The 72,089-nt window shown below is 34.7% G+C and overlaps 2 protein-coding genes and 3 pseudogenes across 2 annotated transcripts; 4 read left to right on the top strand and 1 right to left on the bottom strand.

The window, feature by feature from the left end:
* The first annotated feature begins 4,045 nt into the window (after positions 1–4,045).
* On the top strand, positions 4,046–4,940 carry LOC109680226 (olfactory receptor 51V1-like; annotated as a pseudogene).
* Positions 4,941–19,418: 14,478 nt separating this feature from the next.
* On the top strand, positions 19,419–20,357 carry LOC109680220 (olfactory receptor 51V1-like). Its single transcript, XM_020155147.2, has one exon. The coding sequence runs from the start codon at positions 19,419–19,421 to the stop codon at positions 20,355–20,357; it is 939 nt and encodes a 312-aa protein (XP_020010736.1).
* A 14,613-nt stretch (positions 20,358–34,970) lies between these two features.
* LOC109680225 (olfactory receptor 52Z1P-like) lies at positions 34,971–36,255 on the bottom strand (annotated as a pseudogene).
* Positions 36,256–52,805: 16,550 nt separating this feature from the next.
* On the top strand, positions 52,806–53,746 carry LOC109680224 (olfactory receptor 51V1-like; annotated as a pseudogene).
* Positions 53,747–66,616: 12,870 nt separating this feature from the next.
* LOC109680221 (olfactory receptor 51V1-like) lies at positions 66,617–67,561 on the top strand. The gene has a single exon (XM_020155148.2). The coding sequence runs from the start codon at positions 66,617–66,619 to the stop codon at positions 67,559–67,561; it is 945 nt and encodes a 314-aa protein (XP_020010737.2).
* The last annotated feature ends 4,528 nt before the right edge of the window (positions 67,562–72,089 follow it).

Here is a 72,089-nt window from a genome sequence, read left to right as displayed (position 1 = left end):
TAAGATTAGTGTAAGAGAGAATAAAGTGTATTTTGAAGGAAAGAATACCAAAAAGAAGGGAGTTGGATTGCATGATGACTTTAGGGACATTCAGAGTGTCCTTAACTATGTAACATACCACACATTGGCATGTACATGTGAAAACATTATTGAGGACGGGAAAATACCACCTTAGGTTTTCATAGGTAACTGTAACTAAAATGCTCACAGGAGTATGCAATAATCTTATTTCAGGATGGTAAAGCCACGATTTCCAGAGCATTTGTATAACACACATAGCAGTATTGCCTGGGTAAAAGAAACACTTCCAGTTCTAGAACAACTTTTTTTGTTTGGTTTTGGTGTTTGAACCCCAGGTCTCATATTTGCTAGGCAAGTGCTCTGCCACTTGAGCCACTCCTCCAGTCTCCCAGACCAACACTTGAGAATGCATATAGAAACAGAAAATCATCCAGCATTACCATAATATCTAGCATCTAATCAACTGAGCAGCAGGAATATAAACAAACAGCATGCACACCACTTACTGAGGAGAAAAGTCAATTTAGTTCAGTCCAGTATTGAAACTAATGTTAGATATAGCATGTGAATAATAAACATTAAATAATATTGCATTTGCTGCAATATCTAAGGACTGGAAGTTATTTGAAGGCGTAATTTGGTATTATAGATATGAAAACAAAAATGTTAAATGAAATACACAGTAAATATGAGAAAAGCAGATTAGACATTGAAGAAAAGTTCAATAACTTGAAGTCATAAAAACACAAATGACCAAATAGAATGACACAGAGAAAAAAATGGTAAAATGGTCACATAAAGAGATAGTAAGCAGAGAAAGAGAAATCCATCACATTAGATACTGATTACATTGAATACAGAAAAATAATGGAGAAGACTCAATAATACTATACAAACTGTTATGATAATATCAATGAACTGTTTATCAGCCAGACTGGTTTGGGAAAAAGTACATGAATTATGAATCTCATGAAAGAGATAGACAGCATAACTGTAGATTTCATTGATAGTACAATAATGGAAAATTGAGAGCACTCTTTTGCCAATAACTTAAAAACTTAAATAAAATAGAATAATTTCTCAAAAAATTGAGAACAAAGATATAATTGAGTACAATGTATTTTTCTACATTGCAGAAGAAGTAGATATACTGAATAACTGAGTCAATTATCTCCACTAAATTTTTCCTTGTGACTGTTCTAACAAAGAATGCTCCAGGTACAGAAAGTGTCACTTGTGATTCTGACAAAAATATAAGAGGCCTGAGAAAGTAGCTCAGCAGCAGAGATCTTCCTGGCTTGCACAAAGACTGGTTCAATCCTCAGCAATACACAAAAAAGAGGAATAAAGTAATATCAATTCTGCATAAAGTCTTTCAGAAATATGAGACAGACTAAAAACTTTCCATCTCATTCTATAACACAAGGTTCAAAGCCAGGCAAATGTAGTAAAATAAATTTCCTTCAAGAACAAAGTAAAAAATATAAAATAAATATCTCAGGAAGCAAAATCCCATTAATTTAATATTCAAATATATATAAACCCCATTAATTTAATATTCAAATATATATGCAATATTGAGAGATTATTGAGGGCAAATACTATTGTAGTCTTGTGGTTGCTAGGAAAATTACACATTACTGAATTCAGTACTCTTATAGTGGAACATCAAGCTGCTGTATATTTAAGGCATGCAACATGGTGTTTTGGTATAAGTATACCTTGTGTAATATTTTTGATAATCAATATAAGTGATCTATCTATAATTCCTGTACCTGTAGCATTATTCTGGCAGCAAATTTCCAGTACTAACATACTGACTATTCCATGTACTACCCTTCTTCATAATCTACACTAGAACATATTCATCATATACTTGAAAGTTGTAAGTTTTTCATTTGCTCATCTCTCTGCCCTGACAACTACCATTCTACCCTATGCCTCTCTAAGCTTGACATTTTTACAATCAAAACTTAAGTAGCAGCATGTTGCATCTGTTTTTCTTTGGTGTGTTTCACTTAGAATAATGACCTCAGATTTATTCATTTTGACAAAACAGCAGGATTTTTTTCTCTTTTTAAAGTATTCCATTTTATAAATATACACAATTTCTTTATCCATTTATCTGTCAATGAACACTTAGGTTGTTTCTATAACTCAGTTACTGTTAATAATGCTGCAAAAACATGGAAGTGTAAAGCTTATTCAAATGTTTATTTATTGTATTTTTTAAATAAACCCAGAGCTGGGATTGCTGGATCATTGGGTCAACCTACTTTTAATTTTTTGAGGAACCTACATGTTTTATTTTAGGAAAATTTAGAGAGATTTAAGTATTTTAAAATGAAAATGATGTACTTTGATATATATGTTTATAAAAATTTCTAACCCATAATGTGTAATGAGGGTTTTAAAACCAAATAATATAAGAAATTAATTTATAATGTTTTCAATAAACGTGTATTGTATATCTACTTTTGTCAAGGACTATATTTAATGAGTACAAGCATAAAATATATAGAGCTACAGGTTCTTACAATATAAGAGACACACAATAAAAATAGCTGTAACTTAGGTAAGTAATTCTGTAAGGAATATAAATAAAATATCAGGGGAAGAAAAGATTCACTCTGCCCCTGGGAGCAGGAAAAGTCTTCATAGAAAAGGTGACATTTACTTTCTTTTATACCTTGTAGCACCTAATTTTATGGTAATAATAACCCAATGGTTTCTTTTAGCCTTATAACTGAAAAAAAATCACTACATTAGTCACTGTTGTTTTGATTTAATCCTTATTAAAAACAGCACATCTTGAATTACATAATTGTATCTCAAAATTATTTTCAATTTTTCTTTGTTATCTTTATTAACTTTTCTCTTCCAAGGCTATTACTCAGGCAATACATTTTATTGTGTGAATAATATCTTGGTGCGTACAACATTTAAATATTTTCTTTATAAATAATACATTCAATAAAAAAATCAAATCATTCCCACTTAGAAAAGTTTTCATTTATCCAATCACTTTGTTAGGCTGCTATGGTACCCAGTTTGTACTCTGATATAAGAGAATTATTCTTGCAAGCTCAAATAACTCTTAATTAAAGAAACCCATGTCCTGTTCCTTAATCACATAACATAATAGATGTTCTGAAAGTGTTTGGTAGTGGAATTTATCTACAGAAGCCAGTGTCCAGATGGGATATCTTTATGAATTGCATCCTTATAATAATGTGACATTTTTAAATGACCAATATTATTATATCTGTAATTAGCTACCAAAGTCATTATAAAATAGATACTAAAATATTTTAGATTTTCCTGCTTAAAATTTGTGTCAATTATGTTATATTATGTATGAGAGAGATGAGATAGTAATGTTGTGATACTTAAAAGAGACATAAGTATAGTAGAGAAAAATGACTGACATGAAAAAGGAGAGCAATAAAGTATAATTAAAGCTGTCAAATAAGTCAGAGGGAGACTAAAATGTGGGATTTGAAAAATCAGATTCTACTAATTTTGTTTAGCTTCTCTTAGTTAATTTTTATTAGATTATTTCAAATTTACATGACTTTGATCAGTACATTTCCAATGGAATCTAGTGAAATTTGAAGGAAATAAAACACACAACTTTGGTAAAGAAAAAATTCACATTCTCAGAAGGGTTCATATTCTCAGAAGGGTTCCAGTATTGGCAGCACTGCACACTGTGATCAAGCCTGGTGTTCCCTGAGGATTTAGTGGCTCCCAAAAATCTAGACTGCAATGTAAATCCCATGGGTCCATTAGCATAATTATTTATGCATAAAATTCCATAATTTTCTGGCATCCCTCATCACTTGATCTACAAGGTTCACATCTAAACAACAGATTTTGCCCTAATGAATAAAAAATTAGGACCCTATTTTGTCATAAAGGAATTGTACTATTTATTATTTTCTTCCATAAAGCAGATAAGCATTCCTAGATATTAGGACACCATAAAATATCAAAATATCAGTTGATATATTTTAATCTAGTAATGCCTGCCTTCTCTGTCTCAAACTCCAATAACTCCAGATTTGTTATCACTGGTTTTCCTGACCTAGAAGTTTACTATCTCAGGATCTCCATACCTTTCTTCCTCATCTATGCCATGGTTTTTCTGGGAAACAGCATGGTGCTCCATGTGATCCAGATTGAGCCAAGCCTTCAACAGCCCATGTTCTATTTCCTGGCCATGCTGGCTGTCACTGACCTTTGCATGGGGCTTCCTACTATGCACACAGTGCTGGGAATCCTGTGGGGTTTCACTGAAGACATCACCCTTGATTCCTGCATTGCCCAGTCCTATTTTATTCATGGTCTGTCATGTTGGAGTCTTCTGTCCTCCTGTCCTTGGCCTTCACCACTACATCACCATTTCCAACTCTCTATGCTATTTCTCCATCTTAACAAATATGAAAATTGGGGTGATAATCTTATTTAGGAGTTCTTTGCTCATTCCTCCTGTCATCACCTGGCTGAAGTTCTTAGATTTCTGCCGTCCTCATTTCCTCTCTCACTCTTTCTACCTGCACCAAGATTTGATTCAAAGGTCCTGTTCAGACATCCTCTTCAACAGCATCTATGCTCTGGCTCTTGTGAGCTGCGCCCTTTTTTTGGATGTGGTGCTCATACTTACGTCCTACATCCTGATTTGGCACACAGTTTTAGTCACTGCATCCCGGGAGGAGAGCATCAAGTCCTTGCAGACTTGTGTATCTCATATCTGTGCTGTTTCTGTTTTCTACATTCCAATCATAGGTCTAACCATGATGAATCACTTTGGAAAACACCTCTCACCCCTGGCTCATGCCCTTATCAGCAACATCTATATCTTCTTTCCACCTTTGATGGACCCTATTATTGACAGTATCATAACCCAACAGATATGAGTGAGAGTCCAGCATTTTGTTCTATGTGAAAGGATTCTAAGTTCTGAGATTCAATGTGAATGTATTTTAAACCAAGGTGAGGAGTTAAAAAGAATGAGAGTCATTTAATACCTATAAATAGATTTACTAACACAATTTAAGAAGTTTTACTTTTTACAAATACTTTCTTCTGTGATTTCCCCCTGCCATCATAAGTCTGTGGAACAGACATGCATGATCAGTTTTTAAAATTGGAATATGCATGCATAATGGCTTGGAAAGCTTACTAATGTATTAGGTTAACTTAGTACTGAAATCCATAGGCTGTTATGAACAGTTGAATGAGAATATTTTTTGCATCTAATTATTAGGCAATAGTTAAATTTTTAGATTAAATCCTTTCATGTAATTTCTAAAAGATGAACTAATTCCTTCATCCAGCTTTATTGCTCTAAGCATCTTATTTGCTGTTTATCCATGGCCTTTGCCATCCAGTCCAGTGACATGGCCATGTAATGGTGTGAACATTATGAGGACATTACACTATTTAAATCATTTAAAAAGTTGTGAAGCAAATGAAAAAAGAAATTTTGTTGTACGCATGTCTGCAAACACAACAATCTTCCCAGTTCCACTCTACAAAGAGTAATTAAACTGGAAATATGAAAGATCAGTTCGAGATGAATCAACTTGGGTTGTAACACATTTGTACATGAAAGCAACGCTAGGAATAGCTCTGTATAGCTATCCTTAACTCAACTAGCAAAAACACTTTGTCTTCCTTATTATTGCTTATGTCTTCTTTTCAACAATATTAGAGATAAGGGCAGAACAGGTTCTGCCTGGAAGCGAGAGGGGGAGAAAGTGGGGGAGGGGGAAAGGGGGGAGAAATAACCCAAACAATGTATGCACATGTGAATAAATGAATAATTATAAAAACAGTGATTGCAAGAAAAGGAAAAATAGACTTCATTGATTTCTTTCTTTATTCAAATAATGCAAGTAGTAAATACCATTAGAAGACTATTTCAGTCATTCGAAAATGTTCACAGGAATACATATTTTTGTCTTATCTCTAGTCCTAGGTGAAAAAAAGTAAAGTACTTAGATTGGTACTACACAATGAGAAATTGTTTCTAATTTAATCTTTCCATCAAACTTTAAGATAGATATTATTTTTATTATGCAAATTAATTTTAAATGCATAAGTTTAAAATATATGCCAACTTTTCAAGTGGTAAAATATGATGGGATTTGGATTTATTATTTGTTTTAGATGTTTCAAACAATATGACAGCTCTTCCCACTTTTATTTTGTGCCTCTTTTAATACAATTTTTTTTTGTTTTTGACATTTATTTTTTTCTTTTATTTTATTGTTCTTATACTTACTTACATGAGTATACATAGTTTGTGCCACCTCCCTAACCTCCTCAACCTCCCCCTGTTTCCAGGCAGGACCTGTTCCACCCTCTTCTCCAATTTTGTTGAAGAGAAAACATAAGAGATAATAATAAAGACATATCTGTTTTTTTGCTAGTTTGGGATAAAGATAGCTATACAGAGAGATTCTTAGCATTGCTTCTATGCACTTGTGTGTTGCAACCCATATTGGTTCATTTCTACACGACCTCTTCACTACTTCCTGGTCATCTTCCCATAGTGACCTCTGCCAGTTTAAGATTACTATATTTACTTGCCTGCAGTGGGCACATCAGCTACATAAAGGAACCCTTATATGCTACTGGTGGGAATGTAAGCTAGTGCAACCACTTTAGACAACAATATAGACTTCTTCAAAGACTAAACATGGGTCTGTGGGTCTGCTGTATGATCCAGCAGGACCACTCCTAGGGATATACCCAAAGGAATGTGACCCAGGTTCTTCCAAAGGCACTTGCACACCCATGTTTATTGCAGCACTATTCATAACAGCCAAAATATAGAAAAAGCCAAGATGCCCCACTACCGATGAATGGATTAAGAAAATGTGGTATTTATACAAAATGGAATTTTATTCAGCCATGAAGAATGAAATGCTGTCATTTGAAATCATTTGCAAGTAAATGGATGGAACTGGAGAACATCATCTTAAGCGAAGTTAGCCAGGCTCAGAAGGCCAAAAATCGTATGTTCTCCCTTCATATGCAGATTATTGACCTAAAACAAATGCAGTAATATTATTGAACATGGATCACACACTAAGAGCGGAATGTGTACAGGAGGAATAGGGAAAGGGAAGGAAACCCTCATATTACTTGACTCACCATAGCATCTCCATTCCATTTAGAATTCTGTCCTTAACTTATCCTCTCCTGAATCTTGATTGGTTATTTTGTCTTAGGTTTACTTAGAGACCTATCCATAGCCTCCACTTTTATGGTACAAATCCTGAAATCTTAGCTCGTTTATCTTACTTCTCTGACTCAAATATTTGTTTTCAAGACCTTTGTCTAAGGACTCAATTGCCCAATGTGATCAACTTCAGGAATGGGCATTCCCCATAATTTGTAAGTTACCTGCAGTGCTGTAAAGGACCCCTAGCTTCCTTAATGCCTAGTGGAGAAAAGAAGACCTGGGGCACTCTTTTGGACTGAACATGCCACATGGATATTTTTGCTACAATACTGTTCCACCATGTTGCTATGAAATTTCATGAACAGGAATATCCTTCAGATACTCAACCAGGGAATATGGGATTCAGTAGTACCATACTTTTTTCTTTGCTTTGCTTTTAAGTTTCCTCTCAAAACACATTGGGTTTAGGTATTTTCAGATCCTGACAGACTCAATAAAGTCCAGAGATCTTGAGATGATATGTTTTCCTATTATCTTTTTCTACCAGTGTCTCTCTTTCTTAATTTCATGCTGAAGGGAGTCTGCTGGGTATGTGTGTGTGTGTGTGTGTGTGTGTGTGTGTGTGTGTGCACACATATGTATGTGTGCACACACTTAGAAAGAATTTTTTCTGCATCTAAAAGTCTTCTATGTGTAGTTGGTCTCTGACAGAAGCACTTAATAATAATATGTATCTAGGGAAAGAAAAGTTTAGATAGTATCGATGCTATTTCCCCACACACACACATATTTGGTTTATTCACTTAGTATTCTACCCAGGTCAGGAAAATTACTTGTTAAAAGTTTTCCAATTATAATTTCTCAAGCAGGTGCAAGATTCAATCTACTTTTATTCTCTAAGAAGGAGCCTTGGGATTTAGTGTATCAACAAGAAGTTTTCTGGTTTGTCCAAGTTATTAAATATGATAGCATAAATTTGATCAGAATATTCCCTAATTACATAATTAGTTATTTCTACTTTTACCTTTCATTTCCTGAGAAGTTGGGCAAAGTTTGTCAATATATTGACCATATCAAACAATCATTTCAAACTAATTTCTATAAATTCCAAGAAATGTGTTAACAAGTAATAATTAAAGAATAATGTTACACTATATGAATATATATCAAGCATTGGCCTAAAAAACAGCAATGAAACACCAATACAATTCCCAGGGCGAAAGACCAAGTCTAAAAGGCAGACACAAAAAAATTTGAAAATTATGGCAAACCTAATTTTTATTTCTTCTTCCCAGATTTTAGGATAAAATATAAAATATTTGTCACAAATTTGTAAAATATTATCCAAGTTAATATATTCTTTGAAAGTTTCCTATTATAAGATTAGGGTTACAATGAAGAACATAGTTCTCAATGTTATGAAGTAAATACTATGTTTCCCAACAGTATATTTCAGAAATACAACTTTACCATGGTAAATACGTAGTCCTTACTGTGTTTATTATCACTTTATGATTTTAGAGCAAGTTTCCTAAGAAAGTAATTCATTACTAATACTGTAATATAGCAATAATACATAATCAAAATATATAATATAATAATATCAAAAATAAAATATTCAGCTTCACTTATAAACACTGTATCACTCAACTTTTTTTGCTTCTCTGGCATGTCTACCAATCACCATATAATTTCAGTGTTAATTTGGAAGTTAAAAGTACCTCTTTGCAAGTTGATGAATTTAAAAACTAAAATATGTGTCAATGAGTTCTGACAAGACATTCAATTCCAATTTCAATACATAGGTTTCATTCTAATTTTTCCTTTTGCCATTATTCTTGACTTTTTCCTTAAAAAATGATAAACCTTGCTTCTGTTAATTTTATATTTATACTTATTTGATCATTATTACTGTATATAAACACTCTCATGCTGCCACATTGCATATTATACACTATAAACACTTTCCTCATGTGTTTTGGAATTTGTTACACAACACAGAGTTGTCCTTCAAATGCATCATCCCTTATCCTACTTGGATTCCAGACTCCATGCTGGCCTAACCTTTTGTTGATAGATTTCTGCTCTCTATTCACTCTGCTACTGATTGTCCAGTGACAAAGCCACCATGTGGACTTTGATTCTCTTCCTACTTGGGTTATTACTCCCCCATGACAGGCTACTCCATGCACATATTTGTCTCCGAAAACTCTTCATTCTTTAATCTCTGATTCTGCAAGAAATATTCTACTCACTACACTTAAGTGCTGACTCTCCATGTTGAAAGTTATCCCTCCACTATAATGATATAATCTCTCTCAATCCTGCTCAAGATTTGGCATCACAGGCTGAGCTGTTCCCTCACATGGACACCTCCCATTACTCATTTTGGATATAAGCTATGTTCTATTGCTGACACCTCTCCTAATTTTCTGATTCTCTTCTCTTTCTCTATCTGTCTCTGACTCTCTTTGTCTACCTCTGTCTCTATTTCTCTCTCTCTTTTTCTCTCTCTCTCTCTGTCTCTCTCTCTTTCTCTCTTTCTCTCTCTCTCTCTCTCTCTCTCTCTCTCTCTCTCTCACACACACACACACACACACACACACACACACATATGCTTAAAAATTCATGGTTTTCTGTGAAAACTTTAGGAAGAAAAAATATAAGACCAAAAATCTTTGTTTAAAAAAAATGGCATCAATTTCAAAATACTCCAGTTTTTCTTTTTTACAAAACAGATATATGAGGACTCTGAGAAAAATCTACATGAAATCTATGATTAAGTCTCAAACAGAGGAGACCCAAGATGGCAACTACAGTATGGAAGCAGATAGCCTGAGCTCCGATTCCAAAACCTCACTGAGATGCCAGAGCCACACTTGGTGGAAATAAAGCACAACCCAAAATCAAACCTTCAACACCCTGAACCCCTAGCCCATGGACAGCTTCCCAACCACACATTACACTGAGAAAACTTGAGGGCTGCCACCACCACTGTAGCTATTGCCACTGGGTCCAAACCTGCCTGTGAGACATTCTACAGACCAAACAGGTGAGCACCACATGTCACGTAGAATTCTACCAACCACCCCAAGGATAAACCAGCACAGCACCTGGGTAGACTGATCCCCCCCAAAAAAAACTGAATAATAAACATCAAACTGTAATCTAGCACAATAGAAGAGGGGGCAGGAAAGCTGAAAGTGCACATGAGAAGAGGGGAGGGGCAAAGAGCTAATCTCAGCATGAACTATCAGTGGACAAATCCCAGAAAGGCAGGAAGGCAGAGTGGGTGGGTGATAAGCCACTCCCTAAAGCAGGGCAGATAGCAGATCACAGAGTTCATCTCCTAACCCAGTGAGCAGCACCCAAAGTCAAACTGCCCTGCAAAATTGAAAAACAAACAGTAAACCATCATAACACTGATGATAGATGATGGAACACTGACCCTTCCCGAGAGAAAGGGTGCAGGGAAAATGAAATAAGCCCACAGCCCAGAAATCCCAGTAAACAAGCACAGCAAAAAGCCACTGTCAAAGCAGGATAACTAGTGGACAACGGAGCTCATCCCCCTGAATTTGAAGGCAGATTTCAGACTTAAACAGCCACACCTCTTTTGGGGTAGGAGCTGACCAAGCAGCTACAGCTGAAAGGTCACACAGCTATCACCTGAGGAAATCAATATCCCAGATCATCCTGCATGATCTGGTAAAGCTACCTCACTTCACAATTTCAGTTCAACTGGTAGAGAGAAGAGCAAAACACTACTCACAAGACAATCACCTGGTGAGACCACATCAGAGCTTCTGCTTATATGCCAATACCAGGACTGGATGCTGGAGGAACTTAACTCCAGAACTTAAATTATGACTGAAATTCTATTGTTCCTGAACCTGGTGTTTTTCCTTTTTTTGGTTTGTTTGTTTGCCTTTGTTTTGTTTATTTGTTTGTTCATTTTTTCCTGTTGATTTCCTTTTTTATCTTCTGTTATTGTGGATTTTCTATTTTTATTTTTATTCCATTATCTTTTTTCCTTTTTCTATACTATCAACTTTCCATAATCATCTTCTCATCCCTACTCTCATACCCTTCACTCTCCCTCCTTCTCTTGTGCTAAAATCCATTGCTTCACACCCCAAATACTCCTTCTGCCCATTCTCACCCACTTTCTCCCCCCAGCCCTCACCTTCCCCTATTTCCCCCAACCTGTCACCAGACTACCTCTCCCTCCTACACACTAATCAGCCACTGACCAACCTACTATACCAACTTTATATAACCCCAAACCACTGCAATTCCTAACAAAAGCACCCTATACTACAACAACAGAAATACATGAAACACACACAATGACCACAAAAACCAGCAGCCCCCACACTGCTACTCCCATTCACCTACCCCATTTCTCACCTCTACCTTTAGTGTCACCATATCCAACTCAAATTTCAATAGCTAGCTTTACAAACAATAACCCCCTCAACTCCCACTGCTTATAGATATTACCAACAGGGTTCTCCTATATAACATTTAAACTGCTGGTTGGGTATTAAAACTGTGAAATAGTTATTACTAAATTGCACCTAGACCAGGGATAGAAATAACATACCACCTCAGCTAAAGACCCCAGGCAGCTGCAAAACAAAAACTATATCAAGGGAAATAAACAGATAACTGAAAACAGCAACTAGCCAATCAAGAATATAGTTGAACAGTACCAAGAAAAGCAATAGAAAGAACAAAAAGGGATGGAAACCATTCTCCCCCTAAAAATTATTCAATACATGTTTCAGAGGAAAATAAAGAAAATGGATACCTAGTTCCAGATTTCAACAAAACAAAAATAAATGACACCAAGGAAACCAACAATGCCCACAAAAACACCCTCAAAGAAGAAATACTCCAATAATCACTGAGAATTTCATGGAGATGATACTAGACATGGTTAACCAAAATGTACAAAATGCACTCAAGAAATTTCAACACACCAATAATAAAGAATACAATAAGACACAGAAATAAATAAATGAAATCATAGTAACCCTAAGTAAATACCAAAGCAAAACAGAAAACACCATAAATAGTGAAATAAATGAAGTAAAGATGAAAACAGACAATATTAAAGAGGAAGTGACCCATGACATGGAAAACCTCAGAAAAAAGAATGAAACAGAAATACAAAACAGCATAAGGCCACTCCAGCAGACTAGAACAAGTGGAAGACAGAATCTCAGACTTCAAAGATAAACTAGAAATTAAAGGAAAAACTAAAGAACTATTAGTCAAACAACTCAAGACCAATGAAAGGAATATGCAAGAACTCACCAACTCCATCAAAATACCAAACCTGAGAATCATGGACTCTGAAGAAAGAGAAGAGGTCCAAGCAAAAGGGATTCATTATATATTCAATAAAATAATAACAGAAAATTTCCCAAAACTCAATAAAGTTATGCCCATTCAGGTACAGAAAACCTCCAGGACACCAAACAGACTTGACCAAAATAGAACTAACCCAGGGCATATTATCATTAAAACAGCAAGCACAGAGACTGAAGAATAGTGAAGGCTGTAAGACAGAAAAAACAAATAACATATAAAGGTAAACCCGTCAAAATCACAGCAGATCTCTCAATGGAAACCTTAAAAGCAAGAAGGGCATGGAGTGAGGTATTCTGGACACTGAATGAAAATAACTTCAACCCTAAGATACTCTACCAAGAAACACTATCATTCAAAATAGATGGAGCAATAAAAATTGTCCATGATAAGCAGAAACTAAAACAATATATGATCACCAAGCTACCACTACAAAAGATTCTCCAAGGAATTCTGCACACAGAAAAGGAAAGCAAACAAAACCAAGAGAGGACAGGCAATATCAAACCATAGGAGAAGAAAAGACAAAGAATCAGACAGTAATATCAATTCAGCTGCACACAATCAAACCTTTAAACAGCAAAAACATCTCAATGACAGGAATCACCACATACCTATCAATATTAACACTGAATGTCAACAGATTCAACTCTCCCATCAAAATACACTGTTTGGCAAACTGGATTAAAAAAGAAGGTCCAAAAATTTGTTGTTTACAAGAGACACACCTCATTGACAGAAACAACCACTGGCTTAGGGTAAAGGGCTAGAAGAAGATTTACCAAGGCAATGGCCCCCCAAAACAGGCAGCAGTAGCATTACTTAGAGCAGACAAAGTAGACTTCATATTTACATTGATCAAATAAGATAAAGAAGGACACTCCAAACTAATAAAGGAGAAATAACCAAAAGAAAATAACAATTACCAACCTATTTGCACCCAATCTCAGTGCAGCCAATTTAATCAAACATATTTTAAAAGACTTAAAAGCACATGCAGACTCCAATACAGTGGTAGTGGGAGAGTTTAATACCCCCTATCACCAATACATAGGTCATTCAAACAAAAAAATCCATAAAGAAATTCTAAAACTTAATCACACCATACATCAAATGAACCTAGCTGATGTCTGCAGAATATCTCCTCCAACTTCTGCACAATATACATTCTTCTCAGGAACCCATGAAACCTTCTCCAAAATTGATCATATCTTAGGGCACAAAGCAAGCCTCAGCAAATAAAAGAAAATAGAAGTAATCCACTGCATTCTGTGCATCTGTTCACAATGAAGTAAAACTAGAACTCAACAATAAAAACAACAGCAGAAAATACACAAACAATTGGAAGCTGAACAACACATTACTCAATGATCAGTGGGTCATCAATTAAATAATAGAGGAAATTAAAAGGTTCTTGGAAGTTAATGAAAATGAAAACACAACCTACCAGAACATGTGGGACACAGCAAAGGCAGTGCTAAGAGGAACATTTATAGCCTTGAGGCATAGATCAAAAAGACAGAAAGATCTCAAATCAATGACCTAATGCTACATCTCAAACTCCTAGAAAAAAAACAAGCAAATTCCAAAATAAGCAGAAGGAGAGAAATAATAAAAATAAGGGCCAAAATTAATGATAAAGAAACAAACAAACCAACAAAAACATACAAAGAATCAATGAAACAGAAAGCTATTTCTCTGAGAAAATAAATAAGACTGACAGACCCCTGGAAAATCTGACTAAAATAAGAAGAGAAAAAACACAAATCAGTAAAATCAGAAATGCAAAAGGGGAGAAAAAAACAAACACCACGGAAATCTAGGGAATCATCAGAGACTACTTTGAGAGCCTATATTCCAATAAATTTGAAAATCTTGAAGAAATGGACAAAGTATCCATTTCTAGATACTTATGACCATCCAAAATTGAACCACGAGGATATTAACCACCTGAATAGATCCATAACAGGAAATGAAATTCAAGCTGGAATAAAGAATCTCCCAAAAAAGAAAAGTTCAGGACCTGATGGATTCTCTGCTGAATTCTAAGACCTTTAAAGAAGAAGTAACACCAACTCTCCTTAAACTTTTCCATGAAATAGAAAGGGAAGGAATACCGCCTAACTCAGTCTATGAAACCAGTATTATACTCATCCCAAAACCAAACAAAGACACGTCCAAAAAGAAGAACTATAGGTCAATCTCTTTAATGAACTTCAATGCAAAAATCCTCAATAAAATAATGGCAAACCAAATCCAACAACTTATCAGAAAGATCATTCACCATGACTAAGGGATGCAGGGATGGTTCAACATACGTAAGTCTATAAATGTAATACAGCACATTAATACAAGCAAAGACAAAAACTATTTAATCATCTCAACAGATGAAGAAAAAACCTTTGATAAGATTCAACACCACTTCCTGATAAAAGCTCTAAGAACACTAGGAATAGAAGGAATGTACCTCAACATTATGAAAGCTATATATAACAAACTTGTAGCTAACATCATACTTAATGGAGAAAATCTGAAACCATTTCTCTAAAATCAGGAATGAGGCAAGGGTGCCCACTCTCCCCACTCCATTTCAAGATAATCCTGGAATTCCTAGCCAGAGCAATTAGGCAAGAAGAAGAAATAAAAGCAAAACAAATAGGTAAACAAACTGTTAAATTATCTCTATTTGCAGATGACTTGATCCTATACCTCAAAAACTATAAAAAGTCTACCCAAAAACTGCTAGACACCAGATACAGCCACAGCAATGTGGCAGGATACAAAATCAACTTACAAAAATCATTAGCTTTTCTATACACCAACAATGAACAAATTAAGGAAGAATGTATGAAAACAATTCCACTTACAATAGCCTCAAAAAAGATCAAATACCTAGGACTAAACTTAACAAAGGATGTGGATGACCTCTGCAAGGAGATTGAGGAAGACTACAGAAGGTGGAAAGATCTCCCGTGCTCATAGATTACTAGAATCAACATAGTAAAAATGGCTATACTACCAAAAACAATCTACATGTTTAATGCAATTCCCATGAAAATCCCAATGACATTCATCACAGAGATCGAAAAATCTACCCTAAAGTTCATTTGGAAACACAAGAGACCACAAATAGCCAAAGCAATTCTCAGTAAAAAGATCAATACTGGAGGTATTTCAATACCCATTTTCAAGCTATATTGCAGAGCAATAGCAATAAAAACAGCATGGTACTGGCACAAAAATAGATACAAAGACCAGTGTAACAGAACAGAGGACCCTGATATGAATCCATACAGCTATGCCCACCTTACTCTTGACAAAGGCTCCAAAAACATACCATGGAAAATAGACAGCCTTTTCAACAAATGTTGCTGGGAAACATGGTTATAGGCTGCAGAAAAATGAAACTAGATCCATGTTTATTACCTTGTAGTAGTATCAACTCAAAATGTATCGAGGATCTTAATATCAGACCCAAAACTCTGAAGCTAGTACAGAAAAGAGCAGGGAATACTCTGGAAGCAATAGGTAGAGGCAAGGACTTCCTCAGTAGAACTCTGACAGCCCAGCAGCTAAGAGAAAGGATGGATAAATGGGACTACATTAAATTAAAAGGCTCTGCACAACAAAAGAAATGGTCTCTAAACTGAAGAGACCACCCACAGAGTAGGAGAAAATATTTGCTAGCTATACATCACACAAAGGACTGATAACCAAAATATACAGGGAGCTCTAAAAACTAACTCCCCCCAAAATATATGACTCAATATAGAAATGGGCAACTGAACTAAACTGAACTTTTTCAAAGGAAGAAATCCAAATGGCCAAAAAACACATGAAAAAATGCTCACTATCTCTGGCCATAAAGGAAATGCAAATCAAAACCACACTAAGATTCCACCTCATCCCTGTTAGAATAGGTATCATCAAAAACACCACCAACAACAAATGTTGGTGAGGATGTGGGGGAAAAAGGAACCCTTGTACACTGCTGGTAGGAATGCAAGCTAGTATACCCACTTTGGAAAACAATATGGAGACTTCTTAAAAAACTAAAAATAGATTTGCTATATGATCCAGTAATTCCACTCCTAGGGATATACCCAAAGGAATGCAACTCAAGTTACTCTATAAGCACCTGCACACCCATATTTATTGCAGCACTATTCACTATAGCTAAATTATGGAAACAGCCAAGATGCCCCACTACTGACAAATGGATAAGAAAATGTGGTATTTACACACAATTGAATTTTACTCAGCCATGAAGAAGAATGAAATCTTGTCATTTGCAAGTACATTGATGGAACTGGAGAACATCACCTTAATCGAAGTTAACCAGGCTCAGAAGGCCAAAAATCATATGCTCTTCCTCATATGCAGACTTTAGATAAAACAAATGCAGAAATATTAGACATGGGTCACAATGCATACAGGAGGAATAGGGAAAGGTAGGAAACACAAAACTTGAAAGTGTTTAATGTGTCCACTGTAGAAGAGCTAATAAAGTAACCTTAAAATGACAGAGGTCACTATGTGAAGGTGACCAGGAAGTAGTGAAGAGGTCGGTGGAGATGAATCGATTTGGGTTGTAATACACCTGTGCATGGAAGCAATGCTAGGAATCTCTCTGTATAGCTATCCCGATGTCAAACAAGCAAAAATGCTATGTCTTTCCTATTATTGCTTATGTCTTCTCTTCAATAAAATTGGAGAAGTGGGCAGAACAGGTTCTGCCTGGAAGTGAGGGGGTAGCGGGGGAGAGATGGGAGTGGGGGAGAGAAATGGCCCAAACAATGTATGCACATATGAATAAAAAAAAGTCTCAGTCAGAACAACAGTGTTTACCTCGCTAACCCCCTCCTTCTAACCCTCTTCTAACCCCCAAAACACCCAGGTTGAGAAGCCTTTATAATAAGCAACTTGAAAGAGAAAAACCTTATCTCAAATTCAGTGAAAAGAACTAACCTTGAAAGTGGAGGATATACTAAAAGCCAAAACCAAACAAAATACCCTTAATATGCTTCCTTGTTTTGACTGCTGTGAATAATGCTGCAATAAACATGGAAGTATAAATATCTTTATGGGATCTCTATTTCTTTTATGTTTGAAATAAATCTATATTTGGGATAAATGGGTCATTTGATCATTATATGTTTAGTTATTTGAGGAACCTTCAAACTTTATTTCAAACATATTTGTGGTGCTCCTTATTTTAAACTGGAAATGATGTACAATGTCTCACATTTATATATATATATATATATACATACAATAAACATAGAGGCCACAGCATAATGAAGAGAAACACATGGAAAGATAGCTGTACTCTATGTAATTAATTATCTGTCAGAAACATTAATAAAATGTCATGGGAGTATGATGGGAGGAAAAAATAACATACCACAGAAGTTGGGAAAGTCTTCACAGAAAATGAGACATTTATTTTGTCTTCCAACTTTGAGAAACTAATCTTTTCCTATTATTAACTTGGTGCCTTCTCTTGCTTAGTAACTGAAAAATCATTACATTAGTGTCTCATGGTTTTGACTGAAACTTTTAAAGAAAAGATGGAGTACATCTTGAATAACACATTTCTATTTTAGAATTATTTTTCATCTTTATAATACTACTTAATTATTCTTACCCAAAGTTATTATTAAGATAATAAGTTTTATTCTGAAGATAACATCTAACTATTCATAAAATTTTTAAATTTCCTCTGTATTTATAAATATTACATTCATTCTGACAATGAAATCATCCTTTCTGAGGAAGAGTATTTTAAATTATGTAATGATATAACTCATTTTATTAGTGTTCTACAAAGCTCCATTTGTATTCTGAAATCCAGAATCATTTTTGCAAGCTATGATAATTCACCAGCTTATTTAAGCAAAGACACTTATGTCATGTTCTTATATATACTTAACATGGTAGAAGTTCTGAAGGTATTTGTTAGTAGAAACAACACTGTAGAAGGCAAAGTACTGATAAGCTACCTATATGACTACTGAACTATTACAAGAGTGTAGTATGATTAATGGACCAATTACATTCTCTACATAAATATGTAAAGATAAACAGATACTAAAAATATTTGTTTAGAATGCCCTAGGATAAAATTCATGTAAGTTATTTTATGTATCAGAGATATAAGAGGAAAATAATGTTACTCAGAGAAGACATAAATCTCAAGCATGATTTGCATTAGAAATAGAGAAGAAAAATAAAGTAAAATTTGGACAATTATATATCTCAGAAAAGGCTAACCATGGAAGAATGTATACAACTTCAGATTTCATTGAATTTGCTTAGTTTCTCTTGGCTGAACATTATGTCCTTCCAAGTTAAATTACTTCAACTAACCCATTTCCTTTGTAATCTTATGACTGTGAGTAGGACTTGGAAAGCTGAGCTGTGGTACCAAAGAGAAATGACCTGTGAGTTTCACATTCTCTTGAGGCTAATGCCAGCCATGGCAACACTACACACTAGCATGATGACATGTTTTCCATTAGGATTAAACAGAGACTCCCCAAAGTCTAACATGCAATTGAAATCTCAAGTGCCCATTATCATCACCCTTACTGCATAAAACTCCCTAATTTTCTGGCATCTCACATCACTAGAACTGCAAGTTCCACGTCTAGGCTACAGGTTCTTACCCTAAAGAACAAAGCATCATGTCTCAATCTTGCCTTTTAAAGGATTTGTATTATATTTTATTTTCTTCCCCAAAGCAGATAAAAATTTCTAGAAATTAAACACCCACAAAACTGTGTGATTTATACTACCTCTCAAGGCTTTTTTCAATCTTCTATTAATGTCTTCTTTCTCTAGCTCCAATAGCTCCAGATTTGCTCTCACTGGTTTTCCTGGCCTAGAAATTTACTATCTCTGGATCTCCATACCTTTCTCCCTCATCTATGCCATGGTGTTCCTGGGAAACTGCATGGTTCTCCATGTGATCCGGACTGAGCCAAGCCTGCACCAGCCCATGTTCTATTTCCTGGCCATGTTGGCTGTCACTGACCTGTGCATGGGGCTGTCCACCGTGCACACAGTGCTAGGTGTCCTGTGGGGTTTCACTGAAGACATCAGCCTTGATGCCTGCATAGCTCAGTCCTATTTTATTCATGGTCTGTCCTTCGTGGAGTCCTCTGTCCTCCTTTCCATGGCCTTTGACCGCTACATTGCCATTTGCAACCCTCTACGCTATTCCTCCATCTTAACAAATGACAAAATCATGAAAATTGGGGTGACAATCTTATGTAGGAGTTCTTTGCTCATTCCTCCTGTCATCATCAAGCTGAAATTCTTAGATTACTGCCGTCCTCATTTCCTCTCTCACTCTTTCTGCCTGCACCAAGACTTGATTCGAATGGCCTGTTCAGACATTCGCTTCAACAGCATCTATGGTCTCGCTCTGGTGATCAGCAATTTGTTGTTGGATGCAGTGCTCATTCTGATGTCCTATATCCTGATCTTGTACACAGTTTTAGCCATTGTATCCCGGGAGGAGAGAATCAAGTCCTTGCAGACTTGTGTATCTCACATCTGTGCCGTTTCTGTTTTCTACATCCCAATCATTGGTTTGACCATGGTGCATCGCTTTGGGAAACACCTCTCACCACTGGTTCATGTCCTCATGGGCAATATCTATATTCTTTTTCCACCTATGATGAACCCCATTATTTATAGTATAAAGACCAAACAGATACGACTGAGAGTCCAGCGATTTTTCTATGTGAAAGGATCCTAAGTCCTGAGTTCCAATGTTAAGTTATTTAAATGTGCAGGATTCAAGTTAAAAACGGTTGGCATCAGTAAGTAACTATAAATACATTTACTAATATCTATTGCAATAATGGTTTTCATTTTTAAATAACTTCTTCCTTTTTCCACAGCAATCACAAATCATGGAAGTTTATTTATATAGGAAGCTGTTTGATATTATAGACCAGAATATTAATATATAATAGACTAATGTTACATTAATATATGGAATTAAATTTACCAGGAGAATCATAACATAATTGGCTGATTGAGTCAAGGTTTTTCAGTATACATTCATTATGAAAAACTAGCCTTTTTGGGAAAAACCCCCTGAAGTAAGTAGTAAAAAGGTTAGTTATTATTTTAGTTAATTTTTATTATTCTAAGCAACTATGTATTATTTATCTGTGTTCCCTGAAACCCAGTTTAGTCACATGGACATATAATGGAGTGAATATGCTAATGAAATTAAGCTATGTAAATTATTTTAAAAGTAATGAAAAAAACAACCAATGAAGTATCCTGATGCTAGTTTGTCTACCACACAACAGTATCCATAATATTACCATATTAATTTAATTGAGCTAGAAATACAAACCACTAGTGACTACTACAGTAGAATCATTTATTACTTTATTTTTCCTACTAATTGATTTCTGACTATCATTAGAAGAACAGTCAGATCTTAATTTTGAGTCCATACTTTGTCTTATATCATTATTTCCTCAGCTGCAGTTAAAAAACAAGGTGTTTAGATTGTTACTATGATTAAGTAATGGAAATGTTTCTAATTTAATCTATCCATAAAGACTCTAAGATAATTATTTTTTATTTTAAAGAATGGATTTATTTTAAAAATGGATTTTTATAATGCTAATAGTTTCAATGATAGGCCAAATATTTAGGAAAAAGTTTCTAATGTAATTTGGATATGTTGTTTCTTTTAGTTGTGCTCAAATCACATGGTATTTCTTTCCTGTTTTCCTCCTGTGCTTCTTTTGACAAAAACTTCTACATGCTTAGGGATCATTAAAAAACACTTATATGGTAAATAGAAGTACAAATATATCTCTAAAATAATTCATGGTTGATAATTAAGGAACACAATTTGACTCTGTTTGTATGTCTAAATTTCCTGAAATTTAATTTGCACAATGATAAACATAAAATGTATCAAGATTTAAAGCAGGTTTATTGAGGTTTAATTATTCATCTTTGTTCAATGTGTGTGCACAGTTTGATGAACTTGAACAATATGTTTGTGGTAGGCTTCTGTAGGCTATGATCTCATTTCCAAATTCTTTGTGTCCAGCATGGAAGCATCCAGGCAGAATCCATAGATGTAGTAAGGGAGGCAATAGAGTTTATTAAAGTTCAGGAAAAGGTATTACAAAAAACAGTGGTGACCCCATCTGACCAGGATAACCAGGTGGGATGGAAGTATGAGTTGGAAAAAAGGAAAAAGGAAGGAGAAGGGATCACAAAAAACAACAGTGGCCTCACCTGGCCAGGTGAGTGGGAGAAACAAGAAGCAAAGAGAGAGCTCTCTCTGCTTCAAGGAGTTTTAAAGGGAAAATAACCTGTGGAAAGAGGAAACCTGAAGTGCTGAAATCAGAGAATCAGCAGAGACTTGGGCTAGTGTGGTGGGTAAAGTCTGATCAATATCCATGTTTCTATTGGAGGGATAATGGAGGGTGGAATCAACCCAAAGTTTTTTGTCTTAATTATAATTTACAACAGTAAAGGACAGCACTGGGCTGGGACAAGGAATTTAGCGTGAAATGTGAGTAAATTATATGAAGTCTAAAGTGTACCATGGCATCTTTCCCTATTTTTGTCCTGCCTCATGTTCATAAAAATATTTACAGTCATCTAATCACTACCCCAATCAGATAGAAAATTTTTTATGCTAAACAGTTAGATCTATCCTCTTCCACTATCACTCATTCTGAGAACCACTAATGTAATTTCTAACATATAGATTTACCAAAAGGGAATCTCATGTACATTAAATAATAACTAATGTAATCTTCTCTACATCAATTATTTCACTTATAACATGCTTTTGAGATTTATTCTTATTGCTATTTTATCTATAATTTTTATATTTTATTTATTGTTACAATTCCATTGTATCACATACAAGAAATTGTTTATTTATTTATCAGTTGACTTATTTTCTTGTTTGACTTCCGATAAAGCCGCTATAAACATACCCATCAAATGATAAATCATTTTCCCCAAATTGGTAGACTTTAGTTTTGGTATGTATATATTTGCTATTATGAATGCCATCAGAATATAATAATCATTATGATAATCTTAAAAATAACATTTAGTTTAATATTTTCAGCTGCATATCATAGCCAGACATCTTGGAAGTACCATGTAGTGATTCTCACTATTAATTCTCAAAGTGAATCTGTGGGATAAATCAGTCACTCAATTTTATACATGATGATATTTAGATAAAGGGATTTAAAATTGCTAATAAATAATTGTGGGACAATTTTGTTTCAAGTTAGAACTCTTACCTGGACTACTACTGCTTCATTTTATGCCATAGTGGTGGTATTTTTGAAGTCAGGTAAGAATTTTAAATTGTGTGTTGATGTAATTCAATACTTTCACATGAGTTGGCAACTGAAAACATTACTTCATTCAATGCATTTAAACTTAAAAGATATGTTTGCTGTGGTATAATTTAGACTAGTTGAATCACTGTTCTATAAACAGGAAGTTGATAATCTGTGCTAGATTATTTCTTCCATCCACAAGTCTCTGTCCACTCACTTCATACCCATCCCTTGTCACTGTCATTTTAATCTTCCTATTAGGGGAAGATGACATGTCTGAAGATTGAGTGAGAGAACTAGATGAGCCTCTGTTGCAGGCATTATGTTACATAATGTTGACCCAAGTTGAAGCAATCACATACTGCTTTTTCACTCTACTTGGAATTCTACCTTTTCTGCACTATCTGCTAAATTTTGATTGACTATTTTCTGTTGGATTCACCAACTCGTCCACAACCATGGCTTTTACTCTACAATCTCTGAAACCTGATCCACTTCTCTAAATTTGCTGACTCTAACAATAAGATTTATTTTAATGACCTTTGGCTAAATCTTCATCTGAGACAAGGTAACTAGCTAACTACCTTGATATTTTCAAGAGTGGACAGTTTAAATGACTTATGTGTTCCTTTCAGTGCTTAAAGAACTCCTACATGCCTTCATGCCATGTGGAACATAAGAAACCAGAGGCCCTCTTTCACTCTGACCACTTATGTAGCCATTTTCACTCCAGTGCTGGTCTACCATGTTTGAGACATCATGCAAGGGAATCTCCTTCAGGTATTCAAGCAGGAAATAGGATATTACATTATCTTTGCTTTTAGATTTCCTCTCAAAATGCAGTGAGGTTCTGTCTTTTCATGTGCTTCAATTTGTTGTGGGCCAGAGAACGTGTGGCTGAAACTGAGATAGTAAAGATGACATCTTCTCTATCACCCTTTCCACCAGTCTACCCTGTTTCCTCATTTGAGGCTAAAAGGGGATTCTGGTGATTTTGTTTTGTGTTTTAAAGGAATTTTCTCTGAATCCAAGCATTCTTCTCCTCTAGCTTCTTTCTAATTATTGCTCTTAGGCAGAAATACTTTATGTCAGTAAGATTCCAGAGAAAGAACGGAAATTCAATAATATGCAAAGGGAAAAATATCTTTGCAACTGAAATAATATTCCATATATGTGTGTGTGTGTGTGTGTGTGTGTGTGTAGACACATTCTCTGTATTCAACTATCTGTAAGTTTAGGGTTATATGTTATCATTTTGGCAACTTCTACTTATAAAATAAAGCCAATTCATTTTGGGCACAATTTAAGATTTTTTCTTGTGTAACTAAGAAACTTCAACAGCAACATGACCCTGAATGTTTGCAAACTAAAATTTCTTTATTATTTTTTAGGAAAAATAATTAATGAGATTTATAGAAATTTTATTAGGATCCACAAACTAGTATTATGGCTTAATATGCACTTAATTTAAAAATGAGCACAAAGATAAAACAATTTTCTTAAGGTTTTAATCGTTAGAAGCATCGGAAAAAAGATTTGATGTTGAACATCTAACTTATAAGCCTAAGTCTACGTTTCATCTTCATGCTTAAACTGTGTATTTCCTGATAAATTATATCAAATTATTGCACTTAGTGTAATTATTTAAAGACCCATGAACCTCCATTTATAACTTTTACTTGGATCTGGTATATCTACTGCACTATTTTGTTTTGTAATCTTAAGTAAATATCACTGAAGAGTTATCTTTGGCTGAGCACAGTGGCTTGTGCCAGTAATTTCAGCTATTCAGGAGGCAGAAATCTGGAGGATGGTGGGTTTGAGGCCAGCCAGGGTAAAAGTTGGTGAAACTGAATCTCAATCAAAAAAAAAAAAAAAGACAAGCATGGTAATCTTAACACATACCTGTGATCCCAGTTATGTGGGAGGCATAAAAAGGAGAACTGCAGCCTAGGCTTGCAAAGGAATAAATGTGAGCACTAATTTGAAAAACAATTAAACTAAACCAGATGCTGGTGGCTTATGCCTACAACCCTAAATTCTTGGGAGTCTGGGCTTAGGTGGATCACAGTTCTAGACCAGCTTTGGCAAAAAAGTCAACATGAGTAAAAAAGCAAGACCTTAACTACAAAAATAACGAGAGCAAAATAGTACAACACCTCCTTTGCATGAGATTCTGGATCTGGGGATTAATATTCCAAGAAAGTAGAGATGCTGAATCAGCTGACACAGGCCTCCACTGAAAAAGGAAGCTCCTTTTCTTCTGCCAAGCAGGGCAATGATACATTAGGTTTGGATGATGATCTTGCTAAAACTTAAATTTTAGAACTAAGATATGAAGGGATGATCAGAGTTCATGAAATGTTATCTACAGAGGAAGACATCTTAAAAAAATTTAAACAGGGAAACTTTTCAAATGTAAACAGGTGAAGATAAGAACTGTTTCATGTGAGAGAGAGAAAGAGTTTTGATTGTAAAAGTTATTGACAGTAATACTAAAAAGTACAATCTATTTGTTTTGAACACAGCTTTGGTAGTTTGCATATTCCAGGAAACTTTCCCATCTTTTTTCAAGGTTATGACAATACATTTGTGTAAGTTTGGCCATAATGTTACCTTATTATGTAATTGGTAAGTTTTAGCTCTTTTTATTTACTGAGAGCTTTGGATAGGGTTGTCAATTATATTGATTTTTTTCAGGGTAATATGTTATACACTGATTTTTATAAATTGCAAGGAAATCTGTAAAATGCCACAATTAAAAATAATGTCATTCTAGATGAATGTGAACTCTCATTGGTCTTAGAGATTCGTGTCTCAGAATAGACACAAGAATAAATCCAGTGCAATATTTAGACCAAAACTAATCTGGGGTCATATAAAAATATGGAAACCATGATAAACTTAATTTGTCTCTCCTCTTGCCAGATTTTAGTATAAAATATAAATTTTTTCTACCAAATTTGTTATGCATATATATATATATATATATGTATTTAAGGTTTCTTATTATAAACATAGGGTTATAGCGGAGAACACAGATCTTGAAGCCATGGACTAAATACTAAAAGTATGCTTCCAAACAGTACATTTCAGATATGCAAGTCCAAGCTAAATATGTCATCCCTGTTTGGTTTGATGGTTCTGAAGCAAAGTGTTTATTAATTAAATTTTTGATGATATAATATTTATGATGACATTAAAGCAGTTTGTCTTAAGTGGGGTGTAATATAAAACATGAATTTCTTGAACAGACTGAATGATTTTGTGAGGAAAGTCCTCTTATAGTGGGATGTAACTGTCAGCAGATTAAACTTTGTCTATAGGGTTTATATTTTGATAGTAAAGAAGAATTTGAGGAAAGCTAATAGAAAGATCGGTGATAGATAGAGGATAGATAGACAATGTATAAATGCATAAAATTACAATCTAGTCATGATGGTGTACAAATGTAATTCCAACTACTTGGGATGCCAAGGCAGGTGAATTACAAGTGAAAGCCAACCTGTATTATATTTTTGTGACTTTGTCAAGAATCAGATAGCTGTACTGTATGGATATCCTTCTATATTTTCTAATCTGTTTCATTTGTTTTCGAATCTGTTTTTCTTCCAGGTACATAGTGTTTTGTCACTTTAGCTCCATAGACATTGAGATTGAATATTGAGATTTCAAGCTTTGCTCTCTTTGCTCAAGATTGCTTTGGCTTTTCAGGGTCATTTGTGTGTCCATGTGAATTTTTAGATTGTTGCTTTCTTTTTTCTGTGAAGAGTATAATTGGAAATTTGATGAGCATTCCACTGAAATTGTAGATTGCTTTCAGTAAAATGGCTCTTTAAGATTTGAACTCAGGGCCTTTTGTTTGCTAGGCTGACGCTCAACGATTTGGCCCAAAGGTCAGCCCTTTTTTGTTTTACTTATTTTTTGGATAGGGTTTCACACTTTTTGCCTGGGAATGACCCTGAACTGGGATCCTCCTGATCATGGCCTCCTCAGTATCTGTGATTTACAGGCATGTACTTTAATCATCTGAAAAAATGGCTATTTGGACAATAATAATTCTGTCAATCCATGAACATATCAGTATTCTATGACCCAGTGTTTTCCATCATCTCTTTCTTCTTTGTTTTATAGTTTACATTCTATAAGTCTTTAGTATCTGTGGTTAAGTTTATGCCTAGGTATTTTATTTATTTGAGGATATATTGTTTTTTGTTTGTTTGTTTTTAACACCTGCTGTCATTTCTTGTTTTTATTGTTTTATTATTCATATGTACATACAATGCTTGGGTCATTTCTCCCCCCGTCCCCACCCCCTCCTTTACCACCTACTCCAACACCTCTCTCTCCCCCGCCACCCCCTTGATACCCAGCAGAAACTATTTTGCCCTTATTTCTAATTTTGTTGTAGAGAGAGTATAAGCAATAATAGGAAGGAACAAGAGTTTTTGCTAGTTGAGATAAGGATAGCTATACAGGGAGTTAACTCACATTAATTTCCTGTGCATGTGTGTTACCTACTAGGTTAATTCTTTTTGATCTAACCTTTTCTCTAGTTCCTGGTCCCCTTTTCCTATTGGCCTCAGTTGCTTTTAAGGTATCTGCTTTAGTTTCTCTGCATTGAGGGCAACAAATGCTAGCTAATTTTTTAGGTGTCTTACCTATCCTCACCCCTCCCTTGTGTGCTCTCGCTTTTATCATGTGCTCAAAGTCCAATCCCCTTGTTGTGTTTGCCCTTGATCTAATGTCCACATATGAGGGAGAACATATGATTTTTGGTCTTTTGGGCCAGGCTAACCTCACTCAGAATGATGTTCTCCAATTCCATCCATTTACCAGCAAATGATAACATTTCGTTCTTCTTCATGGCTGCATAAAATTCCATTGTGTATAGATACTACGTTTTCTTAATCCATTCGTCAGTGCTGGGGCATCTTGGCTGTTTCCATAACTTAGCTATTGTGAATAGTGCCGCCATAAACATGGGTGTGCAGGTGCCTCTGGAGTAACCTGTATCACAGTCTTTTGGGTATATCTCCAAGAGTGGTATTGCTGGATCAAATGGTAGATCAATATCTGGCTTTTTAAGTAGCCTCCAAATTTTTTTCCAGAGTGGTTGTACTAGTTTGCATTCCCACCAACGGTGTAAGAGGGTTCCTTTTTCCCGAAATCCTCGCCAACACCTGTTGGTGGTGGTGTTGCTAATGATGGCTAGTCTAACAGGGGTGAGGTGGAATCTTAGTGTGGTTTTAATTTGCATTTCCTTTATTGCTAGAGATGATGAGCATTTTTTCATGTGTTTTTTGGCCATTTGAATTTCTTCTTTTGAGAAAGTTCTGTTTAGTTCACTTGCCCATTTCTTTATTGGTTCATTAGTTTTGGGAGAATTTAGTTTTTTAAGTTCCCTATATATTCTGGTTATCAGTCCTTTGTCTGATGTGTAGCTGGCAAATATTTTCTCCCACTCTGTGGGTGTTCTCTTCAGTTTAGAGACCACTTCTTTTGATGAACAGAAGCTTTTTAGTTTTATGAGGTCCCATTTATCTATGCTATTCTTAGTTGCTGACTGAGAAAGTTCTTGCCTATACCTACTAACTCCAGAGTATTTCCTGCTCTTTTCTGTATCAACTTTAGAGTTTGTGGTCTGATATTAAGATCCTTGATCCATTTTGAGTTAATCTTGGTATAGGGTGATATACATGGATCTAGTTTCAGTTTTTTGCAGACTGATAACCAGCTTTCCCAGCAGTTTTTGTTGAAGAGGCTGCTATTTCTCCATTGTATATTTTTAGCACCTTTGTCAAAGACAAGTTGGTTATAGTTGTGTGGCTTCATATCTGGGTCATCTATTCTTTTCCAGTGGTCTTCATGTCTGTTTTTGTGCCAGTACCATGCTGTTTTTACTGTTATTGCTTTGTAATATAGTTTGAAGTCAGGTATCGTGATACCTCCAGCATTGTTCTTTTGACTTGAGTATTGCCTTGGCTATTCGTGGCCTCTTGTATTTCCATATAAATTTCACGGTAGATTTTTCAGTCTTTTTGATGAATGTCATTGGCATTTTGATGGGAATTGCATTAAACATGTAGATTACTTTTGGGAGTATCGACATTTTTACTATGTTGATTCTACCAATCCATGAGCATGGGAGATCTCTCCACTTTCTACAGTCTTCCTCAATCTCTTTCTTCAAAAGTTTATAGTTTTCCTTGTAGAGGTCATTCATATCTTCTGTTAGGTTTACACCTAGGTATTTGATTTTTTTTTTTTGAAGCTATTGTAAATGGAATTGTTTTCATACATTCTTTTTCAGTTTGCTCATTATTAGTGTATAGAAATGCTAATGATTTTTCTATGTTGATTTCATATCCTGCTACCTTGCTGTAGCTATTGATGATGTCTAGAAGCTTCTGAGTAGAGTTTTTTGGGTCTTTAAGGTATAGGATCATGTCATCTGCAAATAGGGATATTTTGACAGTTTCTTTACCTATTTGTATTCCTTTTATTCCTTATTCTTGCCTAATTGCTCTGGTTAGGAATTCCAGTACTATGTTGAATAGGAATGGAGATAGTGGGCATCCTTGTGTGGTTCCTGATTTTAGAGGGAATGGTTTCAGTTTTTCTCCATTAACTATAATCCTGGCTGTAGGTTTGTCATATATAGCTTTTATGATGTTGAGGTACTCTCCTTCTATTCCTAGTTTTCTTAGAACTTTTATCATGAAATGGTATTGGATCTTATCAAAAAGGCTTTTTCTGCATCTATTGAGATGATCGAGTGGTTTTTGTCTTTGCTTTAATGTGGTTTATTACATTTATTGATTTTCGTATGTTGAACCACCCCTGCAATCCTGGGATGAAGCCTACTTGGTCGTGGTGAATAATCTTTTTGATGTGTTGTTGAATTCAGTTTGCCATTATTTTGTTGAGGATTTTTGCATCGATGTTCATTAAGGAGATTGGCCTGTAGTTCTCATTTTTGGATATGTCTTTGCCTGTTTTTCTGATAATTGTAATTCTGGCTTCATAAAATGTGTCAGGCAGTTTTCCTTCCCTTTCTATTTTGTGGAACAGTTTAAGGAAGGTTGGTATTAGTTCTTTTTTAAAGGTCTGATAGAATTCAGCAGAGAATCCATCAGGTCCTAGACTTTTCTTTTTGGGGAGACTCTTGATTGCTGCTTCAATTTCATTTTGTGTTATAGATCTATTCAGGTGATTAATTTCCTCTTGGTTCAGTTTTGGATGATCATATGTATCTAGAAATCTTTCCATTTCATTAAGATTTTAAATTTATTTGAATATAGGTTCTCAAAGTAGTGTCTGATGATTTCCTGGACTTCCAGGTTTGCCAGGGGTCTGTCAATCTTGTTTATTTTTTCAATGAACCAAATTTTTGTTTCATTAATTCTTTGTATGGTTTTATTCATTTCTATTCCGTTGATTTCAGCTCTTATTTTTGTTATTTCTCTCCTATTTGTTTTGGATTTGCTTGTTCTTGTTTTTCTAGGAGTTTGAGATTTATCAAGGTCATTGATTTGGGATCTTTCAGTCTTTTTAATATATGCACTCATGGCTATAAACTTTCCTTTCAGGACTGCCTTTGATGTGTCCCATAGGTTCTGGTAGGTTGTGTTTTCATTTTCATTGACTTCCAGGAACTTTTTAATTTCCTCTTTTATTTCATCAAAGATCCATTGTTCATTAAGTAATGAGTTATTTAGTTTCCAGCTGTTTGCATGGTTTTTGTCTTTACTTTTGTTGTTGAGTTCTAGTTTTACTGCATTGTGATCAGATAGTATGCACAGTATAATTTCTATTTTCTTGTATTTGCTGAGTCTTGCTTTGTGCCCTAGGATATCATCTATTTTGGAGAATAGATGGGCTGCTGAGAAGAATGTATATTGTGTAGAAGTTGGATGAAATGTCAATAGACATCAAGTAGGTCCATTTGATCTATTTTATATTCTAGGTCTTGGATTTCTTTATTGATTTTTTGTCTGGATGACCTATCTATTAATGATTATGGGGTGTTAAAGTCTCCCACAACCACTGTGTTGGAGTTGATATATGCTTTTAGGTCTTTCAGGGTATGTTTGATGAAATTGGGTGCATTGACATTGGGTTCATACAGGTTGATGATTATTATTTTCTTTTGGTCTATTTCCCCTTTTATTAGTATGAAATGTCCTTCTTTATCTCGTTTGATCAATGTAGGTTTGAAGTCTACTTTGTCAGAGATAAGTATTGCTACTCCTGCCTGTTTTCTGGGGCCATTGGCTTCTTCTACCAGCCTTTCATCCTAAACCTATGCTTATTTCTTTCGGTGAGATGGGTTTCCTGTAAGAAACAAATTGTTTTAATCCATTTCATCAAGTGATGCCTTTTGATGGGTGAATTAAGTTCGTTAACATTAAGTGTTAGTACTGATAGGTATATGGTGATTCCTGTCATTTAGTTGTCTTAGTTGTTTGAAGGTTTGATTGTGTGTACCTAAGTTGAGGTTACTCTCTACTTTCTTGCTTTTTCTTTTCCTGTGGTTTAGTGCTGTCTGTCTTTTCATGGTTATGTTGGGTTTCACTTTCTTTGTGCAGAATCCCTTAAAGAATCTTTTGTAGTGGTGGCTTGGTGGTCACATATTGTTTTAGTTTCTGCTTATCATGGAAGACTTTATTGCTCCATCTATTTTGAATGATAGTTTTGCTGGGTAGAGTATCCTGGGGTTGAAGTTATTTTCATTCAGTGCGCCAAAGAGCACACCTCACGCTCTTCTTGCTTTTAATGTTTCTGTTGAGAAGTCTGCTGTGATTTTGATGGGTTTACATTTGTATGTTATTTGTTTTTTCTCTCTTATAGCCTTCAATATTCTTTCCCTAGTTTCTGAACTTGTTGTTTTAATGATGATATGTCATGGGGTAGTTCTATTTTGATCTGGTCTGTTTGGTGTCCTGGAGGCCTCTTGCATGTGTATGGGCATATCTTTCTCTAGATTTGGGAAATTTTCTGTTATTATTTTGTTGAATATATTACACATTCCCTTTGCTTGCACCTCTTCTCCTTCTTCGATGCCCATGATTCTCAAATTTGGTCTTTTGATGGAATTGGTGAGTTCTTGCACTTCTTTTTCACAGGTCTTGAGTTGTTGAATTAATAGTTCTTTAGTTTTTCCTTTAATTACCATTTCATCTTCAAGTTCTGAGATTCTGTCTTCTGTTTGTTCTATTCTGCTGTATTGGCCTTCCATTTTGTTTTGGTATCTGTTTCATTCTTTTTTCTGAGGTTTTCCATATCCTGGGTGGTTTCCTCTTTAATGTTGTCTATTTTTGTCCTAAGTTCATTTATCTGTTTATTAATTGTGTTCTCTGTTTCACTTTGGTGTTTATACAGTGCTTCTATGGTTTCCTTTATTTCTTCTTTTGCTTTTTCAAATTCTCTATTTTTGTTGTCTTGGAATTTCTTGTGTGTCTCCTGTACATTTTGGTTGACCATATCCAGTATTATCTCTATAAAATTCTCATTGAGTATTTGTAGTATGTCTTCTTTTAAATTATTCTTGTGGGCTTCATTGAGTCCTTTGGCATAGTTTATCTTCAGTTTGATGGAGTCTCTATCTGAGTTTCTGTTTTCTTCATTCCCCTCTGGTTCCTGTACTAATTTTTTGCCATGGGGAAACTGGTTTCCCTGTTTTTTCTGTCTTCCCATCATTGTATTTTGTGTTGTTACTGTCCCTGTACTGTGTGCAATTAAGTATTTTCTAGCTTGTAATAATAGCACTAGTGATATTTAGAATGGAAGGGTGAGAGGGGATGGAAAGCAAAGAAGTTAAAGGAAAAGGGAAGAACAAATAGTCAGGTAGGAAAATATACAAAACATACAAAAATTTTGAAGTATAGACAGGGAGAGATAGTGTACTAATCAACTGTAAACTGAAAAGGCATTAGAGAGACAGAGAGAGGATTGAAAATAAAATATAAAAAGAATAAAGATAAGAATAAAAATAAAAAATAAGTAAATGAAAGAAAAATATATTTATATAAAAATAAAATAAAATACAACAAAATGAAAAATAGAAAAAAAAAACCTCCAAGTTCAAATGCAATGAAGTTTCAGTTTTAATAATTTTGGTGTCCATCTCTGCCTCCAGCCCTGGAGATGGTGCCTCAATTGTTGTTCTGTAGTTGTCTCATAAAAGAGGATGCATAAAGTAGAACAAAACTGCACCCACACACAAAAAAAACCTCACAAAGTGTCCCTAGTTCAAATGCAATACAGTTTCAGTAAGTTTTTCAGCATAGAGGTGTAGTTTGGTTGTTTTCATATCAAAGGTAGGGAAAGAGAAAAAAAAGAGTCTGGAGACAGGTCTGTGAATGGCTATCTATGGCTGTGGCTTGCCTGCCTGCTGCCATCAGCCTGCTGTTGCTGGAGGCATTATTTATGCAGATCTCTGGGGTGAGCTTAACACCCACCTGGCCCTGCAGGCTTTGTTTACTCAGAGTTCTCCTGTGCGCAAGCCACTGCTACAAGCTTTCCCCTTTCTAAGTACACTGGGGGAGGTGACACTGCACTGGCTTTCTCTGGCCTGCGTGTTTGTTTACAGCTCACATGGGATGTGGGTCTTCCCCCCTCTCCTGTGGAGTTTTCCTCCCTCCACCACTCCCACAAGCTTTCCCACTCCTGTTTGCTGGGCATGCGCCCCTGCTCCTGCCAGAGCCTCTCCATCCAGGCTCGGCTTGTTTATTTACAGTTCCAGGAAGCATTTCCCTTCCCCCCTCTTCGGCATTCAGTGTGCCCCACCCTCTTTGCAACGTGTCTTTATTGTTCTTATTGCTTATTACTCAGTTTCTCTTTTTTCCCCAGGTGGGGGTTGATCTGTCCAGGGGACTATGCTGTTCTGGCCCAGGGTTGTCAGTGGTAGTACCACGTACCACTTAGGTCACCTTGTCTGTGTCTTCCCAAGCCGTCTGGGTGTGGTCGTCTGGCGACTGCTAAATGCTATACAAAACAGAAAGAGAATGAACACTTCCAAACTAATTTTACAAAGTTGATACTCTCCATATACCAAAACTGGGTAAGGACACACACACACACACACACACACACACACACAGACACACACACAGACACAAGCACACAGGAAAACTATTGGCCAAATCCATTCATGGATAAAAAAAATCCTCAAATTATACTTGTAAACCAAATTCAACAACACAATAAAAAATTACACACCATAATCAAGTTGTAATAGCTTTAAGAATACAAGCTGGTTTCAATATAAATGAATTAATAAACATAATTTGGCATGTAAATAGAACCAAGGAAAACAGTCACTTAAACATATCAGTAAATGCAGAAAAAGCTTTTGACAAGAACAATAGGCAGCTTTCTTTCATTTTATCCTAGAATCTTTCCTAGGATTCTTATGTGGAACATTTTATGTAACCCTCCAATCACAAAATGGGCATAAAATAATATATATGCTTATTTATATTTATATGCTTACATTTATTTACATTATTAAATAAATGTATAGACGTACTGGAAGAGCAAATTCTCTTGATCAAAGCCAGACTTCTAATATTTCAAACTGCAGCTCAGAGCCCAATGTGCAGTTACTAAATCATTCTGGTAGATAGGTAAGTAGTATTTTCTCTGAGATACAGTGCTAATCTATCTTCCTAGTTTGTAGGAGAATAAGCTAAGTGTCTGTTAGACCAATATGTGATTTTGTTTTTTCATTTTTTTAGAGAAAGAGTGTATGTGATATCTTGAGGTCTCTTGTTTATCTGTATCCATATGAAATTGAAAGAATCTATTTAATTACTATGCCTTAAGCCTGTTGGAATAAAGTGGAACATTCTATAGAAAAGAGTGTGTTTGTTCTAGTACTATTCTAAACAACAAATACATAAACAGTGAGAATTTAACGTTGTCTCATTTACTTAAAAATCATTGTTATTTTCCTTCTTAATACTGGCATTATGTAAGAATCTCACTATAATTTTAGATGCTCTTGCATTTTAGATTTTCTAGGAAAGATGAAGAACTAAGCTGTTTGGTTTAAATGTCTTTCTCAAAGAAAAGACCTGAATGACGCTTTCTTGAATTTACGTGGTCTTAACTCCATAGATGATAGGGTTGAAAGTAAGTGGGACAACCATATAAAGATTAGCCACGAGGATATGCCCATGGAGTGGAGTGCTGTGGCCCCCAAACCAAAGGACAAGAAGGAAAAGAAGGCCGTGTATAAAACAGGAGAATCACACAGACATGAGTCACAAGTACCCAGACCCTTGAGTCAGGCATCTTGAGAAAGAATTTTTTTTAATATTTATTTTTTTTAATTTAATTTTTTATTATTTATATGTGCATACATGCTTGGGTCATTTCTCCCCTCTGCCCCCACCCCCTCCCTTACCACCTACTCTACCCCCTCCCTCTTCCCCCACCCCCTCGATACCTGACAGAAACTATTTTGCCCTTATCTCTAATTTTGTTGAAGAGAGAGTATAAGCAATAATAGGTAAGACACCTAAAAAATTAGCTAGCATTTGTTGCCCTCAACACAAAGAAACTAAAGCAGATACCTTAAAAGCAACTGAGGCCAATAAGAGAAGGGGACCAGGAACTAGAGAAAAGGTTAGATCAAAAACAATTAACCCAGAAGGTAACAAATATGCACAGGAAATTAATGTGAGTCAACTCCCTGTATAGCTATCCTTATCTCAACTACAGAAAGAATTTTAAATGCACTACAAAGTATAAGTGCATAGGAGATGATGATAGCACTGCATAGAGAAGTTAGGGCAACAGTCATTCCATAGTAGATGTTGACTTTGATGCTGTCACAGGCCATCCTGGCAATGCCCATGTGTTCACAGTATGAGTGACGAATAATGTTCCTCCTATAGTAAGTGAGTCAATAAACCAGAAAAACCAAAGAGAAGCAGATGAAGAAGCTCCTAGTCACAGAGCCCACACTCATTTTTCCAATGATTGAAGGGGTTAAAATGGTTCTATATCTAAGTGGATAGCAGATGGTCACAAAATGGTCAAATGCCATGGCTAGGAATATGGCAGATTCTGACACAAAATGAAATGGAGAGAAAACATCTGAGACACACAGCTACCAAAAGAAATACACCCAGCTTGGAACCAGAAGATAGTTAGGACTTTTGGAGTGGTGACTGTTGAGAGCAAGATATCTGCCAGAGCCAACATGGAAAGGAAAAGGTACATGGGGTCATGAAGACTGTGCTCAGTGAAGATAAAGAATAATAAATGGGTGTTGCATAATATAGCTACTATGTACATGGAACAGATGAGGATGGAGATCCATATGTGTGCATTTTTCAATGCTGGGGTATCAATCGTTGTGTACCAGATTTCTCTGAGGTTGGGGTGATTAGAAGAGATTAAGGAGTTTCTCATCTTTTACTCTGTTCTCTAACACTGGAGTCTTGAATGGAAAAAAATGAGAGAGAAAGAATGAAGCGCCAGATTCATTTGTCAGGTAAACTGTGAGTCTTGGCATTGTATTAATATCATTTCTTGAAGAAAGTAGTGGCAATCAATCATGATTCATGAGTAGCAAGTGAGACACTTTGTTGACAGGAAAGTGACACTGTCTTTGTCTTTGTCACTGGTAATAATGATAATAGTGTTAACAATGTTAAAGTTTTAATGAATCATATTGTAGTCTAGGTACTATGCTCAATATTTTATACTTACTGTCTTAGCATCAAGTCTGAAAGTCTTTTGTGAGCTTTTGCATATCATAGGTCTTTTTTGTCTTATCATAATTTCTCATGCTGAATAGTGATTAACTAGTGATTTCTGGAGTTCCAGAAATATAGAATCCTGCTGTAGTGATTTTGGGAGCTCAATACAATTAATTCAGTGACAATTGTTACTTCTTCACTTCAGTACAAAACCTTTCATAGAGGACTTGCATTTTTACTTTGTTTAATAATTTATTTGAAGAGAAAGAGAAATAATATAGAGGTAGTTACTGATTTGACAGTGGTGTATTAACTTAATATTATGATATTGGAATCATATTCTTGTTTTGCATAGTCACAGTATGCATATCTCCTAATACTATACAAAGTGAATTCAGTAGAATTATTCTCACTCTTCATTTTCAATACAAATTAGATTCCTTCTTCAATCTTACACCTACATACACTGACTTGTCTCTCATTTATTTCTTCTAGTTTATGTTCATAAAATAACCTTTTCTCTGTTCTTTATTTCCCTTTCTTTTAAATGTCAGTATTATCTCTGAAAGAGATAAGGGAGCTCTAATAAAACAGAGTAACAAAATAAGAGTTACAAGCAAATTAAAGAAATAAATAAGTTAATCACCATTTAAGTTCTATCTATATACAGTACCATGCTCAATAAGGATCAAATATAAACCATAAGTTGCTTTTACTTTGAGGATCTGATTCCATTGTGAAGATACCAAAACATGGGCATAAATGGCCACCATCCAAAGTTGGACAGGAGAAGAATGCTGCAATTTACTCAGTTACATATGTGTATCAACATAGAATATGTTGTGATAAAGGAGGTAAAGGGGATATTATCATTTACTAGGAGGATGAGGCAAAAATTCATGGAAGTTCTTCCATTCAATCTGTTTATCAAAAAAGCATCAAGCTTTCAAGAAAAGCTTGTTCTTGGAAATAATAAGCAAGACAAGTAAAATGCTTAAATTGGCAATGTAAATCACTGTTTATATCAAGGCAGCTATATTATATTATTAAGTGCTTAGAGACATTGGGAAATATTACTATACACATAGATTGGGAATTTAAAAATTCAGAGTTTTGACAAGAAAGCTAAAGCTTTTAATTGAATTCTCTATCCTAACAATGATTTATTATTAAAAAATATTTGAGCTTCCTCAACTCAACAAGGAACAAGGAAAATATAATATGATAAAAATTTATGTCTTACCATTTGAAAGAAGTATTTTCTAACAGATCACATGCTCATTTTTTCATTCTCAATTTCTCAATTATAAAATTATATAATTCCTATTGCATGTTTTATATTATTCTTCACCAATAAATTTTAAATCCCTTGATGGGTATGAGTGTATTTTCAAAATCTAGCATAATAAACCTCTGTTGAGCAAATATGTTTTAAAATGCAACAAGATTGATGAAGAAAAGAAAGTTATCTAAGATAACTTTCTGATGAGGTGCTCATCAGATCAAGGCACAATTGAAACTATGGCCTCAGTAATGAAAATGTAAGAGTGGAAGTGTGTATGAATAAATAAATATATGGGGTGAAGAATCCTGTGTGATAAACTAATAAGTGATCAATGAAAAAACAATAAACTATTTTGACATATACTGTCAAGTAGTGATGCTCTTAAACAACATAGAGTAAGAATTGCAGAATTCAAAGAAAGTAAATGTGTGAATTTTGTTTTGAAATGGCAGATAATTTTATTGCATATCTAAAGAAAACTAAGTGAATAAATATGGAAGGTTGTTTCAAACCTGCATAGTGCATCAGAAAACAAAGAACATGAATTATAGCCTCTGCTCTCCCTTCAGCCAACTACGATCCACCACTATGTATTCTCCTATACCTACAGGCTGGAGTAGAATTAGCTCATATCCACATTTACTTCTAGATGCAAAAATCTAAAATTCAATCATGCATCCGGACTTTGAAGACAATAAACGGAACCAAAAAATGATGGGAAAAAATTTTAAGTTGTATTTTTTACTGATAATATAGATAATTCTTTCAGATTCAAAAATGAATGAATGAAAAAGAAAAGTGATATCAACATTAAATCTCTTTTAAAAACTGTGTCAGGACCATTGTTCAGTTAATGATGATGACAGCTCTCAACCAGCTAGACTATTATATCCAAATGACCATTTTAGTACCAATATTACTTACACTGTCAAGCTGAAACTTTTTCCACATTTTCCATGACCTGGGTCCTATGTTTATGTAATGTAATCCCATGAAATGCCATTTAGTTATCACAATAACCCAGCCAAATGTTACTGATATGATCATCTCACATTTCATAAAACTATGGCATGAATAGGTTAAATAAATTACTCAAGGTCACACAGCTAGTAGTTATGCAAGCACAGATTCAAACACTGGTCATCTTGCTACTGTACAATTTCATTTACAATTTACAAACAATCCCTTTTTAAACATCCTTTTCTTTTGGCTTCCTTGATGCCATTACATTTTCGTCTTCTAGCTACATTTTTACAATTCTGAGACTAGCACTGCTGTTGCTTTATTTCCATTATTAGATCGCTATTATTTTTGTTTCATTCTCATTATTTTATTATTATTATTTTATCCAGTGTGATGTCCCAAATATTGGTTGACAATAAGTTGTTAAAAAATATTAGACTACCATCAGTGTCTGGTACAATTTCAAAGAATTAGTGAGGGTCAAGTCTGATTACACTGAAAATTGTTGGAAGTGTTTGATATATGACAGCCTAATGCCACAAAGGTAAGCAACTGTTAAGAGAATTCCACTGAAGTAAAGGAACATTGTAATTGGAATATCAAAAAGTACTGGGAAATTTTCTTCTGGATGCAAAAAAAAAATGACTGCATTGGGTTGGTTTAGGTCAGAGCAGTGAGGGAATGAAGATTTGAAAGAATGAGAAGATATAATTCATGGAATTAAATTCCTATCATGATGAAACAATCTAATGAATGTGGATGCTGTACTTCCTTTGAGACAACAGGGAATCAAGAAAAATACTAAGATGTTTATGGGAGATTTTTGACACACTCATTTTTGGCCCAGTCTTTATAATAAAATGCAATACTTAGAACACATGAAAAATTGAGACGTCTGGAGGAGATATAATTGAGCAAAGAGCTATATAGCACAAAATATGGATCTGTAAACAACTGCTCATTAGTAGTGATGGCTATTGAGGTGAGGAGAGAATTTTTTTGTAGGGAACTTGACACAGGGTCAAGCCTTGTATGGTCCAGGATCTGAATCCTCCTGTCTCTACCTCCTAAGTTTTGGGATAATAGGAGTGTGCTACCACATCCAGCATCAGAAGGAGTTTCTTATACAATAAAGGGCACCTTGGGCAGAAAAGAAGGCTAAATAAGATGAATAAAGAGTCAAGTGATTTTTCAGCAGAAAAGTTCTATTTTACAGGATCTAAGAATAGTCAAGCAGAGAGAGAGTTTCCCATCACAAGGAAAACATAGTTATCCAGCAGTCAAGGGATCTTTTCATGGGTTGGCAATTGATTCCTCAAGATGGCAGCAATACTGAGCAAACAGAAAGAAAAGAGCAGGTTCAGTCAGAGAGAACATTTGCCCTATTCCTTTTGTTCTAGTCAATTTAGAGGTTCTAATTGACTAATTCTGATCTTTTTCTTTTCTGGTCCACAGCCAAGTTTCCTCACTCTATCTTCATCTTTTGTGCCTACTCTAGCAACTTCCTCTCAAATGTACTGAACATACATTTAATGAAGTATGTTAACACATTAAAATAAAATTCATAGGGACACAGAAATAGTCTGATCATGAAAACTACATTAGATATCAACTCAACCACCATCCACAAAATAATCAGAGATGTCATGATCCTCACAGTCTATAGTGTGGGCTTCCTTCTCAGATTCATTCAATCCTGAGCTGAGAACCATGCAGAACCCAACCCTCATCTTCTACTTTAATTCATGTCATTTCATCTTTCTACCTAATAGTCACTGCTTATTCAGTAAAGGCATTAGACTTCAGCTTGGAGATTACACTGTATCCACAACTCTAGTGGGAGAGGTCATAAATAATTATAAGTAACTGATTTTATAAAATTTAAATCATCTTAGCGATAACCTAATAAACTCATATTGATTATTGCTTGCGGATTTGTTACTTATGAAGAATAAAGTATCATGCGATATTTTCCTTGATTTTTTTTATTCCTAAATATACTTCTTGCAGGCACTTAACTTGGCTTTTTTGCTTTATGTCATATTTTATTTTTTCCATTTCTTCTTAACTCAAACCTACCTCTAAATAAATAGATATGGTTTCAAAACAAACAAATAAGGAAAACCTGACAATTATTAATATTGGCCATCACAGCCTCCTGAGATTCAACTCTTGTTATCTTGAGAAACAGACTGCCATACCCAATATACCAAAGCTCCTTTGATGTTTTACCTCTGGTTCTGTTCTTGATGAAGATAGACAAAACCTTTCTGCCCTTAATTTTCCAATGAGATCTTTAATCTAAAGTTGGAAGTAATAAGGAAACTTACCAAAGCCTGTGATGTAAAATCTGAAAATAAATGTCAGTGGTCTCCATTCAGTTATAGGAAATCTAACTTGTAATTTACTATAGTTGGACAAAAAAATGGCTCTTTTCTTCTCTTAATTCCCATTTCCACTCTGAAACGGTTTTTTTCTGCATGGGGATTATCTGTTTGAAAGCCATTAACCACTTTGCAATGAACCCTTCATTATCATGAAAGAGAATAAACCAGCCAGGTAGTCACAACTACCATAAATTTCAAATATCATTTCATAAGCATGGCATATGCTTCCTTGGGTCAGCTTAAGACACTATCCAGGACAAGTGTAGGAACATGGGCTGACATGGAAGAAAAATATTCACAGGCCCTTTCCTCAGAATCAGGAGTGCCCTAATCTGAATCCTGACAACTATGGGAAACCTTCTGAACATAGCATCCGTATACCATTCAATTCAGAATACTATGTGCTATTACCTCCTCTACACTTTAACTGTAGATTCCTTGATGTTCTCCAAGATGGTTGTCTTTCTTTGGTCTAGATTAACACTAGCCAAAAGACTTGACAGACACCTTTCTCTATCCTAGGATACCTAAGACTCAGTAAAATTGAGAATCTAAGAGTGGCTATGGTTTAAACCCTGGATATTTTTCATAAGGGCAAAAATGACCCATTTAATGGTTAGACAGGCTTGTAGGAAGAGTGTCTGAGATAGTCCCAGGGGATTAACAAAAGCCCTGCCAGTGGCCACAACCCACTTTCTGGCTGCTAAGAAACAGACAAAGCAAAGAAAGTCAGGACATTGTTGTGGTTTCTATTTATTGTGTGATTTTTTTAGAGAATGTGATTACCAGAGAATAAGGGTATATTTCAGCATGCTAGAAAAGCACTCCTTAGGCAATTATACTGCTTGTAAAATAGCACATAATCAATGGGTGTAAAAAATAATGTAAAATTTATCTTTTTGCAGATCTGGGTTGAGATTCAGGAAATCATGCATTGTAAGCAAATACTTTATCACTAAGCTAAGTTCTAGCCTATCATCAGCTATTTTAAAGATGTCTTTGTGTTAAATCTGAGTCAACTACAGTTATACAGAAGGATATGCCTGCTCACAATCTAGATTAGAAATATATACAGAGAGAAAAAAATAGCCTTTTTCATCAACTCCTATAACCACAGAACATCTCAAGTTTAAAATGCATTCTCTGAACTGAGAATTTTAAACCACAAAATCTCCAATTTTATTATTTTCCATTGGATAAATAATGACATCAAACTTTAAAACTTGAGCAATTTAGTTTATCTTCAGAAATAGTAAATAACCAAGGTGAAAATTAAATACAGTCCATGCAACCATTAAATTTTATTATCATCTGCAATGTATCATGGACTATAAGAGTGTTCAAAATAAAGTAGACAAGGCTAAGTGACAAAAGAGGATTCATAAACATATAGATAGTTTTATATATTTTAAAAAGTCAAAATAAGAACTCAAATAATTAAATTTCATAGTGAAAAGGAACTTAATAATTGTAGTGGATGTACACATGTACATATGTATACAATGGAATTGAAACAGCTATTGAAATATGTGTAGGTATTTAATAAATATGCAAATATAAATACATATTTTAAAACCTTACTGTTCATGAAAAACAGAAAATTTCTATTTCATGTGTTTTATAGGTACATAACTCATGCTAGAAACAATTTTGAAAGAATATATTCCAAGAAGGCAACAGAAGTGAATAATTAGACAAAAATTTTGGGTAAACTAACCATCTTTGGAGAATCAGAAACTTCACAAAGATGATTAAAAATCTGTACATTCTCCTTATTAAATTTTTTTGATGGTGCTAGGGTTAAACTCAGGGTTTTACACTTGTTGGACAAGATTCACTATCACCATTATCATCTGCTTCAGCCTTTTAATTTTACTTTTTTTTAAAGTTTTTATTCATTTATTCACATGTGCGTACACCACTTGGGCTATTTCTCCTCCCCTGCCCCATACACCCTCTCTTTCCCCCAATAAACCTACTAACTTCCAGGCAGAACCTGTTCTGCCATTTTCTCCAATTTTGTTGAAGAGAAGACATAACCAATAATAAGAGAGACAAAACTTTTTGCTAGTTGAGATAAGAATAGCTATACAAAGAGATTCCTAGCATTGCTTCCATGCACAAGTGTGTTACAACCCAAGTTGATTCATCTCTAGCTGACCTTTTCACTAGTTTCTAATCCCCTTCCCATATTGACCTCCAACACTTTAAGGTTTCTGTATTAGTTCCTCTGCAATGAGGACATCAGACACTTTCATGGTTTGGGTTTCCTACCTAGCACCATACCTCCCATATGTGCTCTCACTTTAGCATGTGACCCAAGTTCAACAACATTGCTGCATTTGCCCTAGATCTAAAGACTGCAAATGAAAGAGAATATAAGATTCCTGGTCTTCTGAGCCTGGCTAAACTCGCTCAGAATGCATGTACTCCAGTTGCATGCATTCACTTGAGAATAATAAGATTTCATTCTTGTTCATGGTTGAGTAAAACTCCATTGAATATAAGTACCACTTTTTCATAATCCATTTGTCTGTAGTGGGGTGTCTTGGCTGTTTCCATAACTTGGCTATTGTGAATAGTGCTGCAATAAACATGGGTGTGCAGGTGACTCTGGAGTAACCTGTGTTGCATTTCTTTGGGTATATTCCCAGGAGTGGGATTGCTGTATCATATGGCAGGTCTATGTTTAGATTTTTAAAAAGCCTCTATATTTTCTTTCAGAGTGGTTGCACTAGCTTGCATTCCTACCAGAAATGCATGAGGGTTCCTTTTTCTTGACATCATCGCCAACACCTATTGTTGGTGGTGTTTTTGATGATGACTATTCCAACAGGTGTGAGGTGAAATCTTAGTGTGGTTTTGATTTGCATTTCCTTTATGGCTAGAGATGGTAAGCATTTTTTCATGTGTTTTTTGGCCATTTGTATTTCTTCTTTTGAGCTGTTTAGTTCAGCTGCCCATTTCTTTATTGTTTCATTGATTGCTGAAATTTTGGCATTCTATGGAGGAAGTCCTTGCCTGTACCTATTACTTCCAGAGTATTCCCTGCTCTTTCTTGTACTAACTTCAGAGTTTCAGATCTGATATTAAGGTCTTTGATCCATTTTGAGTTGATACTAGTATAGGGTGTAAACATGGATCTAGTTTCAATTTTTTGCAGATGGATAACCATTTTTCCCAGCAACATTTGTTGAAGAGCTGTCTTTTCATCATCATATGCTTTTGGTGCCTGTGTCAAAAATAAGGTGGATATAGCTGTGTGGATTCATATCAGTGTCCACTATTCTGTTCCACTGGTCTTCATTTCTGTTTTTGTGCCACTACCATGCTGTTTTTATTGCTGTTGCTTTGTAATATAGTTTGAAGTTGGGTATTGTGATACCTCCAGCGTTGCTCTTTTTGCTGAGTGTTGCCTTGCCTATTCGTGGTCTCTTGTGTTTCCAAATGAATTTTAGGGTAGATTTTTAAATCTCTGTAATGAATGTCATTAGGATTTTGGAGGGAATTGCATTAAACATGTAGATTGCTTTTGGTAGCACAGCCATTTTTATTATGTTGATTCTACCAATCCATAAGCATGGGATATTTTTCCACCTTCTGTATTCTTCTTCAATCTCTTTCTTCAGGGATTTGTAGTTCTCTTTGTGGAGGTCACTCACTTTCTTTATTAAGTTTACTCCTAGGTATTTGATCTTTTTTGAAACTATTGTAAATGGAATTGTTTCCATATATTCTTTCTCAGTTTGTTATTGGTATATAGAAAGCTAATGATTTTTGTAAGTTGATTTTATATTCTTTCACCTTGCTGTAGCTGTTTATGGTGTCTAGGAGCTTTTGAGTAGAGTTTTTTGGGTCTTTAAGGTATAGGATCATATCGTTTGCAAATAGGGATATTTTGACAGTTTCTTTACCTATTTGTATTCCTTTTATTTCTTCTTCTTGCCTAATTGCTCTGCCTAGCAATTCTAGTACTATGTTGAATAGGAGTGGGGATAGTGGTCACCCTTGTCTCACTCCTGATTTTAGGGGAAATGATTTCAGCTTTTCATCATTAAGTTTGATGTTGGTTTGTCATATATAGCCTTTACAATGTTGAGGTACTTTCCTTCCATTCTTAGAGCTTTTATCATGAAGTGGTGTTGGATCTTGTCAAAGGCTTTTTCTGCATCTATTGAGATGATCATGTGGTTTTTGTCTTTGCTTCTACTAATGTGCTATATTACATTAATAGATTTGCATATGTTGAACTGCCCCTGCATCCCTGATGTGAAGCCAACTTGGTCGTGGTGAATGATCTTTCTAATGTGTTGTTGGATTTGGTTTGCCATTATTTTATTGAGGATTTTTGCGTCGATGTTTGTTAAGGTGATTGATCTATAGTTCTCCTTTTTTGGAGGTTTCTTTGTCTGGTTTTGGGATGAGAATAATAGGGGCTTCATATAATGAGTTAGGCAGTGTTCCTTCCCTTTCTAGTTTATGGAACAGTTTAAGGAAAGTTGGTCTTAGTTCTTCTTTTAAAAGTCTGATAGAATTCAGCAGAGAATCCATCAGGTTCTGGATTTTTCTTTCTTAGGAGACTCTTTATTGCTGCTTCAATTTCATTTTGTGTTGTAGATCTATTCCAGTGATTAATATCCTCTTGGTTCTATTTTGGATGGTCATAAGTATCTAGAAATCTCTCTATTTCTTTAAGATTTTCAAATTTATTAGAATATAGGTTCTCAAAGTAGTCTCTGATGATTTTCTGAATTTCTGTGGTATTTGTTGTTTTCTCCCCTTTTGCATTTCTGATTTTACTGATTAGGGTTTTTTCTCACCTCATTTTAGTCAAGTTTGCCAGGGGTCTGCCAATCTTCTTTATTTTTTCAAAGAACCAACTTTTTCTTTCATTAATTCTTTGTATGGTTTCTTTTGTTAATATTTCAATAATTTCTGCCCTTATTTTTATGATTTTTCTCCTTCTGCCTGTTTTGGGATTTGCTTGTTCTTGTTTTTCTAGGAGTTTGAGATGTAGCATTAAGTCATTTATTTGAGATCTTTGTGTCCTTTTAATGTATGGACTCATGGCTATAAACTTTCCTCTGAGGACTGCCTTTGCTGTGTCCCATATGTTCTGGTAGATCATGTTTTCAAGTTCATTAACTTCCAGGAACCTTTTAATTTCCTCTTTTATTTCATGAATGACCCATTGATCATTGAGAAATGTGTTGTTCAGTTTTCAATTGTTTGCATGTTTTTTACTGTTGTTTTTGTTGTTGAGTTCTAGTTTTAATGCATTGTGATCAAATAGAATGCATGGGATTATTTCTATTTCCTTATATTTGCTGAGGCTTACTTTGTGCCTTAAGTATGATCAGTTTTGGAGAAGGTTCCATGGGCTGCTGAGAAGAATGTATATTTGCAGAAGTTGGCAGAAACATTCTGTAGACATCAAGTAGGTTAATTTGATCTATGGTGTAATTTAGTTCTAGAATTTCTTTATTCATTTTTTGTTTGGATGATCTATCTATTGTTGATAGGGTAGTGTTAAAGTCTCCAACTACCACCATGTTGGGGTCTAAATATGTTTTTAGTTCCTTCAGAGTATGTTTGATGAAATTGCGTGCATTGACAATTGTTATTTCCTTTTGGTGTAGTTCCCCTTTTATTAGTATGGAGTGCCCTTCTTTATCTCTTTTGATCAACGTAAGTTTTATGTCTACTTTGTCCGAGATCAGTATTGCTACTCCTGTCTGTTTTCAGGGGCCATTGGCTTGGTACATCTTCTTCTTTCACCTTAAGCCATTGTTTATTTCTGTCAATGAGATGGGTCTCCTGTAAGCAACAAATTGTTGGATCCTCCTTGTTTTTTTTTTTTCCTTTTTCTTTTATTATTCATATGTGCATACAAGGCTTGGTTCATTTCTCCCCCCTGCCCCCACCCCCTCCCTTACCACCCATTCCGCCCCCTCCCCCTGAATACCCAGCAGAAACTATTTTGCCCCTATTTCTAATTTTGTTGTAGAGAGAGTATAAGCAATAACAGGAAGGGACAAGGGTTTTTGCTGGTTGAGATAAGGATAGCTATACAGGGCATTGACTCACATTGATTTCCTGTGCATGGGTGTTACCTTCTAGGTTAATTCTTTTTGATCTAACCTTTTCTCTAGTACCTGTTCCCCTTTTCCTATTGGCTTCAGTTGCTTTTAAGGTATCTCCTTTAGTTTCTCTGCGTTAAGGGCAACAAATGCTAGCTAATTTTTTAGGTGTCTTACCTATCCTCACCCCTCCCTTGTGTGCTTTTGCTTTTATCATGTGCTCATAGTCTAATCCCATTGTTGTGTTTGCCCTTGATCTTCCTTTTAATTCAGTTTGCCAAGCGGTGTCTTTTCATGGGGGAGTTCAGTCTGTTAACATTCAGTGTTAATACTGATAGGTATGTGGTGATTGCTGTCATTTAGTTGTTATTGTTGTTTAAATGTTTGATTGTGTGTGGTTGATTCAAGGTTTCTGTCTGATTCCTGGCCTTTTCTTCTCCTGTGGTTTGGCACTGCTTATTCTTTCATGGTTTTGTTTGCTTTCATTTTCTGTGTGCAGAATTCCCTGAAGAATCTTTTGTAGTTGTGGCTTAGTGTGGTTTGGCACTACTTGTTCTTTCATGGTTTTGTTTGCTTTCATTTTCTGTGTGCAGAATTCCTTGAAGAATCTTTTGTAGTTGTGGCTTAGTGGTCATATATTGCTTTCATTTCTGCTTATTGTGAAAGTTTTTTATTGTTCCATGTATTTTGAATGAGAGTTTTTCTGGGTAGAGTATCCTAGGGTTGAAGTTGTTTTCATTCAGTGCCTGGAATACATCACTCCATGCTCTTCTTGCTTTTAAGGTTTCTGTTGATAAATCTGCTGTGATTTTGATGGGTTTACCTTTGTATGTTGTTTTTTCCTCTCTTACAGCCTTCAATATTCTATTCTCTGTGCTTGTTGTTTTATTGATAATATGTTTTGTGGAAGTTCTATTTTGGTCAAGTCTGTATGAGTCCTGGAGGCTTCCTGTACCTGAATGGGCATTGTTTTCTCAGGATTTGGGAAAATTTCTGTTATTATTTTGTGAATATATTACAAATTCCTTTTGCTTACACCTCTTTTCCTTCTTCAATGCTCATGATTCTCAGGTTTGGTCTTTTGATGGAGTCAGTGAGTTCTTGCATATTCCTTTCACAGGTTTTGAGTTGTTTGACTAATTGCTCTTCAGTTTTTCCTTTAATTTCCTTTTAATCTTCAAGTTCTGAGATTCTGTCTTCTGCTGGTTCTACTCTGCAAGAGTGGCCCTCCACTGTGTTTTATATTTCTGTTTCATTCTTTTTTCTGAGGTTTTCCATATCATGGGTCACTTCCTCTTTAATATTGTCAATTTTTATCCTTAATTCATTTATCTCTCTATTTATGGTGTTTCTGTTTCACTTTTGTGTTTATTTTGGTCTCCTATGAGTTTATTTGTTTTTGTGTGTTCTCATATTCTTTATTGTTGTTGTCCTGGAATTTCTTGCATGCCTCTTGTACGTTTTGGTTGACCATGTCTAGTAACATCTCCATGAAATTCTCAGTGATTACTTGTAGAATTTCTTCTTTCAGAGTGTTCTTATGGGCTTCATTGGGTTCCTCAGCATAGTTTATCTTTGTTTTGTTGGAGTGTGGAATTGGGTATTTATTTTCCTCATTTCCCTCTGATTCCTGTATTAATTTATTTTTGGGGGGAGAATGGTTACCATCCCTTTTTCGCCTTCCCATCACTCTACTTGCTGCTGTTTCTGTACCTGGTCTGCATGCAATTTAGTGCTAGCTAACTTACAATAGTAAAACTAACAAAGAAAGCAAGAGAAAAAAGAAAATAAAAAAAAACGAATCAACAGGGAGAGGTGCTCAACAAACAAACAGGGAACAAAACAAACAAACAAACACATAAAAATATTGAAGGTTCAGGAACAATAGAATTTCAGTCTTAGTAGTTCTGGTGTTACACCTTCAGCATCCAGTCCTGGTGTTGGTATTGAAGTAGAAGCTCTGACTTAGTATCACCTGATGGTTGGGGAGACCCATCAGTTTTTTTTCCCATCTTTCAGTGGCTGCTTAGTCAGCTCCTTCCTCAGTGAGGTGTGGCTTGTCCTCAGGTTCCAGAGATCAGCTCTGTGGTTCACCACCTGTCCTGCTTTTGCCTCACCTCCTTCCTCTGGGCAAGGTCAGAGATATGTTGTCTGGTTCCCTTGCTCCAGTCTTTTTAAATTAGTTATTTTTCATACAGGGTCTGACTCTTTTTTGCTCAAGATGGCCTCAGATTCTGATCCTCCTACCTCTACCTTCTGAATAGCTCAGTTACATGGATAGGTACCACAATGCTCTTCTTATTCTTCAAGATGGGGTCTTGTTAACTCCTTTTTTCGAGATTGGCTTCACACCATGGTAGCTGGACAAGATCCATCACACCTGGAAAAAAATCTGTAAAATTCTTAGGAGACTATAAATTATGCACAGAATAATCTGGTCTTCCTAGAATTATTTATGCTTAATTTAGATTTCCATGTCTCCTTTTGTGTTGCTCAAAGCATGATGAATGAGACTGATGAAACAGACACAATTAATAAGGTAAAAAGACAACTCTAACAGAAAACATAACTACTTAATGAAATATTGCATGTAATAACCAGAGATGGCAAGGATAAGTCAGAGATTTCATAGTTGAATGACTGGATGACTGCTGTAAGTATTCAAATAAAATGCTCTCAGAATGAAGATTATATAAATAAAATATGTAGTGGATCAAAAAAAAAAAAGGCTGTATACAATATGCCATGGTATTCCAACAGAGTCATCTGCTCTGAAGTGGAGAATTCCAGGCAAGGGACTGACACTGGTTCAGAAATAAGCAAGATGTCAAAGCCAGGTGTCATAGGCAATCATATATTTATTTGGTTTTGAAACAGATAGAATGATAGTTCTAACAGAAATTTGGAGGTGATAGCAGGCCTGTCCTGGTGACTGAAAGGTAATGTCAAGAAAGTCCTTCCTGAAGCAAATGTGTGCCTCTAGACTTCCATTCAAAGAAAGGCTTGGAGAAGACAGAGAAGACTTTCTAGGAAGGAGAAGTGATGGTAAAAGCAGGTTGTACTTTGGATTGTTCTCTACTTCTAGGTACCTAGATATACACTTCTCTCAGTTAAGAAGTCATTTTACTGCTTTTCTCTTAATATAGTTTAGATATGTTACCATCATTTATTTCCATGAATCAATGACTGGCAACTAAGACATAGAATTTTAAAAATATATTTTCATGTATTTTCCAAGAATAATGGTTAATAATAATCCAGAAAATTTTCCTGGATAAACTGTATACATAAATTTCTAGGTGAATTATTCATTTCATACAACCAAAACTTTATGCTTAGCATTATTGCCCTGTCATCTCCAATCATCTTCTTGTGTGCTTCATTCTATTACAAGCAGATATAAGAATGGAACTTGGAACAGTAAGTTTCCCAAAGGAAAACAATTATCTAAGAATCTGATAAGAGATTTCAGATTTAATAAATATTTACAAATCTTTCATTCTTTATATTTATATATTTTGTCTTAAATTTAAACTCTATCCAGTATTACAAACTGCATTTTCTATGTGACGATTTTAAGTTTCTATATTCTAGTGAAAGTTATGAATTTTTATGAAATATTTTGTGACTCCCTAAAAAGCTTACTAGAAATGCCTCAGAAATTTACTGGCATAAGTTCAGAGTAGCACATGTTTAAGAGTGGAATGCAAATACTATAACCATAAATTTGGTTTTTCCCATAGAGGTATCATTTGACATTCAATACAAGGACCCATTGTTATTATGAGTATTTATCAATATATTAAGTTTGCTCTTCACAGAATTCATGACCAAAAACTGAGATATTGAGAGTAATTATGAACAAAAGTCACAATATGAAGAATAGAGTGGATACTCCACAATTGTGATGCAGGCCAAAATTAGATTCTTGGAAAATGATAGAGAACAATTACGAAAATTGAATGACATAGATAAAGAGTCCTAAGAAGCGACTCTTGCTGTTGAGTACACAAAGGCTGAACTGTCGATGTTTGCTCTGCACTGTCATGAAACAGGATAGTGCCAGAGTATGAGCAGGGCTCAGCCTTCTGAGTCACGGTTTTTTGGGAAAAAAGAAAAGTGTATCACCAAGCAGGAGGCTTATTTATAACAATTCATTTTATGGCATAAATAAATAAAGTCTACCATTATTTCTTCTTTTATATTGCTAATTTAATATGTCCATCTTAAGAATCTTTTTAAGTCTTGTTAAATAAAAATTATAAGAGGCCATTATTTTGAACCAAACTCCTGCTCTGAGCTCAAGAGAAAAGTCTACAAATTTCCTGAAAGAAAGAGATGACTTTTACAGTCAAGAAAAAATAGATAACCAGACTACAACTAAGACTATTAAAGCAATCAAATATTTAAAGAAAAGTTTAGATATAAAATCAGAATCACTTATGATTCTGATAAAAAATTTGGGAAGAATATGAGACCAATTCAAAATAAAATATTTTAGAAAATTGGTCTGGATCAAAAACATTCAACTGATTCTATAATGGAAACTTCAAAAGCAGACAAATGCAAGAAAATAAAATTAAACTATGGACAATCATTCCTCCAGAGTATAGATGATAAAAATATAAATTAAAAGTTTCAGCAATTCAATCCAGCTTACTTAATACTTACACATAAACCAATGCAACAGACCACACTGAAGAAAAGTACAATAGAAATTTTGTTGTTGCTGGAAAAATAATATAAAGAATATCTATGACCAAGTCATGATTATTTTTTCCATAGGTTTCATTTTAATGATATAAATTTATGTGTAGTTTCCTCATTGGAAATGATATACCAGTACTATTAATCAGTGAATTGAATGTATGTCTAAATTCATTTTTTCAACTTTATTGAGCTATAATTACAAAAGAAAAAACTATGTATATTTAAGGCATAGAACATGATATTTAGTTATACTTGGCTAATTTTTATGCTACGCAAAATTAGATTATGTCAACCAGTCCACTTCCTGTTGGGATGAAATGCAGTAACAAAGAGAAAAACGACCAATGAAATTCACATTCTCCTGAGGATGATAACAGCCATGGTAGCACTGCACACCTGTGGTCGTGCATTATATTTACCAGAGACTTCCAGAAATGAAGACTGCAATCTAAACCCCATGAGTCCATTATCATTAATTTTTCTGCATAAAGCTTCCTGGTTTTCTGCATACCTTATCACTAGCACTGCAAGGTAAATGTCTAGACAAAATATTTTTGACCCGAAGAAAAAAAATTTATGCTTATATTCAGCTACTTATGAAATTTATATTATATTTTATCTTCTTCCAAAAAAAAAGATAAACTTTATTAGAAATTTAGGCATCTCAAACCTATGTGATATACAATATCTTCCTAGAAATATTTTTCATCTTTTATTAATGTTGGCTGTTTCTATCTCTAACCCCAACAGCTCCAGACTTGCTCTCACTGGTTTTCCTGGCTTATAAGTTTACTGTTTCTGGATCTCCATTCTTTTCTCCTTCATCTATGCCTTGGTGTTCCTGGGAAACTTCATGGTGCTCCAAGTGATCTGGACAGAGCCAAGCCTGCACCAGCCCATGTTCTATTTTCTGGCCATGTTGTCCACCACTGACCTGTGCGTGGGGCTGTCCACCATGCACACAGTGCTGGGCATCCTGTGGGGCTTCATTGAAGGCATCAGCCTTGATGCCTGCATAGCTCAGTCCTATTTTATTCATGGTCTGTCTTTCATGGAGTCCTCTGTCCTCCTTTCCATGGCCTTTGACTGCTACATTGCCGTTTGCAACCCTCTATGCTATTCCTCCATCTTAACAAATGACAAAATCATGAAAATTGGAATGACAATTTTATGTAGGAGTTCTTTGCTCATTCTTTCAGGCATCATCTGGCTAAAGTTCTTAGATTATTTCCTCATTTCCTCTCTCACTCTTTCTGCCTGCACCAAGACTTGATTAGAATGGCCTGTTCAGACATTCACTTCACCAGCATCTACGCTCTGGTTCTGGTGATCTGCACACTCTCGTTGGATGTGGTGCTCATACTTACATCCTACACCATGACCTTGCACACAGTTTTAGTCATTGCATCCTGGGAGGAAAGAATCAAGTCCTTGCAGACTGGTGCATCTCACATCTGTGCTGTTTTGGTTTTCTACATCCCAATCATTGGTCTGACTATGGTACATCAGTTTGGGAAACACCTCTCACCACTGGTTGATGTCCCCATGGGCAACATCTATATCTTTCTCCCCCCCTTGATGTATCCCATTATTTATAGTATCAAGACCCAACAGATACGTGTGAGAATGCAGAGATTGCTCTATTTGAAAGGACTCTAAGTCCTGAGATTCAGTGTGAATCCATTTAAAAATCAACAAGTGGTGTTAAAAATGATGAGTCAGTAAGTAGCTGCAAATAAATTTACTAATGTGTATTTTTAACAAATTTTTACATGTTGTTAATATTTTCCTTTCCCTTTTCATGTAGTTATCATAAGTCATTGAACCAACCTATATAATATTGTGATCAATTTTATAACCAGAATATACATTTGTAATGAACTAAAAATCATATTAACAAGTATGGTGCATTTTGTCATTAAATCTATACTTTATTATTGTTAGTTGAGTGAAGGTAGTTCCATATCCATCCATTAAAAAGATAAATTCTGGTGACCAAAGCCCTTTAAATATTTGCTAAAAATAAACCATTATCTTAGTCAGTTTTTATTACTCTAAGCAACATATTTATTGTTTAACCTTGCCCCACAGTATTGGTTCATGACCACATCATACATCATAGTAATATCACACTATTGAAATAATTTAAAAAATAGTGAAACAGACAACAAAATAAATTATATTGATTCTAGATCATCCACCTACTCCCCACTCTCCTGAATTCTACAAACAGTACATAGTATAAATAAGCAGTATCTGTCAAATTATAAAGAAACAGAATTTTGTGATCTGTTTCTTTATTCAAATAATAATACAAATACTACCATTAGAAGATCATTTTAATCATTTGGATATATTTATTTTGAGTCCATAGTTTCATTTTATCTTATTAATTTTTCAGCCCCAGTAAAAATTAAGGTACCTAGATTGTTACTATGAATAAGTAATGTATATATGTTTATAAATTAATCTCTACATCCAGACTCTAAAGTACATATTACTTGGTATTATACAAATGGATTTTTAAAATTCACATAGATGAAATAATAGACCAGATATTTAGTAATTACTTCATGAAGAATTTGAATATATTTTCTATTTAGTTAGTTCAAGATCATATGACAGCTCTTTCCTACTTTACTTTTGCGTTTCTATTTTGAAGGTTTTTAATGGTTAGATAACTACCACGACTTATTCAATAAGCAAAAATCAAAAATCCACCAAAGTAAAACATGGATTACAATAAACTCTAAATATCTAGGCTCTGTATGTGTAAATAACCTCAAATATTTTTTCAACAATCATCTGCATAAATTTACTTAACATTTAAAGCATGTTTATTGAAGTATAATTACAAGCAGTAATTTTTCCTCCTTGGATGTATGTGCACAGTGCAATTAACTTTGAAAATGTATAGTATGTAATTATGTAACTCCAATTAATGCCTAGAATATTCCTATCAACCTCAACAGTGGCTTTATACCTATTTTTGATCAATTGTTTCTTATAGACTTAAATTCCCTGCAGCTACTAATTTAATTTCTTTCACACAAATTTTCCATTATGAGGCTTTGTAAAACAAATATCAGCTAATTTTTATCTTTTTTACATAGATTATTTCACTTACAGTAATGCTTTTAAATTTCATACTTATTACTGCTTGAATGCATAGTTCATGTCTCTAAAATTCCATTTATCATTCCATTGTAAATGAATGAACTCATTCATTGTGAATGAGTGAACTGTTCATTCAGATTGCTAGTCAGTCCACATTTTACTGTTTATTTTGGCTTTTGAATAAAACTATTATAAACATGTATTCAATATGATTCTAAAACATTTCCCCAAAGTTGGCAACATTGATTTTTAATGATTGTGTCTTTAGATGTAAGACTACCATACTAGTAATTATATTATTGTCTTTAAAGTAGTTTACATTTTTTCTGATGTCTATTGTAGGTCAGACACCATGGAACAGTGATGATTCTCACTATTAATCCTTAGAGAAAAATGGTAGGGTAAATCATAAACATTCAATTTTGTTGATGAGGACATTGAGGTAAAGGTGTTTTAATTTGCTACAAAATAACAATGGGGCAATTTGTCTCAGTTACCATTTAATCAAGGTATAATTGTTTTTATTTATGTCAATCTTTCTCCCCATTTTTCTGTTATTTGTTGGTATGGTGTTCATGCTATGGAGTAAGATTTTAAGTTGTATGTTGATATAAATGTGTATTTTCAAGTGAATTACCAACTCAAGAAAATTTTAATATACCATTATTTTTGATCAAATGTTACAATATACTAAATTCCTTTGTAGTAGTTTTCCCATACTATACTCTGAAGTTAAATGTAGAGATGTTTTTGTTTGTTTGCTTTTGTTGTGTTATTTAGCTCCAAAGGACCTTTCTACTTAATGGACAATTAGTGCTTTTACATTACAAAATATCTTTGCTGTGGTATAACAAACTATTTGAATGACTTTTTTTATTCATTTATTCACATGTGAATACATTGTTTGGGTTATTTCCCCCCCACCCCCACCCTCTCCCCCACCAAACCCCCTCACTTCCAGGCAGAACCTGTTCTGCCCTTATCTCTAATTTTTTTTTTTTTTTTTTTTGTACAAACAGTGTTTCTGTTATTTACTCAGGGTCAGTCTAAACAGGAGACACCTCAAATCCATTCCTCCTGTTTGGGGCAGATAAATATTTCTTTTTTTTTTTTCCTTTTTCTTTTGTTATTCATATGTGCATACAAGGCTTGGTTCATTTCTCCCCCCTGCCCCCACCCCCTCCCTTACCACCTACTCCGCCCCCTCCCTCTCCCCCCCTCAATTTTGTTGAAGAGAAAATATAAGGATAATAAGAAAGACAAAGTGTTTTTGCTAGTTGAGTTAAGGATAGCTATACAGACAGATTTCTAGAATTGCTTTCATGTACAAATGTGTTACAACTCAAGTTGATTAATCTCTACCTGATCTTTACACTGATTCCTGATCCCCTTCACATGTTGACCTCTGTCACTTTAAGGTTTCTGTATTATCTCCTCTGGAGTGGGGACATCAAACACGATCATGTTTTGGGTTTTCTACCTATCACCATACCTCCTGTATGTGCAATGGAAAGTTGATAATCTATACTAGAATATTTCATTCCTCCATGGGACTCTGTCCACTCATTCCCACACCCATACATTACCACTGGTATTAAATGGGAGCTGACATATCTATGAGGATTATTGAAAGAACTGTTTCAGCCTCTAGTCCAAGTTATGTTACTTGGCTGACCCATGTGTGAAGAGTGTCATCTGCTGTCATGATTCTACATGGGATTCTATCCCTTCTGCCTTCTCTGTTAAATTTTGCTGGATTATTATCTCTTGGGTTCATCTAGAGACTTTTCTATAACTTTGATTCTTACTGTACAAGTCCTTACACTTGGTCCATTTTCTCTTACTTTTATGACTAACTTTTGATTCCATGACCCTTATTCATGGTCATCATAGTGAAGATAACTAACTTGGTAACTTCATAAATGGATTTGCCATAATTTGTATGTTCCCTACTTTGCTGTAAAGAACTCCCAGGTCTTTCTTACCTTATAGAAGCACAGGAAACCAGAGGCCCTCTTTCATGCCTTCTCTGACTGAATATGCCATGTAGTCATTTTTATGCCATTTTTGCTCTCCCATATTATCCTCAAACATCATACAAGAACATCTCCTTAGATATTAAAGCAGGAAATGGGCTAATAGTGTCTCTCTTCTTTGAGAATCTGCATCCATATTAATGATAGGAAGACCTCTTGACTTTGGAGGACAAGCACATCATGATTGTGCAGAAATGGAATGTTATAGGAGTCAACATTATTCTAAGGCTATCTTAATCCCATTAAGAGCCATTTACCTTAAATTTTTGTTTCCAGCCTTACACTCCTCACTGTAACATACACAACTGGGAATGTATCACTAAGGTTAAGAGACCTCTAGCCTCCACCAATCTTAAAGCTAAAAATGACTTACCCAGCTTGCTGTAGCACACATATCTGATGTTCCCATTAATATAATTGATAAATCTACTGATTTATGACCTCCTTTTGCTATGACTTAAAAGTTCATGTAACTTCTTCCAAGTACAACATGTCTTTCAGAGAAACTTAAATCCATGTTCCTGTGACATGGTCACTCACATATAATCCAAAATAAACTCTCTTCTTATTTCTATTAAAACAGAGATGTTAAGATATAGCAACGTGTACTTTATATATATTCTGTTCATATACTACACATGTGTGAGTAGGTATATACTGTTTTCAGTTATCTGTATGTTTATGGTTATATGTCACAATTTTTTCAACTTCTACTTATAAAATAAAGCTAATTCATTTAAGTGAATATTTTTCCACTCTAGTTCCTTTAAACCAACTGCCAACCTAACATGACCCTGCAAATGAGCAAACTAAACTTTGTTGCTATAATTACAAATTATTGCTGTTGTAGAACATTTGTAATATTCCAGACATTATTATAGTGATTTAATACATACTTCCTCAATTTAAAAAGTGAATGTGTAGAAAAGAATAACTCCCCTAAAGTTTTATAATTAGAAGTAGTAGAGCAGAGACTTGATTATTGACAATCTGACTCTTAGCTATGAGTCTACACTGTAGCTTCATGAGTGAACTGTTTATTTTCTGGAAAATTATGTGAAAAGTATTGCATTGAGTAAAATTACTTAAAGTGCCTCAGGTGGTATGAATTCCAAAGTCATTTTAAATGGCATGACATCGAATTATATACAATATTTTATTGGAATGCCATACTACTGCTATGCAAGAAAAGGAGGTGATTCTAAGTTCTTAGTTCTGAAAATAACCTTTACTTAGACCCAAGATCCATTAACTGATCTCCCTATGGGGGAACTCCACTCTTTCTGAATCCCTGCTGAATTTCCTGTATCTAATGCTTCCTCTTGGAATAATAAATCTGTAAGATTTCCTTTGACTGAGAACTGACTGGTTCTTATTCAATAATTGGCTCTCAGAGTCTGCAGCTTTGGGGTCTTTCTATTACTGTACCAACACAATTGTTTTGAAAATAAGCAATTGGATATTACCTAGACAGCCTTATTATGTATCACTTCTTTTGCAAACAGTGGTGTTTTTCTTTATACAAGGATATATACAGTAAGTTTCTTTTAAAAATTATTGTCTGTGCATCACCTTATTTTCAGGTGTTTCTAGCCCTCAGTCTTTCTGGAGAATCACTGAAGAATCACCTTTCATTTTCTAAATTTAAAGACATCGTTATATGTTTACACTCTTCCAGATATATATTTGACAAAATATCCACTTAATTCTACATTCAGGAATAGCAATATTGATACGATTTTAGCTTTAGTCATTAGATACTGTGATACTTATGATACTGAACTTGCTAAAACTGTCACCTAGTGAAAAGAGATGTTTCCTGTAAGTTTCTTTCATCTTTTCTCCTGCATGGCACAGGGCTATAACAAAAGCTTGCCTAAGGCTCCAGAAGGCATGTGCTTTTGAAGTGAAATTTGTTCTCATTAGATGGGGATAACAATATGGCTACAATTTAAATCTCTGAACTAAGGTGTGAAGGGTTGTTCAGAGTCAATGTAGTATCTATTTCCATAACAACTTATATATAAGAATTTGAAACACAGAAACTTTCCAACATAGTGATAAGCAGAGGGAATGCTACCAGTAATTAGTATTGTAGCTTCAAATATAGACAGTTAAAGACTAGAATTGCTATCTGTGGGGCAAGAAAGAGTTTTGTTTGTGAAAGATATTGCACTAAATTTCTTCCCTTGTAATGATATAATCTCAATTCTATAGCATCATAAATTTGCCCATATAAATTGATTTTGTAAGGCTCTACTTATTTACCATATTTGAGAGCACTTTCAACAGTGCTCACATCATTTCTCCTTTCCATATTTGCTTGTATTCAAACAATGATTTCAGCTGGTTTTGGCAAATTCTTTGTTGAAAGTTTTCCAATTAAAATTTCTCAAGTAGTTGCAAGATTCCTCATGTTATTTTATTCTTTTGAAAGCATCTTTAGTTGGTTTTGTACTACAAGATCTTTCCCAAATATGCAAGTAATCAAATACATTGATGCAAATTGTATAATATTCCCTACTTATGTAATAATTAATTTGTATATTTTCTATTGAGTTCCTGATAAATTCAGCTAAGAGTTTAAAATCATATTGATCTTTTCAAAAAATGTTTTAATATACAAATCTGTAGATGCCAAGAAAATATGTATTACACTTAATAATTAAATGACAATGTTGCTGTATGCAAATATGTATTAATGTTGGTCTGAGACACATATACAAAACCCATGGCAGTGCTTAGGCTCACAATGGAGCAAATGTTTTGATGTCTTGGATAATATACTAAAATATATGCCTCATAAACAATATTTTACATACACAAGTATTTCATGGCAAGTATATCAGACCTGCTTGGTTTGTCAGTTTTATCTTCTGGTATTTGAGCAAATTGTTTAATAAATAAATGTTTTTATAATATGAACATTTTAATAATATTTAATTATCATTCAAATTTGTCTTTTGTGAGTTTAAATAATTTGCGCAAAATTTTTCTCATCTCCTTATAGAGATCCTACTACAATGGGGCCAAACCTCTCCTTCTTGAAAGGTTGCTGTATTTTGAAAAATCACCAGGCTGGAGAAGCAATATGTCTGTTTTGCTGGCCATTTATCTCTTCATCATTAGCTCCATTTCAACTCCTGATATCTACACTGAGGAGTTAACTTTTCACTGCATTTGATTATTGCCAGTATTCTAGGTGGTTAATTGTTCACAGGCAGCACTTCACTGCAAAGTTCTTCTCAGCTATATCACAGACTTACAGTTGAAAATCAGCCAAAATGACATTCATTAGTCCATTTAGACCATTTCTAATTACCAGCATCTACTTTGCATGAAGGAGCTGTGACTGTTTTACAAAACCACCAAAAGTTGTTTTGTTTTGTGCTTTTTGGTTTTGTTTATTAAATTTACTATTCTTCTGTGTTGATAAGTAAACATGTTAGTTTGTCCAGTTATCCATTTTCCATCATAATTCTCATTTTCAACTGTCCATGCTCTTTTAAAGAGTTCTTAAATGTGTGGCCAGCTCTCCCTTAGGTTATTATCATTGCCTTTATCAATAGTGTAAAATATCCTCCATTTTTATATCCACACCTTCTCTGAAGTCACCCTCTGCTCAGTCAACCCATTTACTTCCCCAAATCCATTGAGCAATTTTGTCTCTCAATCATTATTTTCCCATTCTCTTCAAATCTTTTAAATACTTGATTACATATAAGGAGCTGTACAGGTGTATCATCTCACAAATTTTTTCAAAATTTTTTTCTCTGTTGTCAGTTGGTATAAATTTAGATATGGTAAGTTTTTAGCCTTTAATATATTTTTTCATCTAAAATTTCAAAGTTAGAAAGGTAGAAGTTTAAAATTCACAGCTGTTCATAGCTGTGGGAAAGAAATAGCAAGATCAGAGGGAAAGTGATCATTTCTGAGACATAATTCTACTCCATATTTTGTATGGTGAGTTTTCTTATTTTGGAATGTTTGTAGCCATGTGAGGAAGTCCATCTAATTTAGGGTGAAGAAGAAGTTTAGTTGCTTTATATTTAATTAGCCTTTATATCCAATATTACAAAAAACATAATATCTACCTGTGAGGTCAGGGCTTATATAGAAGAACTCCTAAGTCCAATTTTGAAAGGATCAGTCAATTCTCATCTTTCATCAGGAAAATGAAACAAACAAAACTGGGTATTTTTCCATTTCTTCAAACCTCCTCATCCATTATGGAGTAACTCATGGAGATTCAACCTCTGACCATCTCTCTATTGCCTTATCTCCACCTCCATGACTTCTTTCAGTCTTCCTTTTTCACCTATATCACTGAAATTTCATTTCCTTTCTTCATCTAAATTAGACATTTCTTACTTCTGAATCACACTTGATAATTCTATCAAAAGTTTTTTTTAATTTGATATAAAAATATTTATGTTCAGTGTAGGACTGTTCCTGACAGAATGAAAGTCACATGAAAGTTCTTGGAATCTTTACTTATCTAGCAGGAACTCATTAGAGTGAAGTGTTAAGATTGAAATGTTGAAAGCATGGTATGAAAATAATATGCTTACAAAAGTGACTGGCATTGAGAAAGCATTGACTAAATATGCTACTGATAGTACTGCTGCCATACTTTCTTAACCTCATTCCAAATTTTTTATTATTTTATTAAATATAACTTGGAATTCTGTAAAACATTTAATTATGCCACAACATGTCTTTTATACTTTTCTATATCCACTCCTAAGGTTGTTAGAATTTCTGTGCTCTCATGTTCTAACAACAAATGTTTGTTTATTAGTCAACTCTTGACACCAATATCTTCTCCTTTTTATAACAATACTTAGTGCTGATATTGACCTTCTTTATTTGGGTCCCAAAGACAGACTTACTGTGTAATGAATACAACCAGTTAGAAATAATAAGTCAATTAAAGTTTAATATTCCCTCAACTGATTAAGTATTAGAGTCATATAAATTTGAATGCATATGTACATTCCATTGCTCTGTTGGTGGTTATTTGCCCATCATTAGGTATGGAAATATAGGGTTAGGAAAAGTAGACAACTAATCTAGGAAAAATGGTATTAGTCTTAGTATATTGATGTAAAAACTTCATCTGTTTTTATTACTACTTCTTCCTCTGTTAAGACTTCATAGAATATTTGAAGAATTTTATTGCTGAAGAGAGAAGAAAAAAATGTGGAAATACCAATTAGACCAAGAGAAAATCAGAAATACTTTTTAAATTCCTCATATCACAGTCCAATCCCATTAAGTGTTAATCTCCCTCTCAGAATATCCTTTCAATGCTAAGACTAATTTGGAGCTAGCACCTTATGTATAATTATCAATTCAACTCCCCATACTCCCATTGTATCTCGTGTAAACAATGTCTGTCTCCAACTCATACACACTTATTGGAATTCCTGAAGACATAATTAAAATTCAAACTTTTTGTAGTGAAAGTGATAGTAAAGTTTATTGATTGAAAATGAGTCATCTCTAAGGAAAGAGAAAAAGAACAGCCAAATTCAAAACTTCTTATATGCATGTGTCTATTTATGTATTCCATACATACAAAGAAATCCATTCCCATAGATATCAACAACATATCAGACCCTAAGAGGGGTAAAATAAAATTCTCTTTAGGAAAGAATCAAAAAACAAAATCCTCTTCTGCAGGCCAAAACTTTTAGCCAATTGTCCTGATAACTTCTCTCTAGCAATTAGTTTAGAATTTATCACTGGTTCTCTATAATCTCTGAGATTAAAGCAAAGGAAAAAATACTGTTTTTTTTTTATTGCATATCAATGAGTAAAGCCTCCAGCCAGAGATACTTGGTTTGAGTTTTAGAATTGAGGTTGAACCATGGTTAATTACTGGAATATGCTCTTTTGAAGGATTAACTTCCTTCAAGAACTCTTATTTATATTGGATACAGGAAGTGATTCACCAAAAATGAAATAGTTTTCAGGAAAATATACAGGGACAATTAGCTTTACTTACATCAAAAATGATTTTAAACCTCAGATATATACACCTTACACAAAAAGGTACTCAGAATGGATCACAGATTTAAATGTAAGAGCTAATCTATGAAAATATAGTGTATCTATAAAAATTATAAATTACACTGAAGCAAAACTAAAGAACTTTGCACCTCAAAACACATGCTCGAGAGTGTGAAAACACAACCTGTGCACTGGGAGAAAATATTTGTACATCATATATCTGCTAAGGGTCCCATCTACCTTACAACTAAATAATAAGATAAGAAATACAATACTATCAGTCATTAGGTATTAGAAAAATGTAAATCAGAATGTAAGACTCACAGCCACTAAAATAACTAGAATCAAAGGAAATAAAAAACAATTATAGATGAGTCTGTGATGAAATCTCAACCATTGTTAGTGAGAATACAAAATGTCTCAGCAGCTTTGTATAATAGTTTATCAGTTTCTCAAAATGTTGAAAATACAGAATTAACATATGGACCACTTATAGGAATCTACCTAAGAGAATTGAAAATTCATGTTTGTGATAAAGCGAGAGCACACAAGGAAGGTATGAGAATAGGTAAGACACCTAAAAAACTAGATAGCATTTGTTGCCCTCAATGCAGAGAAACTAAAGCAGATACTTTAAAGAACTGAGGCCAATAGGAGAAGGGGACCAGGAACTAGAGAAAAGGTTAGATCAAGAAGAATTAACCTAGAAGTTAACACACATGCACAGGAAATTAATGTGAGTCAACTCCCTGTGTAGCTATCCTTATCTCAACTAGCAAAAACCCTTGGTCCTTCCTATTATTGCTTATACTCTCTCTTCAACAAAACTAGAGATAAGATCAAAATAATTTCTTCCTAGCAGTGATGGGGTGGTATATGAATTGGTATATCGTGGTGGAGGAGTACCTGGTGGAGAAGAACTATTTACCTCATGGACCAGGAAACTTGAAACACTAGCAGCCCAGGGTCCAACAATTTCCTTTGAAGACACATCTGTAAATATCTAAATAAGTATGATTTTAATTGAACATACTATTTCTCAGATTTATCCATGTTGTAACATTACCCAGTACATTTGTTTATGAAAGGTCTACCATTGTATATGTATTTTTAATTTGTGTAGTAATTAGTTATTGGATATGTGTATTTTTCACTGTTCTTTGGGAATTATTAGCAATTGTTAACAATGCCATGATAAATATCCATGTACAAACATGAATTTTCTTTTTTTTTTATTCATATGTGCATACAATGTTTGGGTCATTTCTCCCCCTTTCCCCCACCCCCTCCCTTACCCACCCCTTCCCCCTTTCTTCTCCCCCCAACCCCTTGCTACCCGGCAGAAACTATTTTGCCCTTATCTCTACTTTTGAACTCAGGGTTTCATGCTGGCAAAGTAGGTGCTCTAATCCTTGTGTTATGTATGCCTCTTGTCCATTTTGCTCTGGTTACTTTAGTGCTGGCCTCTGGTGAATTATTTGCCCAGGCTGTCCTCAAACCATGATCCTCTGATCTCAGCCTCCCAACTAACTAGATTTCAGGCATAGGCCACTAGCACCCAGCTAATTCTGTTTTCTTTATTAATTAATTTTCTCAGTTTGTTTTTGTGATAGAAAGCTTAACACAGAGGATGAGGTTTGCATTATTGATGGGTTATTTGTAATGGTGGAACATGGATCCAAGTTTTTCTCCATGGACAGAACTTAGATTTTACAACTATATTTATTTCTGTAACTATGTACATGGTTTGCAAACCATGAGTGAATATTTATACACTCCATTCTCATTATTCATGGTAATTTGTGACATATAAAGATGACATAAACACTAAATGACTAAATGAGTTGTAGCTGCTAACGAAAATACAGGGTTCTCTTCCTAGAAGTCTGTGGTCACAATATTTTTCTCAAATGAAATGCTATTTGTGTTACTCAGGTTTATTTACCGGTGTCCTTGTCAATACAGAAAGCATGCTCATCCACAAAATATGTGTTGGGTAGAACTTAGTGTTTTCCCCCTCAGTCCCTGATCTGAAGCCTTTTCTTGCTTAAGTTTATTAGTATTTTCATTTGATTGCCTTTTGAAACATCTTGTGGGAACTAGGAAAGATTTCCTTTCCTGACTAAATATCATGTGCTTCAGTCTCTCAACAATGCTATCCACTATTCTGTTTCAGTGCATGTTTATCTCATACATCCATAAATTTCCATAAATTCATCAAGCAGGATAGCTGTTTCTTTAGTACTTTAAAAATTCTATACCTAGAGATAGGAGAATTTCCTTTTACTATTTCTGGAGCCATGATGTTATCTATTTATCAACATTGAGTCACAGCCAGTAGCACTCCAACTCATGCCTCCATGGAGCTTATGTAACACAAGTATTACAGACAGCACATTAATACCTTCTTATACTTAGACACAAGACTGCACTTCAACCTACACGTGAGGGCCGTTTCAACAAGAAAGTGTCAAAAAATAAACCTCCATAATTCTTTAAATCATGGCACTAAATGACCACAAAAAAAATACCATTTTACAGTATGAGAGCTGAAACAAGAAAGTAGAGTATGACCTACTTCAACCTCACTATTTTCATCAGTTGATTTAACGTTTTCGCCTGTCTGGTCATGTGTACCAAGGACCGCATAATTTCAGTGTTAGCTTTGGAGTTACAAATAGTTCCAGTTGGCTAAATTTTATTTAGATTTATTTAGATCTATTTATTTAGATTGCTTCAACCAATTAACTTCCTTAAGGATCATATGATTGTTTGTGGGAAGTAAAAAAATGATTGCATTTGTCTGGCTTCATTCAGCAAAGATAAAATCAGCTATGTATTTCACATTCTCCAGAGAGTGAGGACAGCCATAGCAGAACTATACCCTGGGATCATGTCTTGGATTCCCTTAGGATTCAACACATACTCCAGGAAGTATAGACTGAAATCTAAATCCCATGTGTTCCTTAGCATTACTGGTTCTGCATAAAACTCTTCGAAACTCTTGCTCCAGCATCACTAACACTGCAAGTTCCATGTCTACACAACAGATTTACACCCTAAAGTAAAAGGTAACAGGTCTGTGTTTACCACCATTATGATTATAGAAACTAATATATTTTATTGTCTTCACCAAAGTTGATGAACATTACTAGAAATTAAACATCACAAAACTATGTAATTTGATAAAAACTTTCTAATAATATTTGCAATGTTCTTTTAATGTCTGCTTTCTCTCCTCTCTGTCTCTCTGTCTCTCTTTCTTTTTTTGAGACAGCCAGACTGGCCTGGAACTCCATAACCACCAGCATCAGTCTGCCTAATGCAGGAATTACAAGTGTATGCAAGCATGCCTGAGTCAATGTCAGTTTACTCTGTCTCAAACTTGAATAGCTCCAGATTTGCTCTCACTGGTTTTCCTGGCCTAGAAATTTACTATGTCTGGTTCTCCATCCCTTTCTCCCTCATCTATGCCATGGTGTTCCTGGGAAACTGCATGGTGCTCCATGTAGTCAGAACTGAGCCAAGTCTGCACCAGCCCATGTTCTACTTCCTGACCATGTTGGCTGTCACTGACCTGTGCATGGGGCTATCCACTGTACACACAGTGCTGGGCATCCTGTGGGGTTTCACTGAAGACATCAGCCTTGATGCCTGCATAGCTCAGTCCTATTTTATTCATGGTCTGTCCTTCATGGAGTCCTCTGTCCTGCTCTCCATGGCGTTTGACCGCTACGTTGCCATTTGTAACCCACTAAGCTATTCCTCCATCTTAACAAATGACAAAATCATGAAAATTGGGGTAGCAATCTTATGTAGGAGTTCTTTGCTCATTCCTCCTGTCATCATCAAGCTGAAATTCTTAGATTACTGCCGTCCTCATTTCCTCTCTCACTCTTTCTGCCTGCACCAAGACTTGATTAGAATGGCCTGTTCAGACATTCGCTTCAACAGCATCTACGCTCTGGTTCTGGTGATCTGCACACTCTTGTTGGATGTGGTGCTAATACTTACATCCTACACCATGATCTTGCACACAGTTTTAGTCATTGCATCCCGGGAGGAGAGAATCAAATCCTTGCAGACTTGTGCATCTCACATCTGTGCTGTTTTGGTTTTCTACATTCCAATCATTGGTCTGACTATGGTACATCGCTTTGGGAAACACCTCTCACCACTGGTTCATGTCCTCATGGGCAATATCTATATCCTTTTCCCCCCCTTGATGAATCCTATTATTTATAGTATCAAGACCCAACAGATTCGACTGAGAATGCAGAGATTGCTCTACTTGAAAAGAGCCTAAGTTCTGAGATTAAATATGAATATATTTATAAAAGTCAACAAGTAGAGTTCAAAAGGATGAGACTCAGTAAGTACCCAAAAACATATTTACTAACTTCTTTAATGATAATTACATACTGCAAATACTTTCCTCTCTTGTTTCCCATAGTTATCATAAATAAGAGTGAAATTGACATGTATAATTTTGTGCTAAAAATTATAAATCACACTATATATGTATAATTGATTGAGAATCATATTAATGATAAAGTAGATTTGCTAGTAAAACCCATACTTAATATGGCCAGTAAAGGTATAGTATTTCTCTATCCACCCATATGCAAAGGTTTAGTTTTGTGATGAAAGCATGAAGGTAATTACTAAAAGATCAGCTGTTATCTTATTTCAGTCTCATTAATCTAAGCAAAGTATTTATTGAGTCATAATCCCTGCTCCCATTTTTCCACACGACCATACAGTGGATTGAGTATCAGAATGAGTTTAGACTATTCATTCATTTTAAATGTAGTGAAACAAAACAACTAATCTTTATTGTCAATTGTCCACTAACACAACAATCTCTCCAGTGCAAGCATGTGAGCAATAATTTAACTGGAAATATAAACAACCAGTAGTTTGCAAAGCAGACAGTTTCATAATTTGTTTAAATGATAATACCAATAGTGACTTCCATTAGAAGACCATTTGAGTGCTGGGAGCATGCCTCAAGAAGTAGAGCATTTGCCTGAGAAGTTTAAGGCCCTGGATTCCATTCACAGTACTGAAAATAAAAGGATAGAAGAACACTCAAATCACTTGACAATGTTAACTATGAGTCCATATTTTATCATATTTCATTTCAACGCCTCTCTTCAGTTTAAAAATAAAGTGCCTATCATTTTGAGGGAATTCTATTATAAAACATTATTTGACAAATAATCACTGTTATACATTGAGTAAAAATATAATTGGTCTTGTTTGGATATAATTTTAAGATATCGAGTGTTGAGATATTTGTTTGGAGCAATAGTTTTCTATCCCAAATGTTTAAAGCAGAACGTTAAACCAATATCTCAGTAGGTACTCACAGGGCCATATTTTCAAAATTAAGTTGAGTAATTAGGGAAAGAGTACTAGGAAGTACCTGGGTTTTTATAAATATTGTGAATACGTTTCTCATTTAATCTCTCCATAAAAGGTCTGTCGCTATTATTTTCTATTTATAAATAGATTTTTTTTAATCCCAGTATATTGAATGATAAGTCAGATTTTCAGAGGGCAGTTCATGATGAGATTTGGGTGTGTTTTCTGTTTAGTTAGTTTTAAATCACAATAAAATGCTGTCTTGTTTTCCTTCAGTGATTCTCTTAATAAAAAATTTTACATGGTTAAAGACCATATAAACTGTTTAGTATAAAAGTATAAAAAGTCACCAAAATTAATCATGGATGTATCTAAGTATATACATTTTGACTTTACATGTATATTTTGCTCAAAATATAATTTATAAAATGATCTGTATAAAATTTTAAAATGTCTTAAAGCAGTTTTATTATATAATTACAAAAAGCAATTATACCTTGTAAGATGGATATGTATAGTTTGAAAAGTTTTAAGAATATACTTTTAAATATTTTAATTGCATAATAACCATGACAATCAAGGTATAGAATGTTTCCATCATCCTAAAAAGTGCCCTTTGCCTGTGTTTCATCCATCCTCGTTCCCAACTTCAAGTTCCTGACAAGTTTCTGTCTTATAGATTTGCCTTTGAAGAAATGCTGTGCAAATTGAATAGTAACTAATATAATCATTTCAGCAGGATTATTGAACTTGCAATGATGTTTTCAAGGTTCTTTCTTATTTCTGCTCCTATCAATAATTCATTTTTAAAATTTCATTTCTTGTCACTGTTCCATTGTTTCGTAAAAAAACTGGTTATTCATTCTTCAGTTAAATTATTTTACTGTTTTAATTTTGAATAAAGCCGATATATACATACACCCCGTGTGATGAGGATATTTCCTAATTTGATAGCTTTTGTTTTTATGGTTATTTCTTTACTATTATGAATAGAACAATTATCACAGAATAATTTTGATAGTCTTCAAAATAACAATTAGCTTACATTTATCAATTGCCTATTAACATGCCAAGCAATTTGTAAGCACCAGCTAGTGATTCTGGGTATTGATCTTCAGAGTAAATCAGTGGGGTAAATCAGAATCATTCAATTTTGTACAAGAGTATATTTAGATAATGGAATTTTAAATTACATTGACATAATGATGTGGTAATTTGAACTGATGTTAATACTTTTACAAGGCTAGTACTGCTTCAATGTCAGTCATAGCTATTTCACTTCTCTATTAATTTTGTCAGTGGTGTTCTGATTGTGAGTTAAGAGTTTTAAATTGGATATTGATATAAAAATATATATATATATATTTAGTACTGATGCTTGAACTCAGGGCCTTCACCTTGAGCCACTCTACCAGCCTTATTTTTGTGAAGGGCTTTTGAGATAGGGTCTCTCAAATATTTTGCCCACACTGGCTTTGAACCATCAGCCTCCTGATCTATGCTTCTTGAGTAGCTAGGATTACAGGCATGAGCCATTGGTGCCTGGCTAATGTAAATGACATATTTTTATGTCAGTTACCAACTGAAACTTTGTTTTTCCACAAAAATTTTAATGGTTTTATTGAGGTATATTACAAAATAAATTTTGTAACTTTTTTGATACTGAAGACCATTGAGCTTTATCCCACACCTAATAACTCTTTTAACATCTGCACATACCCTGAAAGCATCACCGCAGTCAAGATGTCTGTCACCCTCAGCAGTCCCTCATGCTCCTTTGGATTTCCTTTCTCCTGCTCCTTGCTTGTCCACCCCAGTGATTACTGATTGCATCTGTCACTCTAGATTAGTATAAGTTTTCTAGAATCGCATAATGAGAATCAAGCAGTATATCCTGTTTTAAATCTGGCTTCTGTCAGAATAATTATCCTGAGATTCATCTATGTTGCATCATGTAACAACAGAACATTGCTTTTTCTAGCTAAGTAGCATTCCATCATTTGGTTATACCCAATTTTTTTTTATTTCCTTTATTCATATATGCATACAATGTTTGGGTCATTTCTTCCCCTTTCCCCCTGCACCTTCCCTTTTCCCCCACCTCAGTTTGTTCAATATTAGTGTATAGAAATGCTAATGATTTTTCTGTGTTGATTTTATATCCTCCTACCTAGCTATCGCTGTTGATGGTGTCTAGGAGCTTTTGAGTAGAGGTTTTTGTGTCTTTAAGGTATAGGATCATATCATCTGCAAATAGGGATATTTTGACAGTTTCTTTACCTATTGGTATTCCTTTTATTCCTTCTTCTTGCCTAATTACTCTGGCTAGGAATTCCAGTAATATGTTGAATAGGAGTGGGGCTAGTGGGCATCCTTGTCTCGTTCCTGATTTTAGAGGGAATGGTTTCAGTTTTTCACCATTAAAGATAATGCTGGCTGTAGGTTTATCATATATAGTTTTTATAATGTTGAGGTACTTTCCTTCTATTCCTAGTTTTCTCAGAACTTTTATCATGAAATGGTGTTGACTCTTGTCAAAGGCTTTTTCTGCATCTATTGAGATGATCAAGTGATTTTTGTCTTTGCTTCTGTTAATGTAGTTTGTTACGTTCATTGATTTTCCTATGTTGAACCACCCCTGCATTCCTGGGATGAAGCTGACTTGGTCGTCATGAATGATCTTTTTGATGTGTTGTTGAATTCGGTTTGCCATTATTTTATTGAGGATTTTTGCATCGGTGTTCATTAGGAGATTGGCCTATAGTTCTCCTTTTTGGAGGTATCTTTGCCTGGTTTTGTGATAAGTGTAATACTGGCTTAAAAATGTGTTAGGCAGTTTTCCTTCCGTTTCTATTTCATGGAACAGTTTAAGGAAGGTTGGTATTAGTTCTTCTTTACAGGTCTGATAGAATTCAGCAGAGAATCTATCAGGTCCTGGATTTTTCTTTTTTGGAAGACTCTTGATTGCTGCTTCAGTTTCATTTTGTGTTATAGATCTGTTTAGGTGATTAATGTCCGCTTGGTTCAGTTTGGATGATCATAAGTATCTAGAAATCTGTCCATTTCTTCAAGATTTTCAAATGTATTTGAATATAGGTTCTCAAAGTAGTCTCTGATGATTTCCTGGACTTCCATGGTGTTTGTTGTTATCTCCCCTTTTGCATTCCTGATTTTACTGATTAGGGTTTTTTCTCACCTCATTTTATTCAGGTTTGCCGGGGGTCTATTGATCTTGTTTATTTTTTCAAAGAACCAACTTTTTGTTTCATTAATTCTTTGTATGTTTTTTTTTGGTTTCTATTTCATTGATTTCAGCTCTTATTTTTATTATTTCTCTCCTTCTATTTGTTTTAGGAATTGCTTGTTCTTGTTTTTCTAGGAGTTTGAGATGTATCATTAGGTCATTGATTTGAGATCTTCCAGTCTTTTTAATATATGCACTCATGGCTATAAACTTTCCTCTCAGG

This window comes from Castor canadensis, chromosome 1 (genome assembly GCF_047511655.1).
Source record: "Castor canadensis chromosome 1, mCasCan1.hap1v2, whole genome shotgun sequence".
NCBI lineage: Eukaryota > Metazoa > Chordata > Mammalia > Rodentia > Castoridae > Castor > Castor canadensis.
Note: the sequence above shows the minus strand (reverse complement) of the source record. Positions and strands in the feature narration are given on the sequence as shown.

Coding starts and splice junctions, on each gene's coding strand:
- LOC109680221 (XM_020155148.2), top strand. CDS start 66,617: ATGTCAGTTTACTCTGTCTCAAACTTGAATAGCTCCAGATTTGCTCTC.
- LOC109680220 (XM_020155147.2), top strand. CDS start 19,419: ATGTCTTCTTTCTCTAGCTCCAATAGCTCCAGATTTGCTCTCACTGGT.